Source organism: Canis lupus, chromosome 17 (genome assembly GCF_048164855.1).
Source record: "Canis lupus baileyi chromosome 17, mCanLup2.hap1, whole genome shotgun sequence".
Taxonomy (NCBI): domain Eukaryota; kingdom Metazoa; phylum Chordata; class Mammalia; order Carnivora; family Canidae; genus Canis; species Canis lupus.
This window is the reverse complement of record NC_132854.1, coordinates 7,734,438-7,806,526: the sequence shown is the minus strand read 5'-3', so window position 1 is coordinate 7,806,526 and position 72,089 is coordinate 7,734,438. Positions and strand designations below refer to the sequence as shown.

The 72,089-nt window shown below is 35.4% G+C and overlaps 1 pseudogene; it reads left to right on the top strand.

Moving 5' to 3' along the window:
• Positions 1 to 42,976: 42,976 nt before the first annotated feature.
• On the top strand, positions 42,977 to 48,090 carry LOC140607748 (nuclear receptor coactivator 7 pseudogene; annotated as a pseudogene).
• The last annotated feature ends 23,999 nt before the right edge of the window (positions 48,091 to 72,089 follow it).

Below are 72,089 nucleotides of genomic sequence, written 5' to 3'. Positions count from 1 at the left end.
TAGGTGAGGCAGTGTTGAAGGCTCATCCACCCCTGCACATTCGCCACATTGCATTATAACAATGAGCTAGGAGCAAAGGTTTAGAATGAAATGACCCTGAGTTCAAGTTTACTTCCAGTACTTTCTGACATCAAGGTCCCCAGAAGCAGGCTCTCTGTTAACAACTCTTGCGGGAGTGACTTATTGAGGAATCTCTCCCAAGTAAACTAGCAAGGGAGTGAGGGGGAAAGGAAGCAAGGAAGAGAAGAGGGCCACCATGGCTCTGAGCTCAGGTAAAATATTGACTCAGGTATTGCATTAATTTATTAATGCAAGTAAATTGCATTATGAATCCAATACAAATGCATTAAATTAAGCAAAGTATATAAATACACTTAGCACCATGCCTGGGACACAGTAAATGAGCTTTTGTTGATACTGTTACCAAAAAGAGTCTTATTTCTGTCTTTTCCCTTTCTTTCTTTGCTCTACTCTTTCCCTAGTTAATTCCTTGGGAGTCTTTATAATGTTGCCAGAGTCATCCTTCCCTTTCCATTGCCAGTATCTCAGGCTGAGCTATATGCTTGACCTCCTTGAAGGACTCAGGACCTGCCTACCTCATCTCTGTGTGTCCATACATGCTTCCCTAATGCATCTTGCAAGCACCATGTGTCTGCTGTCTACCTCAGTAACCATCCATCCTGGTCATTAATTCCCACATTAATTTCCCAAGTCACACAGTTCCTCACAGCCCTTGGTGTTGAAGATCAATCTTCCACTTGGTATAGACGGATTAAAAGTGATTTGAGTATTTCAAGTTTTTGGCCCCAATTTTCCTCAGTGATAAATCTATTTTCATCTTTTGACTAGGCCCAGGATTTTTGTTGTCCAAGATTGTATCTGTTCTCTTTGGCCTCTGGGTGTGTGTTCTATTAGTCTCAGCCCTCCGTTTTTGGTCTAGAAATTTTAGAATCTTCACTCTGCATTTGGAAGTCTGCTACTTGCATGACAGATTAACTGAATAACCTCTGCAGGGAGAGCAAAAAGTTGAACCTTACATAGAATATCTCATGGATGTCAGTGATTATTAGATGTGGTTCACAAACCGCCCTGCTTCACCTCTCAGTGCCATTCCTCGCTCTATTTCCTTTGCCAACCTCATTGCTCCCTCTTCTGTAGTCTGCTTATCTCACTAATTTGGCTTAAGTCGTATTTTCTCTTGACTTTTTTTAATTCAGTACATTTTCTGACTCTTCTGCCTAAAATGCATATGTGATTGATGTGGACTATTGCATCTTCTTTGATGGGAGATTCAACTAGTCTGCAGGACCCTCATGGGGGAGGCCAAGAAATAAAATGATCACCATATCCTGATTGCCTTTGTATTCCTAGGACCCACCATTGCCTCCATGCTTAGAAGACAATGAGGAAATGGGCTTTAGAAATTGTATTTTATTTTGGTGTGAAAGAATGACTGTAACTCTAATATAACTCTAATTTCTCACCAATCCACAGCTCTACTTGCCTGCCTGTGGTCGGTCCCCAGTTCTGAGCTTAGAGGCCAGACATTACTTGGTAGGATCTCAGTAAGTAGTCATATTCAAATTGGTTACTTTCTCTGTACTGCATGTTCCACAATCCTAATAGCTCTACTTCATGGAATGCTGGGACATCTATCTACCTCAACTTTTTGAAACTCACTTAGCTCACCCATCATCTGATCAGACTGCTCTGTTTTGTTCACAGTGTTTTCAAAATATCAATTTTGCATGTTTGAGAGAGGCATCTACATTAACTTAAACCTAAGCCAGGGTCACCTTTAGGGCTTCAGGTCCTTATGAACTCCTTAACTTATAAAGATTCTGGAAACTGGCCTCTTCGGATGTATTTTGTAGATACTTACCAGTGCTCCGAACCTAATAGCTCCACCTTGGCTTTTATTTTAGGTATGTTTTTGCTTTATTGGTCACTTTTATCCAGAATGAACCTTCACTCTAGCCAAATTTGATTCGTCACAGCTACCTCCATGTGTCACATACATCCATCTCCACAATTTGGGCCTCATATTGGATCAGCATCAATAGTTTCTATGCTTTTTGTGTAATTAAATCACATCAAGTTCTTTCTTCAAGGGTCATGTAAAAATTTGCCTCCTCTGTGACAAGGTCCTCCACCCCTGAATCATACAATGATCTTGCCTGCCTCCTACTTTGCAATTTTATCTTGTTGTTTTGTAACATTAAATTTAATCTTGGACATTTCTTCTTTATTCACTGGTTTATACATTCTTTGAGAGCAGGGCCCATGGCATTATTTATTTATTTTTTAAACACTCATTTACTTGTTCAGTACATGCTGGTAGGCCCTCAATATCACTGTGGGAATGAATAAATTAATGAATTATCTCCAAATAGATTAGATATACAAATATGGAAGGGTATTAAATCCTTGAGATTAGAGTTAATAATAAATATATTGACTGAAAGGTAGCATAGTTTTGAGACAAAACCTGTAATCTAGCCAAATACACCAAGATCCACTTTGTTTAGCTTGTGTTGTGTTTTTTTTAAATTTTGGCAGTTAGATTCCTGGGTTGCTCAATGGTTGAGCATTTGCCTTCTGCTCAGAGAGAGATCCCAGGGTCCTGGGATAGAGTCCCACACTTAGTCTCTCCGCAGGGAGCCTGCTTCTCCCTCTGCCTATGTTTCTTCCTCTCTCTGTGTGTTTCTCATGAATAAATAAATAAAATCTTTAAAAAAATAGTCTTCTTCTCTTGTGATTTTTCTATTTTCCTACTTCTTTACAGGATTTAGCCTAGTTAAGATGGACTACTTCCTAACATATGTAATAGCCATTTTGCTAGTTTTAGGAAAAACTTAAATGGTCAATTTATGAGCAGTAACAGGGATATAGGTATTAATATCAGTATAAATGTAGGGACCCAGGCAATTCTGTTGGTGGTGTTCTTAAACACACAGATGAACCATTTGTTTATTTGGTTTAAAAAATTATGTTTATGGACACATGCAACAGCTCAACACACTGATTTGAGGTTTTATTCAGTCTAATTTTATTACTTTAATCAATCATTTATTTAGCCATGTTATTCTAATTCTTTTTCTTTTTCTTATTTTGATGATTGCATGGTCCAATTATTTAAATATCTTTGTGAATTTTGTTCTCGTTTCAGATTTACCAATTTTTTTTCTTTAGACATTGATTCAAATATTAATTAGCTACTGCCACAATGGTGCTGTGTAACAGCCAGTACAATTCTGAATGATTTAGGATGAAGACTGCAAGTTAGCTGTAGTTTAGTTGAACTAAGCTGCGTCTATTTATTAGCTCTGCTACAGATTATAGGTCACCTGAGCTTGCCCAGAAGCTTAAGCTGGGCTCAAATTTTATTTATTTATTTATTTATTTATTTATGTATTTATTTATCTATTTATCTATCTATCTATCTATCTATCTATCTATTTATAATTTGGGGAGGGGGCTCAAATTGTATGTGTGTGTATATAGATATATAGATATCTATGACACCTATACCTATAATATATAGAGACCTCATCAGACATTTTGTCTATCTCCAGCTCTCTCTTTATCATCATGGGCTTCAAATGGACCTGACACATGGCTTTAGTACCTTTGATGGGCTTGTTTACATAAATTAAAACAGTACATACAATATATAAGCTTTTAATACCTACTAGATACTAAAAGGGGAAAAAAATCACAATAGCATTATGTTTATTTCCAGTATCAAGAACAGATGTATCAACATTTCCCAGTGACCATCACAATTTTTAATGTAAATTAAATCTAATCAGTGTATCAGCAGCTTTAATTTTTTAAATCAATATTTAGGACAGATGTTTTACCTGCTTGTGAGCACTTTGATACCTGTATTAGTTTCCTAGAGCTGCCTTTACAAAACACCCCAGGGTGGGTGACTTAAGAAACAGGATTTGTTTTCTCATACTATTAAAAGCGAGAAGTCCAGAATTAAGATGCTGGTAGGGTTGCCTCCTCTGAGGCTTGCAGATGATTACCTCTTGCTGTATCTTTACCTTAGTCTTGTTCAGTTTCTAGGATGACTGCACATTTAATCTCCAAGAGTTCCACGTTTGCTACTGCTGTCTGTGAAACTTTCTTCCACCCACCCTTTGCTTAACCAAACCTTATTTTTTGTGTAAGACTTCTTCTTCAATAGAATCTTCCCTTGTGGCACCAATATAAATTAATTTCCTTATTATATTATCTTATAGCAACCTAACCTCTTCTACCATAGCATTTAGGGTATTTAGCATGTACAAAAGCAGTTGTGTCATTACGTGTATAAAGTTTATTTTTTCCACTAGATTAATAAATCTAGAGGGAAAGCAGCTCTGTATCATAGCATGTAGCATGTACAAAGCACTCAGTGGATATTGTGGAGTAATAGAAAGCATGGTAGCCCTCCCATCACTTCTTCCTGAATTAACAATCTCCAAGACTCAGAGTAAATGACTCCTGCATGATGCCATTTTCTGATTTGTCAAGGCAAATTAGATGCTTCCTCCCTTGCTCTTTGACCACTTGCACCTAGGCCCTCCTTATACACGTTGTGCAGAAAAGAAAAGCCTTCTGAAGAGATGGGAAAACCACATTCAGGCAAACCAGACCTTTAACCACCTCACTTTTGGAATAAATACCCATTTCTGAGCTCTGGTATTTGGTAATTTTCTTGCTCTTAATCCCAATGCTTGTCTCAAGAAGAGAGGAGGAAATAATCTGAGTGGGTCTTTCGGAGTAACTAAATTGCCTAAAGAGTCCATGATAGATTGCAGTGTCCTTGAACTACACTTTCTCTCCCCATCTCATTCAATATCCTTTCTGGAGCTGTTTGAGAATGTTTTCTTGGGGACAGAGATTCTTGTGAATTTGAAGGATATGGAATAATAAAATCTCTCTTTTGGAGTCTTTATGATCATCCTATTCTTACTACTAAGATAAAATGGCCTAGAAGACACATGTAATAATGGAATTTCTTTGTTGCAAGTACTATAGAGGTGACACCCATTCAGATGCTTGGTGTTCTTTAGAATTACTGCAAAATAGGGCTTTCATTTTTGTTTAATATCAGAAAGAAAGTCACTAAACTTTGCATTCCAAATATTGTGGAAGCCCTGGTTCCACTCCTGCAAAAAAAAAAAAAAAATCGGAAAATGTTGAGAAGTCTCAGATATTTCCTGGTCACTCTTGGCTCTCATATCTTCCTGGTGGTGAATTATTAATCTGTTAATAAAGAATCTACCTTCTCACCATAGCATCAGTCTGCACAGAATGTCTTCCCCATATCTTTGCTCTATAAAGAATTATATATGACAGCTAGAGGGAAAATGGATAGAGGTGTGATTGCATTGTAACAGCATGTTAAAGTTCCGAACTAGGTATGCTTGCTCTGAAAACCCCCTGATTACTTATTTCTTTTACCAGGAACTTCCCACAGGTTTCCCTCTTTCCCTCTCTCCCTATTTCCCTCTCATTCTTTCTCTCCCCTGCCTCACCCTCTCCTGAATTCCAGGAATAATCATAAACTTTTTTATTGCAACTTCTCCAAGCATATGTCCTTCTCTTTTTCTTACCTCTAATGAAAATATGTGCTTCCCTTGGTGCACTAAAATTTTATTAACACATATAGTTAAAGAAAACTCAATTGTTTGGTCCCACAAAAGATATGGTCACTAATCCAAACTTAGATTTTCTGTTTGTTTTAAAACAACCATATTATCAGTCATGGCCTCAATATTAGCCAGGCTTCTTAGCTGTGAACAATGAAACATAGTCCAGGCTGGTTTAAGAAAATGACATTTGGACAGAACTTGTTTCACAAGAATAGCTGGAGAAGCAGGTTCAAAAACAAATAAGAGCCTAGGGAAGCTTTGTGAGCAGAGGCACAGCCAAAGTCAAGCCCCAAAATCAGTTCAGTGAGAAAACTCTTGCTTTTTCTGTCCAACTCTGGGTGTCATAGCTTAACCATCATTGTCACTGGCACAGGATGCTGGCCCTAATCTCCACATGGGGTTCATTATGTCATTTCCACTGACTGAGTCCCCATTTCTGTTATCATGGGCGCTGCACAGCATCACTAGGTTCTGGCTTGACACCTGGGCAGAGATGCCTGCGTGGCTGACCTGAAGTCATCTTCTAGTGCCTTTTCTAGTGGGGAGCAGTCTCTGCAACCCCCAAAACTAAAGGGCGGGAGTTCTTGGGTGGAAAAATGACTCCAAATCCAGGGAGAGAATAATAATAATAGTAATAATAATAATAATTAATAATAATAATAGTAATAATACTAAACTCCTACATCCTCATTCAAACATTCTCCATAAGTGAACACAAGCCACATGGAGGTTTCTTCTTCAACATTTATGAAACATATCAAGTTCCTTAAAAGGAAGAAGGGGCTGCTACAATGAAACTTTTGTGTTTGTCGGCTTTCGGTAGCAAATAACCTTCATTTTCCCTACCACTGACATTATTAGACATTCTGGAGTAAATAAGAACTAATGTTTCTTGCTAATAACTTTTTAAAATGATCTTCATGCATCATTGTTTGTTTAGCTTCCGTTTTGTTTTGTTTTGTTTTGCATTAAATAGATTAAAAATGGCTACCAGTTACTAATAATTTTATTAAAAGTATCTTGATTTTTTTAGATAGAGAATGATGGAAGGTGAATGAAAAATAAATGTTTTTCTCCATATGTATTATTGATTTTAAAAAATAAATTTTTTAAATGATCCAGTTTTCAATTAATATTATGATTCATCTCTGTTATGTGTAAATAGATTTGTAGACATTTTCTCTCTAGGAAATAAACAATACACATGTTATTTTGATTGTCATTAGAAAGCTTTGTAAATTACTATTTGGTTGACATTTTCTGAGGGATTATGAAATAGAAATTTTTTCTAATAATACTAGACTAAATTACTTATGATTTTATATTACCAGTCTTAAAGAAACCAAAAATATATCAATAGTAAATTCTATATGTAAGAAATAATTTACATTTTTTTGGGTTTTTTTTACAATTTTATTTTTGAAAGTAATGAAATATATTTTATTCTCTACTCTTATTTATATTTAAATTTGAACTCAACCACCTTAATCCTGAAAGTTTTGACAACAAGTATAGGTTTGGTAAAATTCTAACACCTAAATTTGCAATGAACCAAAAAAATTCATGCAAATGAAATTATGTCACTCTCTAAAATTCAAAACAAGTCACATATAGGAAAGATGAAAAAAAATATACTCTAGAAATAAACTTCTCTATGAGAAGACTTTCAGTTTCAGCTCTGACATGGAGCTTGACCTGACCTTATAACAAGGAAAAGAAACTGAACAAAGTGAAAATTGACTTTTCTTGGTCCATCAAGAAGTGAGTTCCAAGGGCAAGCCACCATCCCGGACTCTGAAGAAATGGCGAGTCCAGGGTACCAGCTGGAGTTGAAGCTGGCCCTGGAGTGATTAACTGATAAAAACAAGTATGGCACTTCTGACATGCTTCTAGAGGCTAAATATGGTCTGACATGAGTGAGAAACTCTTTGAGGGACCCGTGCATGGGTTTTACATCCTGGAATCCCACTAGGTTTCTGTGGCTAAGAGCCAAGAAAGATCTTGTCAGTGTCTGGCTTTAAAGGGAGGGAGTAAGCAGTGGGAAATATGCCCAGAGTATCCTCCATGATAAAGGACAATCCTCTAGGAGAAAGAACTTTTGGAGAGCCTCATGTCTTCAGGGAAGGATGTTCCCTCTCCTAGACCTCTCCCCAACACCAGCACCCTCTAGCCTTCTGGGCTTGCCTAATTAGGGAAAGAAGTATAGGCAATGGCCCCAGAAAAGAGAAAATGTGTCCAAGTTATCAAAAATGAGTCCAGTTTAGAGCATGAACAATAATGATACTTAGAACTAGGTTCATAGTAATTAATATATTCCTGATTCAAGTAACCACTACATTTGATGTTAACATCTCCAAAAGATATAATTATAGTGAGAACATAAAATATCTTCCACTGTTCACTAAATAAGAGAGAGAGAAATTTTAAACAAATCTTCATTTTCTCCCCAAATTCCACTTGTATAGCTATTTGAGACAGAGAATGGCATTTCTCGTGTAGACCCCGAAATGCATGGAGGTATTTGTAGTGAAGGTTTTTTTTTTTTTTTTTGAATTTATTATTTATGATAGTCACACAGAGAGAGAGGCAGAGACATAGGCAGAGGGAGAAGCAGGTTCCATGCACCGGGAGCCCGACGTGGGATTCGATCCCGGGTCTCCAGGATCACGCCCTGGGCCAAAGGCAGGCGCCAAACCGCTGCACCACCCAGGGATCCCTGTAGTGAAGGTTTTTCTGTGGAGTAGAAGATGTACATCTGTGGGAAAGTCAAGATATTTCTAATTCTAGGCTTAATGGGGCCTTGAGTGTCTCTAGAGTGAGCATTCTGCACTTGTTGATGGTGGCTCACCTTGCTAGAAACGTTGATGTTGAAATGCACCATTTCTTTCTAGAAAGCTCTGGGAAAGAATTCAAATGTTCATTTCATTATGAAAATAACAGCTTCATTTTACTGGAGCTTGCCCTGTGCTGGTCCCTTTGCTGAGTACTGAGCACAATTTCATAAAAACTTCACAAAATAGGGATGCCTGGCTCAGCAGTTTCGTGCCTGCCTTCCGCCCAGGGCATGATCCTGGAGGTCCCGGATCAAGTCCTACATCTGGCTCCCTGCACGGAGCCTGCTTCTCTTTCTGCCTATGTTTCTGCCTCTCTGTCTCTGTGTCTCTCATGAATAAATAAATAAAGTCTTTTAAAAAGTCATAAAATACATATAAGGCATGTACAAGTGTTATCTCCAATTCACAGATAAGGGAATCAAGATCATTTATAGTGATTGTATCAGGATATTCTGCATTTAGGAGGAAAAGCCTGGACTCAATGGCTGTCTTTGGATTCAATCAAATTACAGTAAAAAATTATATGAGTAAAATAAAGTAATACAGAAAAGTCTATGTACTGATTTGAGGTTGGTAGAAACAATGTACATGTAAGTTTTAATCTGCCTGCTAATTAGAATTTGGACAATTTCACAAGCAGAGAGACATTTTCAGGTCCAGCATTCTCATCATGACTTGCTTACAATTCACACCCCAATGATTTTATATGCAAATAGAAGCTGTTTGTATTGACCAAATGAAAAGAACCAAGGGATGTATTTTAATTACAAAAACTGATTGTTAATATTGGAATTTTAATGGACTCCTAGACTGATGAAGAAATAATCAGAAAGATTTGCACTCTTTTATTTTAATTTAACTGAATGTGAAGGAAAAATCACCCTTCCTAGGTTTCAGGGTCGTCAAACCATAGTGTTTTGCAATTGATAGGAAGGTTTTAGAAACTACAAAGTAGAATAACATTCATCTGAGGAGAAGAATTGTCAGCATGTGTGTGTGTGTGCGTGCATGTATTTAGAGATCCCTAATTCCAATTTATAGTATTAACAAAAGTAGAAAGAAGATACAGTTCTTCTCTTAGCAAGGAAGGGAATCTACCCCTTAATATATAATATCAAACTTTCAATATCTTAAGTATCACTCTAAAACATAATTTAAACTTGTCTCATGTTTCCAGTGACTGTAATTCATTGGCCTGTGGTAGTTTTAAGAAGAGGTGGTTACATTTCTAGATGCTTGTATTTGAATAGAGATGGACTTTGCACCTAATAGTATATCAGCAAAATCAGTATGTATTATTGCCCATTTTGTATGAATTTATAAAATATTGTAGTAAAATAAAACACCTGGACATTTTAAAATATACTTTAAATATTTACTGTTGGGGTGCCTGGGAAGCTCAGTGGGTTGAGTGTCTGCCTTTGGCTCAGGTCATGATCTCAGGATCCTGGAATTGAATCCTGCATCCTGCTCCCTGCTCAGTGGAGAGTCTGCTTCTCTCTCTCCCTCTGCCTGCTGCTGTCTCTGTCAAATAAATAAAAAATAAATAAAATCTTTTAAAAAGATATTTACTGTCATCTCCCAAAAGACCACAGGCACATCAAGAAATTTTAATAAAGAGATTTAAAAGTCCTCTTCCATCTTGCATTCTGTTTTACTCATAATCGTCAGCAAGGCTGTGTTCTCTTTCAAAGCCCCCACCCCTCATTGTGCACATGTTTCTGCCTCTCTGTCTCTGGCTTAAAAGCACAGAATTGCTGGCTTTTCTGTTTATCACCTGTTCCACTTTCTATATGTTTTATTTTCTAGGGTTAATTCTCTGCTTTTTTCCCAACAAAATCCATCAATTTGCATTTGACTTCTTTAATTTCCACCTTTCCAACCCCCCTTCATCCCAATTTGGCCAATGTACACATAACACCCTGCATAAAACTGACCAAAAATAGAATTATCTTTAATGGAAAATGAAGGGGAGAGGCTATGAAACTCATATGTGAATGTTTTTCCTGTCACACTAGATTTCATTTTTTAAACTCTTGTAATGCTGCCTTCTTAAATGGCTGAGTTGGTATCTGTCTGCCTTCTGTGCCAAAACACAGAGCCCTGGAAAGTCAGGACCTTACATCATGCATGAACACTGCAGGGCTCTCCCCGTCTGGACTGAGAAGGAAGCCTTCCTCTGAAGGATAAACTGTGCGCAGGCACTTTCTTAAGCCATTATTTGGTCTTGATACACTACGCCATAGAGAACTGTCCTTAGAACCTTGGGAGAGTAGGGACACACTTGGAGCCCCGTAAATATCCGACCATGCTTATTAGGGAACTCCTCTGCAGATGTTGCTCTGCCTGACTGTCAAGAGCTCAAAGGGGCCCTGGGAAGCCGACTAGAAAGCAAAAGTCATACAAGTCACATCCTCCCCTGTGTTGCTACTACTACTTCTTCTCTACTTGCCCACTTTCTGTATGGTATATGACTCAAAGTACAGGTAAATATTTATCATAGGATGGTAAGTAAATAATTAGTATAATACTGTGGGAATCAATAACCATTTGCTTGGCTTTTCTCAATGAGTCACAACAGCCTATGACATCTGTTCGATGATTGACATCAAATCACTCTTCAGATGCAATGGGATTAATTCAGCAATGTGTAGTTTATTTTTTTTTTTATTTTTTATTTTTTTCTGATAGTCACACACACAGAGAGAGAGAGGGAGGCAGAGACACAGGCAGAGGGAGAAGCAGGCTCCATGCACCGGGAGCCCGACGTGGGATTCGATCCCGGGTCTCCAGGATCGTGCCCTGGGCCAAAGGCAGGCGCCAAACCGCTGTGCCACCCAGGGATCCCCAATGTGTAGTTTATAACAAGACTTAGAGGCTAGAGTTTGCTCATTTGAAATTTACCTTTTTTTTATTTGTTTCCACTAACTTTGATACCTATATAAATATGGAGAAAATATGGTGTGGGCATCTTTTAAATTCAAGCACATCGGGACTAACACTGATGGTTCTACTCTTAATTGCTGTTTTATGCTATATGTGAAATCTCTGAGTGACGGGGACACTCAGAGACGTTTGAGCACAGGCATATAGACCCACTTATAAGGCTTCATACTAAATTCATTCAGTGCTTGATCTTCCATCTCTCTAAGGCTTCTTTTTTTTTTTTTTTTTTGTCACCAACACAATCATGGCCTACAGTTGACTGCCTTTATTGCTTTTAATTAAAGCCTAAAATAGATAGTGTCTATTAATCAGTGTGTGAAACTAGTCAGGAGTGAGAGCTTTATACCCTCCTTGCAAGATGGATAGTAGGTACATAAAGTGTCCCCCCTTTGTCATCGTGGCAAGAAGACAGCCATGTAAGTTAATTATATCACGAGGTAACACCTATAATCTGGGAATTTGGAAGGCAGCACCTATTTTGACAGACCAGTGCCTTTTTTTTTTTTAAGGAGCAAAAGATATATTTAAAAATTCATCATTTTATGATCATTCTATTCTTTTCACAGCACAGTTGGAGAGAGAATAGGGAATGATATTTTTGCATGTGTACTTCTTAAATCAGAATACAGTCAGCTAATCACTGACAATGAATTGAATGCGTTGACTGTGCTCTCCTTCTCCTTCTCCTAATATATTTTAAAATGGCTTGATTTTTTTTTCACATTTCCCAATTCAGATTTACAGAATAGGAACTTCGGATGATAAAACTCTCAGCAACCTGCACCCTTCAGATTCTGAGATGGAGAGAAATGAGGCATTTTCCCCGGTCTTTCTTTTTATGTGCTGGAAAGTCTTTTCAAATTCAATTTAAATGTAATTCAGGGAAGATACATCACAGTTCGTTGGGATGATGAGAATGCCCAATCTCACCAATATACATAGTTGTGCGGATTGAAGTAAAAATATTGAATTACAATTCAGTGAAATTTATCTGAAGCCCTTGAGGGGCTCCACAGAGCTCAACTCATTTTCACTTGTTCAAGTGAAATAGGGGGATTTGGGCAGGTGGTGGATTAGTTTTCCAAGTTGTATACTTCCAATAAGAGCAGACACAACTGCGTCTCAGAGACAGAAGTGTGTGTCATTCTTTAGTGAAAATCACTACTATTTAGAAATGTGGAAAGCAAGAATCTTTGGTCATATTCTGTGTGTAGAGCTGAGTTGGTGGGTGTTTGTTGGTCAAAAGAACACAGGAATCCAAAAACCTGGCATCAAAATGTGAAACTACCACTGTCTGTAAAACCTACCAGTGTCTGTACCTGCCATCCCCGTTTTGTTTTGATTTGCTCATCTTACAGAGGAAAAGGTTGAAATAAGTTATCCCAAATTCTGTTCTGCCTCTAAAATACACTAAATAATTGTGATAACTGTTTTCACTAATTCTTCTTCTTACTTCTTTCTCTTACTGGACCCCATCCCCAGCATCCCTCTGCTGTCAACAGTTGCAGGAAGTAGGCATCCGATGGTAAAGAAGTAGGAAGACTATGTATGAAACACAATGTTTAAGAATACCCTTCGGGTTCACAGTGGGAGCCTGGATATCACCTCCAGATTAGTTGTCAGCACCTTGCACTCCCTCTGCAGCCACAGCATATCCTTCTGTGCCCAGCCACTCCTGGGGCTCCCCACACAGTTAGAATTTACTCTCTGTCCTTTGTCAGCCATAGTCCCCTCGTTTTGCCCAGTGGAATGTGATGATATCACATATGCAAGGATGTTAATGGAATTTGTTGGTTTTGTTATTGTCCTCTGCCATGGGAGTTAATATCCAGGATGGGGCTCCTTTTTTAACTGAGTCAATGAAAGAGAAGACAACAGGGAACAGAATCAGAGCTTGAAGCACCACAGTCAACCCACAGCTACACATAGGGTTAGAGAGAGAGGAAGGCTGCTTTTCGTAAAACTCATGGATTTGGGGGCTGTCCATTGTCACTTAAGCTGACTATTATGAGTCTGTGTCTTCCACGGGGTTTTCCTTAAATTTGTCATGTCTCTATTCCATGGTCCTGATAGTGGCCAAAGGAGATCAATGACCCAGGAAATGATCAGGAGATGGGATCTTCTTTTGCCCATTGCTCAAGCCATCTAAATCCACCCGTATTCACTGGAAATGTGTAGTCAAAATATGAAGTCATCAGTCTCACGGCGGCTTATGACAGTAAGTCAAGACGGTCACAGCACACAGTGCCCTAGAGCTGGGACATGTGTGGTTAGTTCTTATTTCAAGGAAATGGGTCATTAGACAACGGGTTCCTTTTTGAAGTTTGGCTGAACTCCTACTTGCTCTAATTTTTGTTACTTCTTACTCATAAAATTTTGAAACATTTGAGAAGAAAGGGATAAAAAAGGAGTCATAGAGATCACCCTATCTAGTACCCAAACATCCACACATGTACCCTCCCCAACTCTCAACTCCTTGGTTAATAAGGAAACTGGCAGCCTCACAAGTTATAGTAGACTGAGTTATAACACAGAATTGATAGCAGCAGCAAGATTAAGATCATATCCTATGTAAATCAAACTTTTCTTCCACTATAGTTCTTGGTCTTTAAAACAGTTTAAATATTAATATCACCTGCACAGTTCTTTGAAAAATATGCTTGAGAATTGAGATTTTTTTTGTTGTTGTTGTTATTCATTACTCACATAACCAGTGACCAGGCTCTAGATCCATACCAATGATCTGGATTCTTCCACTTCCTACATGATGTAATTTCAAGAAAATTAGGTCCACAAAACTGGCATCAAACCATCATGCCCCCAAAACTTGTAATTATATGTAAAATTTCAAGTATCTAATTTATGTTTCCTGCTTAAATTGCTTATGTGCACTCTATTAGTCAATTAATTCAATTCAATAAAATTTTAAGGACCTGCCACATGCCAGTTTCTGTTCTAGGTATTGTCTATAGATGAGTAAGTCTACTGCCTTCCCTCAAGGAGCAGGAAAACACATAAACTACTCTGTAAGTGGTGTTTAGTCCACTCCCTGATACCCAGAGTGTCTTTCCATGCAGAAGTCATGGCAGCCAGGACAGATGGAGTGAAGAAAGCCTACAGAACATGTACTTTCTCACAGTCATTCAATCAATGTTAGTAGGTTAAATCCATCACAGTTAATTACCTGAGAAGTTTCCAAACATGCATCCTCAATGTATATGTCAGTCGAGCCCAGCAATGAAAGCCCTTTCTACTTCCTCTGGTCTCAGTTTTTACTCCTATGTAAACCTCTGCCTAACCAATTTTTGCTACTCTCCAGGAAGATCTATTTAGACAACCAGGTACTTCTTTGATGCTATTTTATCTCATCTGTGGGCTTCTCTACCTTTGATACCATCCTCATGAGGACAAAGACTCTTATCTACTAGGAGCAGGACGTGTGCATTTCATGTTAACTGTAGTCACTGCTGTATTTGAGCAAACTAGCCATGTGTTTGTTCACTTGGAGTTGTTATTAACAGCAATTTAGATTTTGTAGTCTCTGCTGTTCTTTACTTTTTCGGACATCTTACATTTTGATGACTTGTACAAGTTTTTACGAATGTCCTCATTTCACATATTCTGGTTTCACTCAAACAGGGAATGGGAAGGAAAAGTAACCGTGATGTATTTTAGTTTTTTAAAGTAATATATTAACATTTTAATCATTATTACCCACATGCTCCCAAAAAAACACATCTTTCAAAATTTTTTAAGGAGAAAAACCCACCACTGGTGTACAAAATATTCTTCTGGCCCTGATCATGAGGAAGAAAAAGTAATCAAAGGATCCCCATCTGATTAAATCAGATAAAGCAGGTCAATCATTGCCTAGCACGACTCCAAGACAATGGGGTGCAATAAAGGTTAGAAACTAGGGATATGGAATAACATTAGGAGAATGATAAGTTTATGGTGGGAAAGGGTGGAGTGATGACTGATCATTCTCATAGTCTCCTCGGTATTGGTCAGAATGAACCAGAATGAAATTTGAAATCTAATGAACATTAGATTTTCACAGAACAATTATTTTCCCTGTCTAATTGAAACACCATGTAGAATTGTCAACTTTTTATTGTATCCTGATAAAGGGACACAAAAATATGGATATGAACATAATGGTTGTTTTTTTTTTTTTTTTTTTTTTTTTTCCTTTTGCTGAAGAATACTGACAATCTGTCATGGGTAATCTATGGACTAGCATTGAGGGAATTGTTTATGCAGACTACTCAGAATGAGGCAGTAAGAAGTTATTCAAATCAAACATCTAAACATAAATATCTAGACAAAGGGCAGCCCGGGTGGCTTAGTGGTTTAGCGCGCTTTCAGCCCAGGGCCTGATCCTGGAGACCAGGGATCAAGTCCCACATTGGGCTCCCTGCATGGAGCCTGCTTCTCCCTCTGCCTGTGTCTCTGCCTCTCTCTGTGTCTCTCATGAATAAATAAATAAAATCTTTAAAAATATATCTAGACAAAGATCACAATGACAATTTTGGTTTGTTCATGAAAATACTGAGCACATTCAGAAAAAAAACAAACAAACTATCTCTAAATTAAGTCTTGCCAACATAAATATCTCTTAAAGGAAACACTCCAGTCAATCATTTCTAAAGTCTTTAAGTAAGTCTGTTGGTTAGGAAATTAAGCCCAATTTAGTCACACCAGTATATCCATCTAAAAGGTTTCATTTTTACTAGCTAAATACAGGTTATGCCCCTCAAATCAAAGCTATTTCCTTTTCAAACAATGGCAGAGAAGAGTTACTCTTTTTTTATTATAACAAACACTCAGAAGACTCAAGTGGTCATTCATTTGTCAGTAAGACCACAGTCCTTGAAGGGATTTTTTTTTCCATGAAAAAAACTTGAAGTCTATGTCCATATGTTTTGGGTCTGACTTTTTTTTTTTTACACCATGTTCCTCTTCCAAATATCTTTCACTTATATTTTCGAAGAGACCATTATTGCCTTAGTAAATAAACCAAGAAATAGAATGAGCAAAAGAATCCATCTGGTGACTGAATCTGATATATCATTATCTATGGGTGTTTTAGGTATAGTTGCACTAGTCATTACTCATTCATTAACCATCAACAGAATTGACTTACTAAGTGCTAGTTACTGTTCTAGGCACTGGGGATATTAATTAAAGAAAAAAAACCCTGTCTCTATGTTACCAGTCTAAGCTATGACATCCTAAAAGGATCAAGATTTCGGACATCCCACATTGTGCCCTGGAAGAGTGTGCTATATATCATAAATAAATAATTTGACATTTGTTAAAGAATCATAATGTGCCAATCCCAGTGCTAAATGCTACAAGGATGAACACATTAAGGTCTTATTCTCAACAGGCCTTATAACCTATTCAGTTTAGCAAACTATAGTCATAGTTTAGTGTAATGAGTGCAACAATTGATGTATGTGTGTTCTCAGTGCGGAGACAGTATAAATAGAGGAAGAAACACAAAGGATGTTGGGAGTAGAGTATGCTTCAGGGATGGCTTTTCAGAAATCAACTTTTAAAAATTTTCAGGATTGCTCTCCTTTTAAAAAAATTTTAATTATGGGAAATATCTTCATAGCTGCAACATCAAAAGTTAATAACAATTCAGAAAAATATAACTTCCATCCTACCACTCACCTCCATGCATAGAATTCAATTTCTAAACCAAATGTAAGGGGCACCTTGGTAGCTCAGGAGTTGAGCATCTGCCTTTGGCTCAAGTCATGATCCCGAGGTCCTGGGATCGAGTTCCACATCCAGGTCTCTGCAGGGAGCCTGCTTCTCCCTCTGCCTATGTCTCTCTCTCTGTATATATCTGTGTGTCTCTCATGAATAGATAAATAAAATATTTTAAAAAATAAAATAAACCAAATCTGAGGAAAATATAATATACTTCTTCAGAAACATTCTGAGGTGTTGTTAAATTCAGATTTCTGAGTCCAGCATAGACATGTTGAATTTGAATATCTGGGTGTGGGATGTTGGAGTCTGCACTTCAAACAAGTATCCTATTCTTAAGAATAGTGGAGTCTAAAATCTCTGGTCTTTTGGGTTTTGGTAAGATGATGTGGGCAATGGAATTATGTAGTTGCACTGGGGTACAGAGTGGTTAGAAAGACAGGCATTCCTTGAGCTCACTACAAACCTTGGTATTTGGAATGTTGGACAGGCTTTGGGGAGGCATGGCAAGGTAGGTTAAGAAGGAGAATGAGGCACACTTGCATTTTGACATTTTAGAAAACTACATCTGGACTCTTTATGGAGCACAAATGAAATGATTCTTTAAGTTTGGAAGAAAAGGGATCAGTAAAAGAACACATCCAGTAGTCCAGGGGAGAGAGATGAAGGTCTGACTCAGGACAATGTATGTTTCCAATGCACTATCTCCTTGACTTGTTACCAGACCACAAAATTTTCCTCAACTGGAAATCTGTTACTACACATCCCAACTTAAATAAAAGTATCAGGATCCATTTAAAATTTTGACACTGGGACACCTGGGTGGCTCACCAGTTGAGTGCTGCCTTTGGCTCAGCATGTGATTCCAGTCTGCGGATCAAGTCCTGCATTGGGCTCCCTCTGATGAGCCTGCTTCTCCCTCTGCCTATGTCTCTGCCTCTCTCTGTGTGTCTTTCATGAATAAATAAATAAAATCTTTAAAAAAAAATAAAATTTTGATATTAAGACTATTTTTGCAAATCTTCTCTTCATCTACCTTTTTAAAGATTAATTCATTGTTCCAAAAGGCATTTCTAAAAGCTAGAAAATCAAATGAGTCAGTAAATATTAAATGAACTTTTTCTTGAAAATAAGCAACTAACATAGAGTTCCTTTTACTTGATATTTCTTCAGCCTTGTAGAGAGAAATGCTATAGTTGTAATTAGTGTCTAGAGAGTGCATTTAATAATTATAACACATGAATATGTATTCTATAATTTGATTTTTGAATTATCTGTATATCTGTATTATCTGGTAATATTTTGAAGCTCTTTGGACATGGGAACATGTTGAATTCTAATTGGTAGAAACCAAGCCAATATTACATTCCCATACATAAATATATGAATGTGCATGTTTAACAAAATATATAAATATGGTATATATTGACCATATTTATGACCAATAAATATTGACCAAGGTCGGCTTATCCTTCTTGTTAGCCTGACTAAACTTAGGCAGATTTCTTTATGACTGTAGTTCCCCGACTTCCCTTTTCTTCAAGCATTTACTTTAGAAAACTTAAAAAAAAAAAAAAAAAGAAAACTTGCCATTGCACATACTTTCTCTGTCCCTTTGAGATGTATATCTTCTATAGCCCAGGGATGTCTTTCTCTAGGACTCCAGAAATGTCATCATAAAGGATGATGGTGCCCCATCTCCCAGTCTCTGTGGGAGGGTAGGATCCTAACTCCCAGTAAGTGCCAGTTAGCAAACACAGCTGCCTTCACCAAATCAACCAACCTCCCCTAATATCTTCCAGGAGCTCATCTCTGAGCTTAAAATTCTCTCATCTTTTGTTTCAATGGAACTGAGTTCCATTTTTTTCTTCTATTTAAACAGTCATGAATAAATCTTCCTTGCCTATTTAATTGCTCTAGGGAACTTTTCTCTTACAATTATGCATGAACGTGTAACAACATGTAATGTAGCTAACTCACACATAACGCATACCTCATAAAAAGAAAAACAGGTCACTAGTTCAGCTGTTTTAGAAAGGAGAAGAAATGGTATCTAACGATCATATTATTCATGCCCTTTAGAATTGCAGCTCATTTATTCATTCATCATCCATTCGACAAACATTTATAGGAAATGCAATCAGGGGAAGCTCAGTATATCATACACAAGTGGAAATCAGTAATAAGATTTGCTCCATCTACAACATTCTTAGCCTTCCTTCCATCATTTTGAGTGGGGACGAGCAGAACTGCTGCGTTATTGCCCTTTTACTAGTCTAGTTCTGGATGGAGAGGTAAAAGAAGAGCTGATTCCTTTAAATATTTTCTTTTCTTTATATACAGATATCTGGGACATATTTTTGTGTGTGTGTGTGTGTGTGTGTGTGTGTGTGTGTGTGTTTTGTGCATGTGATTTCATTTCTTGATTTTAGGTCTTCAGATACCATGTTTAACAGTAAAACAACAACAACAAAATCTCCAAGACATTTTAGTAGGGCGTGTTTATTTCGAAGTTGCACTTATGGGTTTTTCCCCAAAAAATGAGTTGGGGATACATTTTTTTCCTCAGCAATTTAGGGCCTGTTCAAAACTGAGTACAAAATTGTGCACAGATCCTGACACCTTCATCTTGAGGATGTTGACCCTATGGTAATCTAACCCCTGATAAAAGTGAGAATTTTTATTTTGGTTTCTAATTCTGCATGGTTTAAAAACAAGTCCAAGGTAGGTAGTTAAGCTGTAATGGCTTCTAATGACTGCGACTTTTAAGAACAATGACCCTCTGAGATGAAACTCTTTGGTCATTCATAGGTTAGTTAACCTTTTGGAAGCTCAAAGCCTCAATTATTTCTAGCAGAGAAGGAACTTCAGAGGACAAACATGTCTGTGCCTTTAGTGATAAATGACACAGGATAATTTAACCAGTGACTTTCCGAAGGAAGAATATTTACTCAGGTGTGGAGTGAATATTGTATCAATAAACAAGGGAAATGAGCATTGGTAATTAATTAAGGATATTGGGACCTAGCTAATTTTTTATCAAAAAAATTAAGAATGAACATATCAAGGGGATTTATTTAAATGGCTAAATAGATTTGTCTATCAGAAATCTAACCATTATTTACCTAGGGAAATAATTTTGTTTTTTTATGTGTGTTCTTTAGTAAAAGAGAAATATCTGCTTTCAGGTAAATGTCTGGTGAGTTTGAGCTGACCACTTAATTTGTTTATATTTTATAGATAGATGCCTAAGCTTTATTGCTTTATATAGAATAGTTTTTATTTCAGCATTTCTTGTGTGTGTGTGTGTGTTGTTTTTATTAGACATGTGTAGCCCTAGAATGTGATCATTTAAGTATTTCTAATGACTGAGTATCTTCACCATTCATTACTTTTAAATTTTCATGGACTACCCATTATGAAGAAAAAACGCATTGGATCATATTATTCTTAATATTCAAGGTGGAGAGGCCAAGAAAGACCTATGAATTATAACATCAGGGGAGAGAGTACCTTTTCTACACTGATCATTAATTTAGTCTATATCTTAAATGGACATCAAAGATTGGTTGATTTTAAAATTTTATGTTATCAAAGGTGCCTGGGTCACCCAATTGGTTAAGCATTTGACTTCAGCTCAGGTCATGATCTCAGAGTCCTGGGATCAAGCCCTGTCCAATATGAGGCTCTGTGCTAATGCTCAACAGGGAGTTGGCTTGTCTTTCTCTCTCTTCCTCTACCCCTCACCCCACTCACGCTCTCTCTCTCTCTCAAATAAATAAAATCCTTAAAAAAATTTTATGCTATGAGCATATATTAATTCCCTATATTATGTGGAGCACAGCACTTGCCACAATAGAGAAAAAAGGCTTCAAGCCATTTAAGTGCTTTTTCTTTTCTATCAGATGCTGCCTTCCAAGTGATTATGGTTATCACTGATTTCATGAAAAACTTGATCATGCTAATTAAATTATGCCAGTCCTTTGTCTCAAAGTATGTTTGATATTTACAGTTTTTTATATCTGCATTCCCTCTTCAACTGTCATTATTGCAAGCTGCTATATATATTGGTAGGTCAAGTGTTGCTTCTTTATGCCAGTGTTGTTTCTTTGCTGCTTTGTTAAAATCATTCATCAGGCAGCGATTGTTTTATATAAGCAATGAGGTATGTGTAGGATGCAGAGCAGTACCACTGGGAGTAGTCTCTATATAATTGCTCAGAATATGCTACTTAAATTCCATTTGTCTTCCCCACGTTGGTGATAAGAGAGACAGTTGTTTATGCATCATTCACCTAGATCATATTGCAAGAACTAGGAACCGTATTTGCAAGTACAATTTCATAGTGCCTGGCAAGACTCACCATAGACCTAGAATGACAAGGATGTTTTCAGGATGCATGGATAATGTGTGTTATACACCTTGTTATAAAATGTTGGCAAGTGTGTTGTATTATCTTTGATGTAGAAAATCACTCCTCCTCTCCTTTGCCTCCTCTGTCTGTCTTTGTCAGACCTCTGCTGGATTATCTGTGAGGCCCATATAAGGTGCCACTGGCAGAAATTGGGAGACATGGCAAACTTCCTCGGGAACCTCTGAGAGAGAAGAGCTGCAAATAAAGGTTATAAAAAAGTTCATGGAGAGGGAATGTCCCCTAAATGGGATCCACATTAGCATCTGAATGGCACAATATTTTCACTAGTTACTGAAATCATATTAACCTTTTGCAAATTGCAACATGATACATAGAATTGTATAATATGGTTCAGGTTTCATCTTATGAGCACTTTGACCATCAAGGTTAACAAGACAATATGGTGTAAACGACAAAGGACCCAGACAATTCTAGTATTATTTTTGGATATCCAGCTAGACATAAAGGCAATAATGACTTGAGATGTCCAGAGTTAATTTTAAGGTAAAACATATATGATTTAGAAACCTAGCAATACAGGACCACTCCAGAGGAAGCTCAGTTTTAGATGTAGGCTCAAAAAAAAAAAAAAATAGCAATCTAGTTGAGTTTGTCTAAAAAGACAATGGGATAGGTCAAGAGAAAAAGTGAGAATAAAATACTCTAGTTAGAAAAACAAGATGTTAGATTTAATCAATGGTGTTGCCATAAGTCATTTTATTCATAGCACGTAATGTAAGTGGATACGTTGGTAAAAATCATATAAATAGATAAAAGATGACAAAGTAAGTTGATATTTGTGGAAACAAGTAAGGTGGCTTATTTACAGTGCCAGGTAGAAAATATTCAGTGTGCACCTGAGGCTATAGAAACAAGCATAGAGACAAATTAATGGGCAGAAATATATTATGAATGAAAAATAGGGTTTGTTATTGTGCATATGGACTTCCCATGGACCATGACTAAAAAATGTCATTTTGAAAAGTATTCATAATAAGCATACTTTAGCATTACTGTAGTGTTTTTTCATTTTAAATGTCCTTTGAAATATACTACATTTTGAATCTAAAATACATGATATATTTTAATATGTTCGTATTATAAAAAATTGAAACTGAGTCACTGAGGGATAACATGACTTGCTTTAGTCTTGTTTATACATCACTCACCTAGCTCGTCTGGCAGGAACTAGGGCTGGTATTTGTAAATATACAATTCCTGTATTGTGAAACATAAGAAAAAAAAGTTAAATATCCAAGTGAACGCCTTGGAAAACAGAGTGAGAGTTTTCTTAGTTGTTTAGTTAGAAGTGAGGGTTTCCACCACAATTTTGAAGTGAAAAATTAGATTTTTAAAGTGGGAATCTGGAGTAGTGTCCTTAAGTACTCTGTGTCCTTACCCAAGTTCCTCCATAAATAGAACCAAGAAAAGAACTTCAAATTTTGTTGGAAGTGATTTACTGGAATTTCCCAAAGCAGATACTGTAGGAGCATCTGAGAAACAGAAGGAGGTCTTAGACACATTTGTAGATTTAACTCACTGTCACTCTCCATCTCTTCACCCCCCTGGCCTATTCATCTCTCCCTCTCTCCCTTTCTTTCCTCAGACACAACTACTTACTTACTAGGTGATGTTGGTAAGTAACCACTTTGTGCATCAATTTCTATGAAAAAGAGACATAAAAATCCTACCTACATGGCAGGGTTGCCTCCAGAATTAAATATGTTGACACATTTGCTGCAGATGCTACTGGTTCAGGTCCAAGTGCCCTGGATCCTTGGCTGGCTTGGTTGGTCTGCATTTCTTCTTGATGAAGCTGGAGCTTCTGCACTTCCCTGTCATTTATTTCCCTCTGCGGCTTGTCCTTGGGGTGATGGAAGCCTCCTTATAAGGGGAGACCTAAAAGTTTCCTCGAAGCCCTACAAAACCCAAATCCTTTGTATTTTTTTAAGAATGTATTTTTTTTTAATTTGAGAGATTGAGAAAGAGGGGGAGAGAGAGAGAGAGAGTACAAGTTGGGGAAGGGGCAGAGGTAGAGGGAGAAGCAGACTCCCCACTTGAGCAGGGACCCAGATACAGGGTTCAACCCCAGGACCCGGGGATCATGATCTGAGGTGAAGGCAGTCGCTTAATCAACGGAGCCACCTAGGTGGTCCCCTCACCCAAGTACCTTGTATTAAGACAGCTCTGAGGAGCCTCTGCTGGGGTTTGGCTACACACTGGACCCTGCCTGACACCATATTTTTGAGTAACCATTTTCTCCTCCCTAGCCTGCTTTTCTGTCATCATGGGTCTTTTGTGAGACTTTCCATTGAGGTATAGCATGAATGCTCTGCTTCTAGGCGACCCAACCTAAGACTGCATGCAGTTGATCCTTGAACAACTCAGGGGCTGGGTCGCTGACTCCCCTCACAGTCAGAAATCTGTGTATAATTTTTAACTCCCCCCAAAGTTAACAACAGAGAGCCGACTATTGACCGGAAGCCTTATTGATAACATAGTCAAATAACACATAGTTTGTAGATCTATTATATACTGTATTCTTACAATAAAGTTAGCCAGAGAAGAGAAGTCATTAAGAAAATCAAACGGAAGAGAAAATACATTTACAGTACTGTATTTATCAACGAAAATCTGCCTGTAAGTGGACCCATGTTGTTCAAACCTGTATTGTTCAAGGGTTGCCTGTACGTGGAAAACACTGAACCTTCTGGGGCACTGTCAGTGCTCAGGAAAAAAGTGCCTCATGCTATTATTTCCTTCCCCAAGTATGCACGGAACACTACTATTTAATAGGCATTCTTCTGGCGTGGGTCCCTTCCCCAGACAGTAGGTAGTAACAAAGCCCAGGGCATTGAGAGGAAGCCTGCAGTGGCTACACAGCGGGTGGGATTGGAGATTCAGTGGGGAATAGAGTAAATCAGTAGCCTGAGGAAGCACATCAATCAGGAAAATTGCTGTTCACTGAATTTTTCTTTTATTTTGTAAAATACCTGGTGAGAAAGGCAGCGATTGTTCGCAAGTCATTTTCATATTACATTTGATAATAAATGTACTTCTCCCAGTTTGTGTATTTTCTTTCCCTATCAATATATGGGAGTATTTGTATTTATTCCAGTTCCGCCTTATTTAAGTGGCATTTTCAAGTCAGCTTCTTATCAAGAACTGTGGCCTTCCTAAATGACTTACTCAATTAACCAGTTGGCAGGATTATTTTTTTGTTTCAATGGTTATGGTTTTTGGTTATGGCTTTGTCAACACGTTATCTTTTCCAAAAAGCACTACAATAAATCAAATGATAGGTTCAGCATCCCAATACAATGCTCTTTACTAGCTTCCTTCCTTCCTACTCAGAACAACTCCATAAGGATCATGGATTTTCTGAAATCTAGATTACTTGCATTATCAAGATTTCAAAGATATGAATGAAGCTTATTTAAACTCCATGCACTGTGATTCACATTAGTAGAGATGTTTGCATAATATATATAGTATTCCCTCAAGCAGAGGGCAAGATAAAAGTGCTTACCGAGTGGAGCTCCAGGAAAGTGCGTAAGGATTTATCTAAAGGTCACTGAATGTTATAAGAAATGCTGTTCATGACTAAAAATAGTTACTATAATGAAGTTAAAAGTTTATACCTAAAACTCAGATTTGAAAAATACTCTGTTGCCCTGTAATATCTTATTTTGTTCTTCCTCCTCTGCCAGAAAACATGAGGGGAGGTGAGCACAGGTGGGAAGGTTTTGAAACCTAAACTCACCAATTTTATAGATATATTTGTTTCTTCTGTCTCCAGGCTGTCCACATGCTCTCATGTATCTTAGGGACCTAGAGACTCAACTATACCTAGGAGTGAACTGGCCGAATCAATGTATGATTAAGATTTGAAGAAATGGTGCAACTGATTTTCAAAATGTCCTTACCATTTGCAGCCTCCAGGCATTTTGCTTGAGTGATCCAGGTGCCTCACATCCTCATCAGCATCCCCTATGGTGTGACTTTTCCATTCTAACAGGTGTGAAGTGGTATTCCATTTTAGTTCAAATTTGCAGGTCCCTAATGACAAATAATACTGAGCATCTTTTTTTATACGCTTATATATTATCTTATATATCTATTTTGGTGAAGTATTTCAATCAGTTTTAAACTAAGCCCTTTGTTTTCTGATCGGTGTGGTCTGGAAGTTCTTCATCCCTCCTGGACCCAAGTTCTTTATCAGGTATATGATCTGCAAATATTTTTCTTTGGCTTTTCTTTTCATTTCCTTAACAATATTTTTCAAAGAGCAGACTTTTTTTAGTGGTGATAAAGAACAATGTATTGATTTCTCATTATACAGCTAGTACTTTTGGTGTCATATCCAGAAATAGCTCTGCCTAACTGAAGAACTGAAAAAGATGCCTCTGTGTTTTTTTCTGGAAGATGTATTGTTTTAGATTTTATATTTATGTCTCTCATCCATTTTGAGTACATTTTGATATATGGTCTGAGGTGTGGATTGAAGTTCGGCTTTTCTGCCTATGAATATTCAATTGTTCTAGTGCTGCTGTAAACAGTTCCCTTTCTCCATTCAATTGTCTTTGCATCTTTGTCAAAAATCATATGTACATTGCCCGTGTAGATACGTGTCCATTTCTGAACTGTATTCCCTTCCAATGCTCCATTTGTTTGCCTTTGCACCAATACCACACTGCCTTGATCACAATTCCTCCAGCTGTTGACTCAGACAGTGGCTGCAATTCTACCTTCCTCACCACAAGGTGATCTCTCCTGCGTGTGCCGTCTCCTGAGCGCTATCCCACAGCCCTGGTAGACCTTGTAGAGTTCTCTCTCCCTGTTTTCACTCACTGTCCTACGATTGTTTTATATTATGTAAATTTTATTATATAAAATCACTTATATTAAAACCCTCATTACTTTGTGGTTTCTGTCTCCTGATTGGATTACAGACTGATCCAATCTTTTCCCATCCTTTTACTTTTAAATTATTTTTGTCCTTATATTTGAAGTACAGTACTTGCATTCATCAACTCAGGTTTTGCATTTTTATGTAATCAACAGGCTTTGGGGTGTTTAGACCACTTACACTTAATAAAACTATTGATATAATGAGGTTTAAATCTGCTGTCTTGCTATTTAATATCAGTTATTGCTGTTCTTTGTTCTCTTGTTTTGTTTTGTTTTTTCTTTTTTGACTACTTTTTAATGAACCGAGCATTATTTAAATCATCCTACATGGGGGCACCTGGATAGCTCAGTTAGTTGAGCCTCTGAATCTTGATTTTGGCTCAGTCCATGATCTCAGAGTTGTGAGATTGAGCCTACTGTTGCTCTGAGGTGTGAGCTGTGTGTGAAGCCTGCTTAAGATCCTGTCTCTCTCTCCCCTTCTGTCTCTCCCCTCCCCCACTTGCCCTTTCTCTCTCTCTCTCTAAAAATAAAATAAAATATCCCACATTATTTTGTTTGTTGGTTTATTAACTAGCTATAGCTTTTTTTTTAGTTTAGTTTAGTTTTGTTTTGTTTTAGTGGTTGCTTTAGATTTTAGAGAATGCACATTTAATCCATCACAGCCTATCATTATACAATTTTTGCATAGGACAATAAGCTTAAATAGTATTCCATTCCTGTCTTAACCAGCTTTGTGCTATTTTGTGATAAAGTTTACTACTTTACATATATTACAAACCTTACTCTATCTACATTGTTAGTATGTTTGCTTAAATAGTAAATCACCTTTCAGAAGTTTAAACAATAAGGAATATCTCATACTTTTCTATATCTAGTTATACTTCATTTCTCTGTGTAGATCCAGATTTCCATGAGATATGATTTTTCTTCTTCCTGAAGACCTAGCTTTTACTTTTCTTATAGTACAGATCTATTGGAAATGAAGTTTCCTGGATTTTGTCTGTCTGAAAAGTCTATTTTGCTTTTGATCTTTAAGAGATTTTTCACTGAGTATGGAATTCTATACTATTGAATTCATCGAGTATAGAAATTAAAAGAGATTATTTCACTGTCTCCTCATTCATATTCTCCCTGATAAAATATCTGCTGTCAACCTTATTTTGTTCTTGGGGTTTTGCTTTGTTTTGTTTTTGTTTACACTGTTTCTTTTTAAGATTTTCTCTTAAACTTCGGTTTTAACCGATTCAGTTATGTAGATGTATATAGTATTCCTCATGTTTATGAAGTTTGGCTCCATTGAGCTTCTGGGATCTCTGAATTTATAATTCAATCCAATTGGGAAAAATTAAGCCTTTTTTTTCAATTTTTTTTTTCTGGCCACCTCTCCTCCTTTGAGGACTCCAATTACAAGTGTGTTAGGCTTCTTGAAGTTAATCTCATGATTAATTGATATTCAGTTCATATATTCTTTCCTCCCTCTGTTAATCATTTAAGATAATATGTATTGCTATATCTGTAAATTCCTTAACCTTTTTCTACAATATCTAGTCCACCATTTATCTCATCCAGTATGTTGTCCATCTTAGGCACTGTAGTTTTCCTCACTGGAAATTCCATTTGAGTCTCTTCTATATTTTTCTATGTCTATATATTTTTGAGCATGTGGGATATAGATATGATAATTGTTGATGTCTTTGCTTGTTATTCTAACAGGTGTCAGTTCTGGGTTGGTTTTCATTGATTGATTTTTCCTCTTGTCAAGTCATGTTTTCTTGCTTCTGTACATACATATCTCACCTATTTGGATCCAAGATGGTGAACTTTAGTCTCTTAGGGACTAAATATTTTTGAATTCTTCTTATTAAGTGTAGTTCAGAGATGTCATTTAGTTGGAAATAGCTTGATACTTTCATGTTTTCTTTTGAGATTTGTTATGGGGACTAGAGCAGTGTTTAGCTTAGAGTGAATTGTTTCTCACTAGTGTGTCAGGACTCTTCTCTATGGATGCCCTGTGAATAAGAGTTTTCTGATCTCTCTGGTAGAAGCAGGTACTACTGCTAGCCTTGTGTGAGCTCCTAATCCTGTTCTCTTTAATCATTTTGAATCAAACAAACTTAGAGACTTAACAAACTTAGAGACTTACAAACTTAGAAACTTAAAACAATACCTACTTATTTTCTACAGTTTTGTAGGTCAGAAGTCTAGACATAAGCATGGCCCAGCTGATTCTTTGCCTTTAGTTTCATTAGGCTCAAATAAAGATTCTAACAACACTACATTCCCTTCTAGAGGCTCTGAAGCATAATCTGTTACTTGGCCTATTCTGGTTTTTGGCAGAGTACATTTTGGTGTGGCTGTAGGACACAGGTTGTTCTCAGTTTCTAGAGGCTGCTCATACCTCCTGGCCGGTAGCCAGCTTCAAATCCAAGTTAGGTTTGTCAGGTCCTTTCAGGCTTCTACTTACTCTCTGTGACCTTTCCTACTGTCTCATCTCCTGTCTTTTGGTCTCTTCTTCTCCAGCATTGCTTTTACTGACTCTTCTGCCTCTTTTTTTCTATGTGACTTTGGGATCCTCTTGATGGTCCAGGAGGACCTCTCTATCTGTAAGTCAGCTGATTAGTAATCCTAATCCTATCCACAGAGTTTCTTCCTGACCGTGCTTGATTGTATCATATGAATAGACAACCAGAGGATGGTAATCTCAGAGTGTTATATTTAGAATTCTGGTTATTATGTTCACCAATCACTGACTCTTTTTGGTTTTATACTCAGTGCCTTTAAAATCAGTGTTTCTTATAATTGATCTGGAGTTCTGTTTGTTAAAGATGGCATTATAAATCTATTTCCTGCTATTCCATTTTGGACAGAAGGTGATGTCAATGTTCAAGCTTTTAGTATTTCTCGTCTGTCTGCCTAAGATGATGTCTGTGTGTTACCATAAGAAGTGGAAAGGGGGCTTTTGGCATGCCAGAGGGACCTGGTTTTATTCTTGAACTTGTGCTTCTATCTAATATGCAGTGTCTGAGTGAGTCTGATCCTTGCTACCTTGGTGCCTGTGAATACACAGCTGGTCTTATGAATTGTGTTGTCATCATAACATCCACTGTGGAAATCCATGGTCTTAGACCTTCAACTCTATGGAGAATTAGTCACACACTCTGTTTTCTTTGTCCTTTTTTTTTTTTTTTTTTTTCTTTGTCCTAACCCTGGTTTTCTGTTGGAAAACTGAAACTCAGAACAGACACAATCCCTATTCCCCTCTCCACCCCACATTCTACATCTCCACTTGGAAGAAGAAACTTCTGACCCATCTTGAAAGCCACGCAATGACTGTGGGTAATCAGGATTGCCATCTTAGATAAGTCTATACTTTGATTTCACTTTCCAAGTTCTGAGATTGGCTCCTACATTATTTGTCTAGAACTTCAGATTGTAGGGTTTCTCCTGATTGCTCACAACCTAGCCCAGGCAGCATCTGCAGAAGACAGACACACCAAGGTCCTGGGTTTGTGATGTCATGTTCCTGGTCTGTGGGTGCTGTCTTCTGAATTCTCCACCTTCCTCCCACCAGTCCTAAAATCTTCCCTTGCTCCTCATCTGGACAGAGAAAGAAGACTTTCTACTTTTCCTGAGTAGGTTCCCTGGAAAAAATCTTTTAACTTTATTACCTCCTAATGATAATTTAGGCTTTCTAGGCTTTTCTTTTGTTATGAAAAGAGAAACATACAAACAAATGAAAATGTTGATTAATGTAAAATGCATTTAATAAAATATCACAAAATAAAATCTATAAAATCATAAAGTCACATGTCAGCAGATTAATGCCTTTCTGTCCTCTCAAAAAATATCTAAGGCATTTCTGCACATAGATCAAGTCTTTGTAAAATAAATACAGACAATGGATAAAATGTCAGAAAAGTTGTGTAAAGAAAGGGCATAGAGGGTAAGCTGACCTGTTCAATACTGAATTACTGAATTGAAACAGCAACGGAGAGGAAGAAAATAAGGAGCCACTGGGGGCAGGTTTCTGGCAGACAGTTTTCAGAGAAAATATAGAGATCAGAAGAGTAGACTCCAAAGTAGCCATTATGGTCACTTAGAAGAAAAATGAATGAAAACAATTATTTTCTTTACATCAAACAATGTATGCTATCATTGTATCCTGGACAAAATCTACTAAATGTTCCTATACTTTTGACACTTCTTGGGAATGTAACCTTATCACAGATGAGCCCCAGCATAGTTATTTTAGTTCCATATTTATAGCTACAGCTGGTTTATAATATTAACATAAAGTCAGATACCTTCCCTCAAAAGAAACTTCAGTGGACCTCATATGACTTTTTAAAATTCCTCTTATTCAAAATAATTAATGTGAATTTAGCAAAATCTAAATATATCAATATATATACATGCACAAATGTGTATATATATACATATATATATATATATGTAAAATTTCAGATCCCATATAAAAAGACAAATGGACAATAGCAGTAAATTAATGGAGAAAAAGTCCTAGCGCACAGCACAGCAATAGCATGGTGCTTTATTCCCACTGAATGGAGTAAGGTGAACAATCTGAAGAATGGTGTCATGACCAAATTGATCCACATCAAAGAAAAGAGAAATTTATTAGTGCTCAGAGAGGTAGATACCAGACCTTATATTCTTCTCTCTTTTTAAATACTAAAGCCAGAGAAGGGGGGATTTAGGAGTAAGCGTCTTGAAGACTTTTTCCCTCCTATTATCACTGGAGTATGGTTAATCCCTTGGAACAACCAAAATAAGTTTGAGAGAGTTACTTGTTTTTCTAACTCCTTCTGAAAGTGGTTTCCCTACTTCTATTGTCTATTGGCAAAGTCTTTAATAACATTTATCTTTTGACCTTTTATCCATTTGCCCTTTGAGTTTATTTGCACCAGCCCTGTGAATCCATGTGATAAGAAACCATCTAGTAGGTATTTGCGCTGTAAATCAAAATCACCTCAAAGCAGCTTTTGCAACTCTACAGGACTGCACTTTGTTTTTTCTGTCTGCAGACAACAGGCAAACACAATGAAGAGATTCCAGTGTGAATTACAGATTCAGGCTATTTGCTCTGTTATTTCCTGTTTTCCACTCATATTTGAAAAAAAATCCACATCACCTATCTCAAAACACAGAGATGAGTATCAAATCACTAGGATACACACACACACACACATATATATATGCAATTTACATTTATGGTCAAGAAGGTGGGCAAAATTTACTTTTTCATTTAACTAACAAGCAGATTTGAAGGGGACTGTTAAGTGTAATAAGCATAAACTATTAATATGTTCCTCTTTTTCTTTTTATTATTCTGTCAAAAGGACAGAAAAACCCCAGATGTAGTACTGGCTTATTTCCAAACTCTGTCATCAGATTAGTATTCAACTTAATGTTCAGGGGTTTAGCCATTATAATTAATCATCCCCTAAGTGCAGAAAGATACTTAATACTCTGTCCCTACTCATTATTTAGATTTTTAGTTCTGTAGTGAAGGACCTCAGAAAAAGATTAATTAAGTCAAACACTTTGGGGTTATTCTCCCATCATTGTACAGAGGATTTACATACATAACTGGCATTAGGGTTGGTGAATATTCCTCCCATAATTCCTAGAATATCAATAAAACCAATGACTGCCTAAGTGAGTTTGTCTAGCAACAAAATACAGACCAGAATTATCCTAATGAGTGTTTCTGATTATTTGTTTTTATTATTTATCTTTTTTCCTACTGAAGTAATAATCAGTTTTCACAATTAAAGCAGAATATACTGTTTTAGGAAAACAGGAGTTGTTTTACTTTGGAAAATTACTAGCTGTATAACAAAGTTACTTCTATATATCACTGAATCTCAGTTTGCTTAGCTAAAAAATCAATGCATTAAAATTATAGAATCTAAAATTGCTTGTAATTTAAAAACACTATATTTTGCTATGTAATATATTTAGATCTAGAATGAACCATATGTATTAGAAATACAGAAATCTGAAATTTGTTACTTGAAGTGAAACAAAGAGATTACAAATTTTAGTTTTGTGAGTTCTGGTTTAAAGTGCTTAAAATCTGTCTTACATGAAAAAGGAATTTTTTTCAATATTTCATTTTCCATTTATGAAATATACAGTCTTATGTTGAAATGACAGAGATTGTCTATCAAGTAGTGAAGAACCCATGCTAAGACTTGAGACCCCAAATAGTCAAAGGAAACTTGAGAAAGGAGAAAAAGTTGGGAATATTACACTTTCTGATTTCAAATATATTAATAAGCTATAGTAATGAAAAAATATTGTACTGAGACATAATAACAGATATATAGACCAATAGACCAGAATATATATATATATTTGATTATTCTCAACTAAAGTGCCAAGAATACACGATGGGAAAAGGATAATCTCTTCAACAAATGATGTTGGGGAAACTGGATAGCCAGAGACAAAAGAATGAAACTAGACCTTTATCTTACACCATACACAAAAGTAAAGTTGAACTGGATTAAAGACTTTAGCATAAGATCTTAAACTATAAAACTACTAGAAGAAAACATAGGTGAAAATCTTCACAACAGTGGTCTTGGCAAGGATTTCTTTGATATGACACCAAAGGAAAAGCAAAAATAGGCAAGTAGCACTACAACAAATGAAAAAATAAAGCAAAACAAAACAATAAAAACTGCATAGCAAAGGAAATAATCAATAAGTGAAAAAAAAAAAAAACACCCTGTAGGGTTGGAAAGATATTTCTAAACCGTTTAGGTGATAAAGAGTTAATTTCCAAAAATATATAAGGGACTCCTACAATTCAATAGCAAATAAACAACCTAATTGGGATGCCTGGGTGGCTCAGCGGTTGAGTGTCTGCCTTTGGCTCAGGGCATGATCTCAGGGCTCTGGATTGAGTCTCACATCTAGCTCCCTGCGAGGATCCTGCGTCATTCTCTGCCTATGGCCAAATCCTCTCAAATATCACAAGTATTTTAACTGATAATCTTAAACAGATTAGCCCAAACATGTTATTATTGTGGGTTTTATTTATATCACCTACTTTTCATGGATTGGAAATTTATTTATCCTTTTAAAGGAAGCAGATTTTATCTTCCCAAAGTCAGGCTACTATCTCAAACCAAGTTGTTAACATAAGTGAGTTGAGGTTATTGATGGACAATTTTTTGACCCTTTGGGTTAGTTCTCATTAGTCTCTGCCTCTCTCAGTGTGTCTCTCATGAATAAGTAAAGTCTTTAAAAAATAAATAAATAACCCGATTAAAATGAGAGGAAGGCTTGAGTAGACATATCTCTAACAAAAACATACACATGGCTGACAGACATATGAAAAGATGCTCAGCATCACTAATCCACAGGAAAATGCTCAACAAGGTATCACTTCACAACTATTAGGATGGCATGTTCCAAAAACCAAAAAAACATCAAGTATGGAGGAGGATTTGGAGAAATGGGAACATTTGGTCATGAACCATTGGTGGGAGGGCACAGTGGTGAGGCTGCTGTGGAATACAGTGTAGAGATCACTCAAAAATTAAAAATAGAACTCACATATGATCCAGTAATCCTACTTTTGGGTATACATACAATATAATTGAAATAAATTTCAAACAGATATCTACACTCCCATGTTTATTACTCCCATGTGAATAATGATGTAATAAACATAGAAATGCAAATAAATCTCTGAGATTCTCATTTCAATTCTTATATATGTATGCATATACACATATGTATGTATATAATTACCTTTGTACACACACACATATGTACACACACACTTTAAGGTTATTCAGCCTTAAAAAAAACCCAAAATATCTTGTCATATCAATAGCATGAATGAATCTGGAAGATGTTATGTTAAGTGAAATAAACCAATTACAAAAAGATAAGTATTATGTGATTCCACTTACCTGAGGTATCTAAAACAGTCGAAGTCATAGAAAGAGAGTAAAATTGTGGTTGTCAGGGGAAGGGAAATGGGAAGTTGGTCAATGTATATACAGTTTCCATTATGCAAGATGAATAAATTCTGTTGGTCTGCTCTCTGATAATGTGCTTACAGTTAACAACATTGTATTGTGCTTTGAAAGATGTGTTAGGAGGGTATATCTCATGGTAACTATTCTTACCTCAATAGAAAACATAAATTAAAGAGGTTTGAACTACTTAGCTAATATTCTAACATTCTAGTTCTATGTTCTCTAATATTTCCCCATTATCATATTATTTTTTTCAAATGGAATTCTTCATCCAGAACATTAATTCTCTATGTACCCCAAGACTCAAGTCAATCAATTAAACAAATCAGTCTGCAAAATTCGTACCATAGGAGAATCTTGTATTCTCAGCATTTTTTTCTCCTGTGGCTTTAATTACCTCTATGGAGGTTATTTGTCAAAGTATAAAGCATACGTGGGGTTGAAGTGCTTAGATTTTATATATTTGTCCATATTTTTAACCAGATACATGACCTTTTTTAACTTCTAAAGGAAATTCCAGATATAATTTACTTAAGTTGGTAAATCAAAGAACAAAATATTAACCAACATTATATTAAGTATGTTAATTTCTAAAAATCTAAATTGATGGAATAGAATTTGTTATTTTTATTTGCTTTCAACTCAAAATTTTAAATTATTGGTTCTTAATTCACCCTAGTCTATCCAGAAAAATCACTTTGCCCATACCACCAAAGATAATGAATGATTATCTCAAAATGAATTTTTTCCAAGTAGCAACCATAGTTGGGGAACTTATTAGAACACCTGTAGTTCCTGGTGGTTATGTATTTAAAGTGCATATTTTTCTACCTAAATAGATTGTAAGCTTTTGGCTGTCATGACCAAATGTTGTATTTCTTCAATATCCTACTGCAGGAATTGGCAAATATTTTTTCAGTAAAGGAGTAAATAATAAATATCTCCAGCTTTGTGGGCTTCCACAATTGCTAAATTCTGCCATTTTATTGCAAAAGCACTGTAGACAATATGTTAACAAATGAATGTGGCCATGTTCCAATAAAGTTTTATCTACAAAAGAAGGAAGTCAGTTTAGCTTGTGGACAAGTTTGCTGATTCTTTCACGTGGGCACACAGTACTGCATGATAAAGATGGACTTAACTGCAAAATCAGCATAAAGTCATATTTGCATTTTAACATTTTTTCCGCTTGTTCTGATTTTCAGCACTCCCGTAACACCATTTGAAGATATTTAGGGTAAAGTTAGCCTTGTCTTGTTACTATAAGCCAAAGCACAGGCTACGGGGTCATGACTTCCTAGACTTGAGATATAGTTTTATTGTTTTTATAATGTAAATGAATCACTATGGAATGCTGAATTAGTCTTGATTTATGAATTATTTGGTTAGATCAATCAGAACTCAGAAAATTATATCAGAAAGTATTCCTATAAAATAATATTAACAAGAAGCTAAAATATACTTTAAAATGATCTAAAATTAACAACACAAGAAGCAGTAGGTGTCAGTGAGGATGTAGAGAAAGGATAACCCTAGGGTACTGTTAGTGGTAATGCAAACTGGTGCAGCCACTCTGGAGAATAGTTTGGAGGTTCCTCAAAAAGTTAAAAATAGAGCTACCCTATGACCCAGAAATTGCACTAATAGCTATTTACCCAAAGGAAACAAAAATACTGATTGGAAGGGATACATTCACCCTGTTGTTTATGGCAGCATTATCAACAATAGCCAAAGTATGGAGACAGCCCAAGTGTCCATTTATTGTTGAATGTATAAAGAATATGTGGTATATATGCACAATGGAATATTACTCAGCCATCAAAAATTAAATCTTGCAGTTTGCAACTATATGGATGGAGCTAGCGTGTATTATGCTAAGTGAAATAAGCCAGAGAAAGAAATGCAATACGATTTCACTGATTTGTGGAACTTAAGAAAGAAAACAGATGAAAATATAAGAAGGGGGAAAGAAAAAAGGAGAAAAGGAAACAAGCCATAAGCTACTCTTAATGACAGAGAACAAACTGAGGGTTGATGGAAGGAGGTGGTTGGGGGATGGGCTCGATGGGTGATAGGGATTCAAGTGGGCACTTGTGATAAACTCTGGTTTATATATAAATGTGATAAACCACTGAATTCTACTTCTGGAACCAATATTGCACAATATTTTAACTAACAAAATTTAAATTAAAAACAGTATTCTTCTACACCATTATAATTTTCAGTGTATTAGAGATATAATTATGTTGTGAGGAGTCTAAACTTTGAAAATAAATATATCCACTGTTCTTATTTTTATTTTGGGGTATTTACTCTTATCTTTACACCATCATTACAAAATATTTGTACTGGATATTGATTACTTGTTTGGAATTCAAATTGTTAGAAAGGATGCTGGAAAGAAATTTCTTGATTCTAGCATGCCTGAGTCACTCAGTTAGTTAAGCACTGGACTCTTGGTTTCAGCTCAGGTAATGATCTCAGGGCAGTGAGATTGAGTCCCATGCTGGGCTCCGGGCTCAGGGAGAGTCTGCTTGAAATTCTTTCTGCCCCTCTTCTTCTGCCTCTCCCCATGCTCTATCTCACATACATACATAAATCTTTAAAAAAGAAAAGAGAAGAAACCTTGATTCTAAGAAAAACAGTTTTTCTTTAATAGAATCTGGGTGGATCTCTTTATCATTGTCTAATATTTTTTTCCTCAGGTCTCTAGAAAATAAATATGGGAATTAACTATTATTTATGATCATTTGAGTTTCAAATAATGATTTAACTTGTGGTGGATTTCAATAACAAAAGGAATTTGTTATAAGAGTATAGGTGTCAGAATTTGCCTTGAATAAAAGGATTGAAATATTAGTAAGATTCTGGATGTTTCTCTCACTTTACCTCTTGCCTCTGTGTCTCTTCCTGAGTGTCTCTTTATCCACTGCATTCACCTTGTTCCCTCGCAGTCTGATTTTTCTTTGTTTGATGTTTATATGACAAACTGTTTACCAAGAGGGATGGTATTTACATGTCTTCAGTTTCATCCACCCAGAAAGATATCAATCCAGAATCCAAGTACGCATTCAGATTATCTGAGTTCAGCTCATATCACTTGTCCTAATCAGCTGTAGAGGACTTGGGACCATGTCCAAGGCTATCTGTTTCTGATACAAACATGGATGAAACAGGTCAGCAGTCCCCAGATATGGTGACAAAAGGATAGTTTGTGCAAATAAATCAAAATCAAAACAAAATAATACATGTTGCCTCAAATAGCATGCATTCTTAAAAAAGAAAGAAAGCAAGACCTTCTAAATCTTTGAAAACTCCAACACAAAAATATGAGTTACAAACCACGATTGCCTCCTGTAAGTACATCCATATATATTATTTATTAGGTGAAGAAATAACCCATTTTTCTGGATAGTTTACTGAAGAATTTCATGAGTGTCTTTGCACATTCCTTCAAAATGATGGTCTAGCTTTCCTCACCTGACTTATTAATATAATGGATAATGTTGCTGCATTTCTGAGCGTGCAAACCTTTTTTGTATTTCTGTGCCAAATCTCATTTGTTAATAAAATGTATTTATTTTAATAAAATATATACTTTTGTTACTGTTTCACTCAGATTTCTGTAATGTGTGTAAGTAAGGTTTCTGTTTCTTGATCTCAAACAAGGGAGATGATTGTATTTTCTGAAGGATTTCACTGGAATATTGGACTCCTCCTGTCCAAGGTTGGCCTTAGTTGTCACCTTAGGTAATAGCATTTGTCTTCATAAGATAGCTCCTTTTTTTGCCACACTTTTTTCACTGTGCTTTAGAGGTACCATTTTCACCTACTTTTGCTTCTGTTTAACAGACCACTGGACCTCCATCTTTTGTTAACCCACATTAGACACAGGATTTGGTCCCTGGGTTCTCATGTGTCTTTCCAGCCTTCTTTAGTAAACTCAACCAGGTCTTTGGTTTCAACTAATTTAGTTATTGAAAATTCCAGAATTTGTGTGTCCAGCATGGTGTTTCCTCATGAATTGTCCATTGCATCTAAGACATCCACTAGTATATGAAGACCATACGTGTTTTCTGTGTTCTTTAAGGCATCTGCATTTCCCTGATGATCAGTGATGCTGAGTATCTTTTTAAATACCTGTTGGGGGATCCCTGGGTGGCGCAGCGGTTTAGCGCCTGCCTTTGACCCAGGGCGCGATCCTGGAGACCCAGGATCGAATCCCACATCGGGCTCCTGGTGCATGGAGTCTGCTTCTCCCTCTGCCTATGTCTCTGCCTCTCTCTCTCTCTCTCTGTGTGACTATCATAAATAAGTAAAAATTAAAAAAAAAAAAGTTCAAATACCTGTTGGGCATTTACGTGTCTTTGTGGGGAAAAGGGTCTATTCAAATGCTTTGCCCTTTTTAAATTTGAGTATTTTTTTTTCTTTGCTCTTGAGTTGTAGGAGTCCCTTACATGATTTGAATATTAATCCCTTATTAGATGGATGGTTTGGAGTATTTTCTCTCTCATTCTGATTGTTGTCTCTTCACTCCGTTAATTGTTTCCTATGTTGTGCAGATGCTTTTCAGTTTGATGCAAACCCATTAGTCTATTTTTGCTTTTATTGCCTGTAGTTTGGTGTCATAGCCAAAAAAAAAAAAAAATCAATTGTCTTTACTGATATCAAGGAGCTTTTTCCTGGGGCACCTAGGTGGCTCAGTTGTCTGATTCTTGATCTCAGGTCGGGTGTTAAACTCAGGGTCATGAGTTTGAGCCCCACATTGCCCAGTATGGAGCCTACTTTTAAAAAAGGAAGTTTTTTTCCTATGTTGTCTTCTAGTAGTTCCATAGTTTGATCCAAAAGGAAAATCTCATATATCTGTTTCTTGTGTTATTCCATTGATTATAACTTGAAGACAATCATAAATAACAATGAAAACAATGAGGAATATTGTCTTCCTCCTAGCATGTCATAGACAAGGAAACTGAGGTACAGACAAGTGAATTATGTTTTGATGATCACACTGCCAGTTTGTCATAAGCCAAGAATGAACTCTTTCTTGCTTATTTAGCTCCAAACTATGCTAACTGTAATGCACTCTTTTTTTCTTTTTTATAATACACTTCTTATAAGGGATCACAGACTATGAAAATCACACAAATGCCTGTTTCAGTTTCAAGAAACAGTACAGAGATCTTAGTAAAATTATATGACAGTTTTGCATTTTTATGATCATTAATTTCTAGGCAAGTATAATTCCTCTCATAGTGGATTTATACATTATCTCTATTTATTTGGTTTGAACTATTGTTTTAGGATGAGAGAAATGGTATCAAACATCTATCACTAATGCAAATAAATGTTATAATCCTTTTTAAATTCTACCTTTGAAATTTTACATCAGATAAAAAAATAGATTATTATTATCATATAAATGGCTTCTCAGTCCCCAGTGAGTCTGCCTTACAGCATTTAAGGAGGAAAATGAAAAAACTCACCATTTGGGCAAGCAAGGCTTGTATACAAATAACATACCTACTGATGATTTAGTAGTGGTTTTGATCTCATTGTTTCTTCACATGCCCACTAAGATGATAAAACCTAATTTATTTTTGAGACATTAAAATATTACTAAGACTCTAAAATCTATTTTATCTATGACTCTATAATCTATTTTCCCTATATTTTAAAAGTTTAAATAAAAGTAGCTAAATTAAATAGAAGCCAATTAAACTAAGTACAAGCACTGGCATAGGGGCTGGCAAATATTAGACCTCCAATAAATTGTATACCCTTCGCTTCCCTTCTTTTGAAATTTACCCAAAATTTTCAAAAGAATAGATTTTTAGTCATTCTGTATCCTGAAAGGTAATAGATACTTAAGAATTCCATTTGCATGGAAGTTTCTGAAGGTAAAGAATTTAACAAACTTTATATTTTCAGTTTGATTCTATAGATCTAAGTAGTTTGGGAAGATTTGATTTTTTAAAAGTTTTTAATCTCTGATTGAGGAATACAAATCATAATGAATGACTACAGAGTAACTGACCTTTACCATATTTCAAATCCCTTAAGCTTTGAATAATTACTGTTCTCAGGGAAAAAATTATCCACTGTAATTATTCAAGTGAAAATTGATTTGGTAACACCTGTGTGAAACTTTATTTTAACAATCTAGGAGTCATATTTGAAAATGTAAGTTATGTTATTCAGCTCCTGGAAAAATGTTTATGTTTCCTTACTTTTTTATTGAAATATAGACGACATACGATTTTATATTAATTTCTGGTTTATAACTTAGTGATTTGACAGTTCTGTGCATTACACATTGCTCACCATTGTATATATAGTTACTATCTGTCACCTTACAAAGTTATTGTGATATTACTGGCTATATTCCCTATGCTGTACTCTTCATCCCCATGACTTATTTATTTTATCACTAGAAGTTTGTATCTTAATCTCCTTCACCTCTTTTTGCCATCAGTGCAAACACTATAGAAAACAACATGGAGATTCCTCAAAAAATTAAAAATAGAAATACCATATGATCTAGTAGTTTTACTGCTAGGTATTTACCCAAAGAAAATAAAAGCGTTAATTCAAAAAGAGATATTAACCCTGAGGTTTATTGTAACATTATTTACAATAGTCAAGATACGGAAGCAAGCTGCAAGTTCATAAATGAATGGTTAAAGATGTGTATGTATGTGTGTGTGCATCTGTGTATAATGGAATTTTATTCAGGAAAAATGTTTTAAACAACTCTAGGAAAATAGCCCAAAAGCATGTTACATTTATTGCTAGAACTTATATTGAATGCTACATGAATGACTTAGAATATATCTTGGTAGGAAGATATGAGCAAAGAGAAACCATAAATGAGTTTGAAACTTCCCATACTCTGCCAGAAATTATGGAGTGTAAAAATTGCTGTAGTAAAACCAAAATTACTTTTCATCAAATTATAAAAATTTTTAAATAGATTCTATTAATTAGTTAAACATACAAACAATTAGCTAGATACATGGAGCTGTTTTTCAAATTTTAATCATATATTCTATTTGACTAAATTAGCTATCAAATTAAGTTAAAAATGGGTAGTTAGGAATTCTATGGAAATGCTGAAATCTCTTGATAATTTGTTTACAATAGTATGAGCTATATGGTTGTGTGCTATGGGGTACCTTTGAAAAGACTCAGATGAAGACCCTAGCAGGATAATGAATCTCACTAATGGTTTGGCTTCAATAGATGCCTAGTATAACTATATAGAAAACACGACATTATATTTACGTTGATATTTTAAAAAGTGCTTCCAACATATAAAGATTTCCCTGACAGAGTACTTAGGTTAGTATTTACTGCCACTCAAAGACAATTAACTGTTTATTTCTCAGTTCTTCACCAGTAAAGAAACATAGAAATGGTTTCCTTTTTTTTTTTTTTTTCCTTTGGTACCTTTAATGAGGACAGCCTCTCAGCAGTTTGGCTGTTTTTTTTTTTACCCTCTCAGATATTCTATCTCTAGGCCTTGCCTTTTTTTTTATAATAAATTTATTTTTTATTGGTGTTCATATTGCCAACATACAGAATAACACCCAGTGCTCATCCCGTCAAGTGCCCCCCTCAGTGCCTGTCACCCATTCACCCCCACCCCCCACCCTCCTCCCCTTCCACCACCCCTAGTTTGTTTCCCAGTTAGGAGTCTTCATGTTCTGTCTCCCTTTCTGATATTTCCCACACACTTCTTCTCCCTTCCCTTATATTCCCTTTCACTATTATTTATATTCCCCAAATGAATGAGAACATATAATGTTTGTCCTTCTCCGATTGACTTACTTCACTGGAAGGTATTATGCTGAGTGAAGTAAAAATGGTTTCCAAATCTACTAACTTTCTAAATGAAATCAATACATAAACTTGAATGTTCAAGGGGAAAAAAATTTAGTTCTTTGAAATTGCAAAAATATCCCTATCAAATCATTACAAATGTTTGTTTTCAGTTTGCTAAGACATTTTCTTTTCTCTCTTTGTGGCTGGGATAGGAGGGGCGATTTGGAGCTAAGACAATGGGCACCATTCTACAGTATGTATGATCAAACCAATGGGACAGATCTGTGATTCACTTCAGTAATGAGGAAGGACAAGTCAACCTGATAAAAATAATAAAGTGGAAAAGAGAATATTTGAGATAATTTGGCTATAAATAACATTCTGTATCATTTAGAACATTTTGTAAAAATCAAAACTAGTTTTGAATTATGAAAGTTACTGTGGGTGTTTGAGGATGTGTACACAGCTTTACAGAAGGATATGAAGATTTTAAGTTTTGGAAAATAAGGCATCCACAAATACAAATGTTATTTTATTCTGTTACATTAAGAAATATGTATTTCTGAGGCATTGGACTCCACAATCCAAGGAGAAGCAATTATGCCAATTGAAGCTGAAGACTGAGCTTTATGCTTCTACCTTGAGGACAGGGATATGAAAATGGCGGCTGTGGCAGAGTAACGCTGGAATCGTTAAAATTGTTCCTCAAAAACTAAAATAGCAAAACCACACACCCATGATGACACCCACTGCAAGAAGTCAAGAAGCAAGAGCAAGATGCACAAACCCCTGGCATCTCAAGACTTGGATGGTATGAGCATCCCTTCAGAAGGAAAGAGAGGGGGCAAGGTGTTACATTGTGGACATGAGAATTAGAGAACCTCAGAATTGCCATCAGGCATTCCCTGGAACATGGGCAGGACAACTTGAGAAAAATCTACTGAAACTCTAAGTATTTTTTTCATATGGTAAATTGTAGATAATTAGCATGAGTCCATGATTTCAGACAATATGGCTGGAGCAATCTGATGTCTATGAAATCTGCAATATCCTTCTACAGCACTGCCCCATAATGAGGGGAGACTATTTGAAAAGAGAACCTAAATTTATCAGAAGAGGAATGACTGGGGTAAAAACAAGAGTTAGGCATGTTTAAAATGAACAAAGAAAACTGCTAGGAGATTTCAGATGGAAAGGGACCATAATTTAAAGGATTGATGGAAATTACAGGGAGTGCATTAGAGCTGTGAGTCTAGGAAAATTCTTGGAACCCCACTCCTCCTTCCTCAAATGCCACAAAATTAAATGTAGAGAAACAAAAAATAGCACAACACAAATTATCACAGCTGAATCCCATACTCTTATTATTATTTTTTTAAGGATACATTGAAATAGAATATTGACCCTGTGGAAAAATGGAAGCACTCCAAAAATGAGATGGCAAAGAATAAATGGAAACAAGCCACGTGTTTCCAAACATGCAAAAATAAATTAAAAAATGATAAAAGGTTTAAAACAATAGCATACATCTAAAATAGAAAAACTCCATCCAAAATGAGGTGATAGTACGTAGAAAAATATGTGAAATAAATGAATAACAATGTTCACCTAGGCATACAAAGTATTTCTTTAGACAGAACAATCAAAGGGAGAAAAGCTTTTATTTTTTTTTAAATTTTTATTTATTTATGATAGTCACACAGAGAGAGAGAGAGAGAGGCAGAGACATAGGCAGAAGGAGAAGCAGGCTCCATGCACCGGGAGCCCGACGTGGGATTCGATCCTGGGTCTCAGGATCGCGCCCTGGGCCAAAGGCAGGCACCAAACCGCTGCGCCACCCAGGGATCCCGAGAAAAGCTTTTAAAATAAAGAAGAAATAAAGAGCTAAAAGAGAACCAAGAAAAAGTGACTGGTATAGAATGTGTGTAAAGACTGTCCAATTGATCTACAACAAATGACTTCAAAAACCAAAGTAATGAAACAAAAGTTGAGAAATAATTAAAATTTCTTAAAAGCAGTATATACTGTCAGCAAAACCCCACTCAATTATAAGGACTGTACCTCACCAACATTCTACCCACATCTAAGACATTATTATAAAAGATGTACCATAAAATTTTAAAAAAAAAGAATATTCATTGTTTAATTATTTTGTTTTTTTCAGATATTTTAGTTTGTTGTAGTTGACACGTAGGAACTTTTCCTCAAGAGGAATCCTGTGGAATCCTTCTTTTTTGCTTTCCAATATCTTTAACTCTTCCATGAAATTTGTTGCCAAATACTGGCCCTTCGTTTTCCATAATTCTGGCATGTTTAGTTTTAGATTTTTTTTTTTTTCCAAAACAAACCTGACTCCTCCCAGCACACTCCAGCCTCTGGGGAACCATTCACTCACTAAGTGTAGCACTGAATTTCCCTCTATACTGGTCATACTGCAGGGAAGAAACAGTGTCCCAACCCTTGCGAGTCTCTTGACTATGGTTGACATGTTCTTATTTTTAACTCACTCTACAATTATTTGTGTCTTTCCAGACATTATGATTTCCTCCGATGTGTCTGAGATAGCCAGCTACTGGCAGCCAAAGATACTTCTACTTGGGACATTTTGCACAAAGAGAAAGAAGCCAGGTTCTGGTTTCAAAAACACTTGGGCTTAAACTTCATCTCTGGCTCCTACTAAACATAGAACTTAAGTAAAGAACTTAATCTTTCTAAGCCTTATTTCCTCAGCTGTAAGAGAGCTTTAATGATATTTTACTCCATGGTTTATTGTGGGGATTAATGGGCCAGTATGTGAAAGTGCTTTGTAAACTCCAAGTGCCCTGCAGGTTTAAGGCTACAGGACCACTGAAAACATCAAATTCAGCGTGTCTGGTATGGAATTCCAACTAGCAGTCACTCAGAAAGCATTTATGAGATGCCTGTGAGCCACTGAGCCAGGGCCGGCTGTTGCCTTTCCTCCTAACTATACCAGCATGGCTCAGAGTTTGTCCAGAGTGCTTCCTCTGCCTACCTTCTGCATTTGCAAAATTTCAGTGTCACTTGAACTCATTTTTTTTTTTTCCTAATCGTCTATAGTCAGTCAGTGTCCTTCTGGCTTTCTGCTGTTTTCTTTCTAAAGTTTCTGAATCTCTTTCATCATTTCCTTTCTTACACCTATATTTATTTAAGGAAACAAAAAATATATGACTTGAGCATTGTACAAGTATTTGTGAAAATTGACCCATTGTGTTTAAAATTAAAGGAACATAGTTTAAGTACGCATTTCCACCAAAAAGGTGCTAGCAACTGTAGAGTGACTTCAACAAATTGATGGGAAGTAGGCAGTAGAACAAGTGTACAGTGCTTTTAGTGTCAAAAGTCTATGACACAATGAGACAGGAAATTTATACATAGAATTATTGATATATACATGTATTCACATATATAAATTTATATATTTTATAAATATTAATTTATATAAATATTATTTATTTGTATATGTAAATATATATAGTGCCTATATATTTGTATAAATATTAGATATATATAAATTATATATAGATATATAATTAGTATATATTATATATAAATATATATGTTTATATATTTGTATATGCTAGATATATAAATAAATAAGATAAATATAATAAGTAATAAATTTACTATATTTATATATACTAAGTACATGTGAATATATCTAATTTGTATATATTTACATTTTATATATTAACATGCCCAGAGCTTTTATCTATCTATATATATATTTATATATTTATATATTTATATATTTTGGAAAAGAGTACCCAAAGAACTTTCCAAAGATGGAGTCCTGCTAGAATGGTTCCCAGGGCATCTTCATTCTCTGTATATCAGAGTCTGGAGTTAATAGGAGCGACAGAATTAGAATAATAATAAAAATAATAAAAAAAACAGTAGCAGCAGGATTAGTCTACAGTTGTTTTTGTTGTTGTTGTTGTTTTTAAGACAACAAAGATGTCTGAGTTTCTTCTGACTGAAATGTGGAAGTTAGCCTGGCTCAAGCCACCTTGAAAAGGTCATAGTGTAGGGAAAGATAAATTAACAAGACTGTCCCCTGGGAGAAATAGAGAAAATGGTCAAGAACTATACACAGATAAGTATCAGGCCTAAATAATTTCACAGCATGTTCTATCAGTTATTTAAGAAATACAGTAAAATAGAATTCACTTACTATAGCAAATGAAAATCTAGGAATAAACATAACATGACATGTGCAATATTTACATAAAGAAACTTTAAAATATACTTTTCCTGTCAGGGAGCATGAGAACAGAGAGAAAATTTTAAAAAAGAGATTTCAGTTTTTATTATTTATTATTAATTAATTAATTAATTAAGATTTTATTTACTTATTCATAAGAGACACAGAGAGAAAGAGAGAGGAAAAGACACAGGCAGAGGAAGAAGAAGCAAGTTCCATGCAGAGAGCCCGACATGGGACTCGATCCTTGGTCTCTAGGATCACACCGTGGGCTGAAGGTGGCAATAAACCGCTAAGCCACCCAGGCTGCCTGGGGTTTCAGTTTTTAAAAATGAGATTATGATTATGTTGATATCAAAAATAGCTCAAAATCGTACTGAATGGGTTAATATCATTTTCTGAAGCCATCTCTTCCCATTCTCCAGGTGATGGCAAGGCATTTTAGATCATTGCAGAGGGCAATGGAAATAATCTCTTCCATGGTTCAGTGAGTTCAAATCGCTTCACAGGGAAAAACAGCAGCAGAATGGAGAGAGAAACATTACTTCAGATTCCAAAACAACAAGACCTTTGGAAAAGTCAACAAAATACACACATACGAAACCCTCAGACAGCTCTGTCAGGAAAGTGAAAGACACTGGAGTCCTCTCCAGAGGCAACCAATGGAACTATCACAGTGACTACAGTCCTTCTGATCTTAGCAAGAAACCTTCTGAAACTCATGCTCCATTTGAATCTAAAGCCAAAGAAAATTTCCTTTCAGGGGAAGATGTTGACTTCCTTGACTTGGAAAATCTTTTTTCTCAAACCAATGTGGAATGGACAAAAGAGACACCTCAGAAGAGTGCTTTTCTCTCAACCCAGAAGAGTTAAGGAAAGCTAAGTCATGGACAATAGTTATGCTAAAGAAACACATGTGCAATCATCCCTGAAATTTTCAGAGATAGTGCTGAACTGAACGGAGCCTTAGAAACTTGTGAGAAGCAAGACATGGGCAAGCAGTCTAGTTCCCCAGGAAGCCACATAGAAAACATATGGAAGGTATGTGAAGATCTAGATAAGGTTAAACTCATTGAGTATTACCTTAATAAGAACAAAGAAGGGTCACAGTTATCTTAAAAGTTAAATGCTGGCAAAAATATTGAGCAGTGGGAATACATGTCACCCTTTCTCTTCCTCAGGTAGACAATCCCTCCACTGAAGGCAGTAAAGAGCCAGATAAACCTGAGTGAGAGAGTGCCCTCCCACTGCAACAGGCCTTTTCTACAGAAGCAAATAGGAATAAAGCTTTTCAAGACAGCTCTTCAGAATCTTCTCTGGACAAAAATACAAAGGCGCACAAATGGATAGTAAGTCTGAAATTCAATGACGTCTACTAAAGAGAATTCAAGTATCCATCGAAAATATCTTTCTTCAAAAGGAGAAAAAAAGCAAGATTCCACCCATGTCCCTGTGCAGTACAGCAAGAATACCAAGGAGAAAATTCTTTGCCACTCACACTGCAGCCATAGTCCAGCAGTATGGCCAATGAAGAAAGCAGCCAGAGTACTAGTTGGCTGTTCCTCTGGAGATCTCATGTCAGCAGCTATCTGATATATAAGAAGATATCCTGTGCCATACCCCTGGAAAAGGTGCGTAGTCTTGGCCTGTCCTGCTCTTGTCAGTGGCATAACGAGCCACAGAATCAAGCAGTGATGAATGAGAATTCCTAAACATAGTGTGCCCTGGACTGAGATTCTTTATCCATTTGAAACATAATTTCTTAACTTGAAAAATGGGTCAGTGTGAGTGTTAAGTGACTGTATTATGCATGAACAAACACTTAATGAATGCATATATCCTGGCATGTACTGGGCTAGTTCTATATAAATAAGACTGGAACTCTAGATTGAGAAGGTTATGAAATCTCATGAAACAGTTTCTTTTTTTATATATAAAATTTATTTATTGATTCATAAGAGACTCATAGACAGAGAGAGAGAGGCAGAGACACAGGTGGGGAGAAGCAGGCCCCATGCAGAGAGCCCGACGTGGGACTCGATCCCAGATCTCCAGGTTCACACCCTGGGCTGAAGGCGGTGCTAAACTGCTAAGCCACCACAGCTGCTCCATGAAACAGTTTCTAGCACCTTCTAGAGATTAATATGATTGTATTCTATAGATTTGGATACTGTTCTGTGTAAAAAATGCAATCATCTTTTTCTAAATACTAAGAGATTATTTCCTTGTTTAGAAAACACCAATACTTCCTGTTCAAATGAAAGCTTTTTTTTCTAATGCAAAAAAATAGCTCAAAAACAGCATAAAAAATCACAGATGAAGCTTTCTTATGAATATCAATTAAATATATCTCAAATAAAATATCAAGAAGCAAAATCCCAGCTTCAACGTAGCATGGCTACATCATGACCTAGTAGTATTTAAGGTATAATGTCAAGATGCTTTGGTGTTAGAATATTTTATTCATTATATTAATAAGTGAAAGTTAAAAAAAAGCTCATGATCTTTTCTTTGTATATTCAATAGGCAGTTTAAAATGCATAATCCATTCTTTATAAAAAGCCTTAATTAAATGAGGATAGATAATTACTTTCATAACAGATAAAATGAATTCCTATCTCTTTAATGGATAAAATAAAAGTTCCTATATTAACATTCTCTTAATGTTCTGAAAGCATATGAAACCTTAGAGGAAGCATTATCTTTAAAGTAAGAATTATAACAAGAGTACTTTCTTCTTCTTCTCTTCTTCTTCTTATTATTAAACATTGTTCTAAAATACAGTTTAATCCAGTTAGATAAGAATACAAATGAAAGGTAAAAATCTTAATGGAGACTCTGGCTTTCAGGAAGGTGGAGTAAATGTACCTTTTCTAATTCTTTCTGCTAAGTACAACAAAAAACCTTGGACACTACACTCAAACATAAAGAGACTTTGAAAGGTGAGGAGAAGGAGGCAGACCAGCTAGACATGTTGACACTCAAGGAAAGATGTAGGGGTGAATTTGGGGGATTTTCTTTTTGCCTGCTTGGAGCTGAAGATGCTGTCAACCTGGAAACACAGCATCTCCAAACACAGCAGCAAAATGTGAATGAGGATCCCAGAGTTCCCCACTTTGCAAGGCCCCAATAACCTGACCAGGGGGTGAGACAGACAGCAGGTCAAGTTAATGGTAAAGTTTACTATACAGCTACAGTTTACGGTAGGGTGGTACTGGCTAGGAGATAGACACATAGATCCAGAACTAAAATAGTCAAACGATGAATAGACTCACACTCTTCTTCCCACTCAATTTTTTACAAAGGTGTAAAATCAACTCAATGGGGGCAAAATAACCTTTCCAATCTATGGTGTTGGAGCGATTGGACATCTGTGGGGGAAAAAAAAGTGAGCCTCCACCTGAGTCTTACACCTTACACAAAAATTAACTCACACTGGATCACGGAATTAAATGCAAAATTAAAAATTGTCTTATAAAATAAGAGAGAATCTCTGTGATGTGAGGCTAGGGAAAGCCTTCTTAGACTTGGCAGCCGGGTCAAAACACAAGGTAGAGAGTGTGAGAAATATTTGTAGACCAGACCGCTTACCTAGCAAAGAACAAGCACAGAATATTTAACAATGAACTCTCAAAACTCAACAGCAAAAAGGCAAACAACCCTATTAGAACAAGGCGAAAGTCATGAAGAGACATTTCACTGAAGAAGATGCATAGATTGCAAATGAGTGCATGAGGAGAGATGTTCAACATCATTTGCTATTAAGGGACTATGACTTAGAGGCACAATGAGATATCACCTGTGGTGATATTTGAATGGCTAAAGAAAAAGAAAGAAAGAAAGAAAGAAAGAAAGAAAGAAATATGACATTGCCAAATGCTGATGTGGATGAAGAAGAAGTGAAACTCTCATACCTTGCAAATGAAAATGGAAAATGATACAGTCACTCTGGAAAATAGTATGTCAGCTACTTAAAATGGTAAATCTACTACCTCGCAGTTGTACTTCTAGGCATTTATCCCAGAGAAACGAAAGTAAACACCTGTACATAATTTTTTGTAGAAGTTTTATCCATAATTATTATAAACCACAATCAATCCAGATATCCTGCAATGGGTGAAAAATTAAACAAACTGGTACATCCATATGATGGAATCCTACTCAACATTATAAGGCAATAGACTATTGGTACACACAACTTGGATGAATCTCCAGAGAATTATGCTGAGTGAAAAAGCCAATTGCAAAAGGCTTTTACTCTTTGATTCTATTTATATAATATTCCCCAAATGACAGAAGTACAGAAATGGAAAAAGATTAGTGTCTCAGTGGGGTTAAGGAGAGTAGAGGTAAGAGACAAGTGGCAGGTCTATAAAAGGGGACCTCTGAGGGAGGGGGATCCTGGTATAATGGAAATCTTGTGTAGTTTGACTGTATCAATGTCCATATCCTGGTTGTGATATTGTGTTGTGTTTTTGCAAGATGTCACCATGTGGAGAAACTGGGTAAAGGCTACAAAGGATCTCTGTCTCTCTGTATTCTTTTTTATTTATATCTACAAGTGAATCGAGAATTATTTGCCTAAAAAAGATTTTTAAAAGTCGTTAAAAAACAATTTCTGATTCTTTTAATATATTATATTTTACCTAAAAAACTGTGGTAAACAAGAAAAGATAAAAACAAAACTAAGATTAAAATACAATTATTTAAAAAATACAATTCTTTTAATTGACTGGATAAAATTCTATGTATCTTTTATGTAGACAAACAACAGGAAAATGAAGTTGATGTAATTAAGTAATAGTCATCAAATCCAGTAAAAAACAAAAAACTAACAAAAAGCAAAAAACAAAAAAAAAAAAAACCACTCTGAGGAACACAAGAGTAATAAGTAAAAAGTATATACCTGAAAATGAAGACTCAGTAGATCTTAAAAACTATTGCTTTCCCCTAAGTCAATCTTTATGTTTTATGTAATTCCAATGAAACGTCATTTGAAATCATTTAGAATATGCTAATATTATTTTGGAGTCCTAGGAAGAAATACATAAGGATACTTCTCAAAATGAAGACAAAAGAAGAAAATGAATCTAATATTAAAGTGATGAGTTAAGAGTGTCAGGGATATTTATTTATTATTTATTTATTTATTTATTTATTTATTTATTTATCATTTATTTATTTTAAAATCTTTGCTTATTTTTAATCTCCAGTATAGTTAGCATACAATGTTATATTAGTTTCAGGTGTACAACATAGTGATTCAACAATTCTGTACAGTACTCAGTGCTCATCACAATAAGTGTATTATTAATCCCCTTAACCTACATTGACCATTTCCCCTACCCAGCTCCTCTCTGGTAACCACCAACCAGTTTGTTCTCCATATTTGAGTCTGTTTTTGGTGGAGTTTTTGTTTTGTTTTGTTTTGTTTTTTGTCTTTGTCTTTTTTCTTTTTTCTTTTTTTTTTGTTTTATTTTGGTTTTTTTTTTTGTCTCTTAAATTCTACATATGAGTAAGATTGTAAGTTATTTGTCTCTGACTTACTTATTTCACTTAGCGTTATATTCTCTAGATCGATCCAATCTATTGTAAAAAGCAAGACTTCATTGTTTCCTATGACTGAATGACATTTCATTGTGTGTATCTGTATCTATATCTATATTTATATATTTCACATCTTTTTTATCCATTTATCTAAAAATGGACACAGGTTAATTTCTTATCTTGTCTATTGTAAATAGTGTGACAGTAAACATAGAGGTGCATATATATTTTTGAATTAGCGTTTTTATTTTTGGAGAGGGTACCTAGTAGTGCAATTACTGGGTCCTATGGTAATTCTATTTTTATTTTTGAGGAACCTCCATAGTGTTTTCCACAATGGCTGCACCACGTTGTATCCTCATCAATAGTGCACAAAGATTCTCTTGGCTCCACATCCTTACCAACACTTTTTCATATCTTTCATTTTTTTATGTTTAACCATTCTGATAGGTATGAGGTGATATCTCATTATGGTTTTGATTTGCATTTTCCTGATGACGAGTAATGTTGAACATCTTTTCCTGTCTGTGGCTGTCTGTATGTCTTTCTTGGAAGAATGTCTGTTCATATCTTCTGCCCATGTTTTCTATTGGATTGTTTATTCATCGTGGGTTTTTTCTTTTTTTTTTTCTTTTCTTTTTTCTTTCTTTCTTTTTTTTTTTTTGTGTTGCGTTGTATAAGTTCTTTATATATTTTGGATTCAATGAACATATCATTTGCAAATATATTTTCTTACTCAGTGGTTTGTCTTTTGTTTTGTTAGTGGTTTCACTTACTGTGGAAAAACTTTCTATTTTGGTGTAGTCCTGATAGTTTAATTTTGCTTTTGTCTCCCTTATCAAAGGGTATATATATCTAGGAAAATGTTTTTAAGGCTGATGTCAAAGAAATTATTGCCTGTTTTCAAGTCTCATATACAGTTCTTTAATGCATTTTGGGATTATTTTTGTGCATGGTTTAAGAACGTGGCCTGGTTTCATTCTTTTTCAGGTAGCTGTCCAGTTTTCCAAACACTGTTGAAGAAATTGTCTTTTTTCCATTGTGTATCTTTGCCTCCTTTGTCAAAGATTAATTGACCACGTAACTGTGGGTTTCTTTCTGGGCTCTCTATTCTGTTGCATTGATCTTTGTGTCTATTTTTATACCAGTACCATACTGTTTTGAGTACTACAGATTTGTATTATATCTTGAAATCTGGGATGGTGATATCTCTTGTTTTGATCTTTTTCAAGATTGCTTTGGCTATGCAGAATCTTTTATGGTTCCATACAAATTTTACAATTATTTTGTTCTAGGTCTATGAAAAATGCTGTTGACAGTTTGATAGAGATTGTATTAAATCTATAGATTGCTTTGGGTATTATGGGAATTTTAACACTATGATTCTTCTAATCCATGAGCATGGATTATCCTTCCATTTTTTTTGCATAATCTTCAATTTCTTTCATTAATATTTTATAGTTTTCAGAGTACAAGTTTTTCACCTTCTTGGTTAAGTTTATTTTTAATGTCTTTTATTATTTTTGGTGCAATTGTAAATGGGATTGGTCTCTACATTTCTTTTTCTGCTACTTCAGTGTTAGTGCATAGAAATGCAGATTTCTGTGTATTGATTTTGTATACTGTGATTGAATTAATTTATCAGTTCTAGTTGTTTTTTGGTGGAGTCTTTTTTTTTTTAAAGATTTTATTTATTTGTTCACAAGAGATACAGAGAGAGAGGCAGAGACAAAGGCAGAGGGAGATGCAGGTTCCATGCAGGAAGCCCAATGAGGGACTCAATCCTGAGACAGATGCTCAACCACTGAGCCACCCAGGCATGCCTTTTGGTGGAGTCTTTAGGGTTTTCCACATATATAATATCATGTCATCTGCAAATAGTGAAAGTTTTATTTCACCTTACCAATTTGAATGCTTTCTATTTCTTTTTCTTGTGTGACTACTGTGAGTAGGACTGTTTTTTGTAGTTAGGCCTTTCTCAATAGCATATAAATCTTAGAAATAGACATGAAAATGATTAATAAGTTCATGGCTCAGGTCATGATCTCAGGGTCCTTGGATCACCCCTCATCAGTCTCTGTGCTCAGCAGGGAGTGTGCTTTTCCCTCTTCCTCTGCCCCTCCCTGCCACTTCAGCTCTATGTCTCTCTCCCTCTCTTTCTCAAATAAATAATCTTTAAAAAAAATCATGACAAGTGACCACTTAATGTTTGTGTCAATTGCTGTTTGTCATATAACAAACTACCCCCAAATCTCAGAGTCCATTGCAATATGGACATGCAGCCCCAGGTTGCATTTGCATCTGGATAAGCAATTTTGACTAGGTTGCTGGGGCCCTCTGTGGCACTCATCTTGCGGCACCAGCTGGGCTTGGATGCTGATTATGGTTGGACTCAGGTTTTTTCATGTGTTTTCTGTGGTGACCAGGCTAAAAGGACAGTGGTAACTGGAGGGAACCTTCTTTAGTTGTGAATCACAAAATGCCAGAATTTAAGACAGATCTTGTAAGTAAATTTAAATTCTCCATTCCTGTCACATCTATGAACTCATCCTTGGCCAAAACAAGTCACATTGACAAGAACAAAGTCAAGGGGTGGAGAAATACACTGTCTCATAAATGCAGTGAGGGCCAGGATTTTGATGTATAATACTATCAAAAATAAGTGAAAAGTTAGGACTAATAATTCAGTTTTTGACAGTGAGGTTGATATTTGCAATTCATATTACATACAAAGGGAAATTTTCTTGTACATAAGAAGCTTCTACAGATCCATTAGAATTAAACTGAAATGCAAAAGAAAAATTAACAAAGGATAGGAATAGGCAATTTTCAGAAAATAAACAGATATGCTTTGGTTATGTGGAAAGATAGTCGACCTCATTCATAATAAGATAAATGTAAATTAAATTTGGCAAAAGATTGGCAACAATTAAAACAAAATCACAATGTCTCATGTTAGTGGGGCTTTCTTATACATTACCGATGCTGTGGAAAGGGCACATCTACAGAGGGCTATTTATATATATATATTTAAATGCATATTTTAACTAAATATTGTATACATTTATGTTTAAAATGCACACAATCTTTGATCTAACATTTCTATTTCTTTATATATATTTGTCCTACAATTAAATAATTGTGCCCAAGGTCATTCATGGCAATATTTTAAAAACAATGGAAGATTGAGAACATCTTAAGACTGTCAATTTTGGACTAGTGTATAAGTCATGTTACATCTATACACCCATACTTAGCCTTTAGAAGGAATTGGCCACCTTTATATGTACTGATGTGGAATGATCTCCATGACATAGTAAGAGTGAAACAAGCAAGATGGAGAAGAGTTTACGATATCCTCACATTTCTGTAGGAAAAAAAATGAATAAAAAGGATTCTATATTGTGAAAAAGTTGACAAATATGCAGCATATACTGAAGAATAAATGAGAAATAAGAATTGTCTCAGGAAAGAGAACTTGGGTGCAATTAGCAGCTGTCATTGAGATGAAAGCTGAAGAATTCAGCATTGCTTTAGTAACCATCCAGACAGCAAAGATACTATTTGTAAACATTCAGGGGAAATGCGTCAGTATATTTACAACTCAAGATTTAACTCTAGAAATCAGTAGATTTCTGCGGTAGCTTTCTGTTTCCTACCTGCTTAAGTTTGATAGCATAGAGATACCTTTCATTCACTTCCCAACATATGTATTCAATAATGAGAATATGAATTTTTAGTATGCAGATTCTGCAAGACAATCATCATCCTCTTTCATTTTTTTGAAATTACCCAGAACTATTCCACTGATGTTTTTGATAATGATGACAATCCAGATTATAATAATTTCCTTGTTATCTTTCAGCTTTAGAAAATTATCTGCTCAAAAATTTTATAATACTCTAATTCCTTCATTATAAATGTTATCTTCTAAGATGTCAAATAGAGCAATTGAAAGGAAACTATTATAAGGATAATTTTTTTTTCTTGTTGGGGAATTTCCCTTCAGATCTATTGACCAATTTTCCTGAAGGGGGGGCATGATAAACTAAATTATCTGGTATCTTAAAACTATAGTTTTACATTGGTATGCTAAAATATAAATACATTTCACCCAAGCACTTGCTTTCTCTTAAGAAGTAATGTTTTTGAAAAAAAAAAAAAAAAAAAGAAGTAATGTTTTTGAACAGAATCTTGTCCTTGTAATCTGATATTGGCTTAATTTGGGGGGCTTTTATTTTATAAAATCTAAGGAAAGTTAAAGCAATTTTATCTGGTTGCCTCTGTTGCAGTCTCTTACAGAAAATCTTGAGGAACCCTCAATTCATTGAGAAATAATTAATGACAATTGAATGGTCCATATTTTCCTGTGGACTAAGTGATAAATCAACAGCTATGTGACCTTGAGAAATTTATTGAAGTTTTTTTTATGCTTTTGTTTCCTCATCTATAGAATGTGAATAGCAATAACTACTCTGTAGTCTTATGAGAGAAAAATGAAAACCATTGCAACAGCGTCTGAGGTGAAAATAATCATTAGCTATTTTAATTATTTTTACTAAAATATTTATTGAATGTTACTAGGAAACTAGAGATCTGCCATGTCATACTTATTCAGGTGAAAGGTTTGTAAATTTTGACATATTGAGTCATTGTAAGTAGTGCTTGTTACTTAGTAACAGTTGAAAAATGGATTCTGCTTTCACAAAATCTTAGTTTGGATGGATGGATCCATGGATAGAAAGATAGATACACCATTCAGCTAGTAAACTAGTAAACTATAAATGCTTCTATTTCATCTCTCCAGCTATTACCTCAGATATTTTCTATTCTGCTAATACTTTAGTCAATTCTTTGAATTAAACCTCTACTGGATGTGAAGAAGTATAAGAATAGTGATTTCTACAGCTTCACACACACACACACACACACACACACACACACGTTTATCTTCTTTCACGTTCTTCAAAAATGATTATATATTTGAGTTTCAGTAAACTTATGATTTTGAGCAACAATCTTACAAGCAATTTCATCAAATGGCTGAATGTGCTTGAAGGAGAATTCTGGCTTTAAAAAGAGGCAAGGTGTCTTAAAAAGAGCACTGACATGAAGGGATATCAATAAGAATGTCAACACTGCACTAGCAATGATTATCTGCCAGTAGCAGAAATCCATGGATGCAAAGGGAAATATTTCTGTTTCAATAATACCATAATTCATCTAACTGTAAGAATATATCCAAAGCAGAACAATGATTTTCAACTTTGTGATGTGCATTCCTTTTTATGTATGTTATTATATTTAAGTCTTATTAAAAAGTTAGTGGGACTTATTATGCACATTATAAATGAGAAACTGAATTTGAGGGAATTTCATGATTAAAAATTTACTCAGTATCTTGGAAGTAAGGTAAAAACTGAACAGAATATAGAGTTTTTGATTTACATCCTAAATAAATGAATGATGAAAATTAGAGGGGGTATAAAGAAAAAAATTAATAAGTAGGAGAAAAATAGCTTTATCTTAAACTATATTCAACACCACCTTGGATAATAATCATAATAATGTCAAATCTTTGGTAATGATCTAAACTCTATGGGCACGATAACAAGAGAAAAAGCATTTTACTTATTCCAAAGCTAACTAGTAAATGCAAAAAGCTATTATAATGTCATTTTAATCTTTATTCTGTATGATTCAGAGAAGATGACATTTATCTTATATGATCTTAAGATAGAACTGATAATGGAGATAAATGAGTGTATGTTCATGTATAAACATTTATTAATAAGATCTTATATTTATAAGCAAAGATACAGAATAACTGTGTTTTTCAGTTGAAATATTAATTACTTTGCTTACTTCTCAGGAAGAGAATATTCCCCTTAGTATTTTTCAAAAGCCTCGCTTTTTTTTTCCTCTCGGGAATACTACAGCATTAGGAGCTCATCGTCACTAAGTACCCAGATTGAGTGTTAATTTATCTTACAGAACACAAGGTGGCCGCTGCAGGATCACTTTAAATGAGAGGAATCAGAATCTTTGGATCACCACAGATGCCCCACAGGAAGCCCAGGATCTCTGTATCATAAAGAATTCAGAATTGACAGTTTACAGTCTACAGAGAAGAGTGAATATTGTTACAAAGTTGGAACCATGCACCAAATGCTAACATTAGCCTTGAAACTCAGTGTCAAAAGAACAAGACCACAACAAAATTCAAACAAAGCTTATTAGGAATTTGACTAAGCAGTTTCAAATTAAATAGAGGAAGCAGAAGTGGAGAAAATGGTCCTATTTACGAGAAAGTTGATTAGAAACTAAATATGGAAGGCAGATTAAAGTAGTCACTAACAAATTTAGCAGTGGATTCTAAATACAGGCTCACGGTCTCAGAGGGAAACTGAAAAGCTATTAAATTAACTTAAGGCAAGTTTTATGGTGTAAATTATTGAGTTTATACAACAAATAAACAACTAGTTTATTTCATAAGGTCTGGTCCAATAATGCAGCAGCAATTGCCTAAAAACAATAGTTCTGACAGAAAAAAACAAACAAAACAAACAAACATTTTTTTTTAATTAACAAATCTTTAAAATAAAGCAGTTCACACATTGGACTGAAAGCTGATCTATTTCCCAGAGTCTCCACCACCAATTACTGTCAACAGTCAGTTCACTTCCTCCCTCCCAAGCCTGGAGTGCCCCTCACGACCCTAAGCAGAGAGCTAATTAGATAACACTGTGGGGCTATGATTTGGGATAAATGGGTTGTCACAGTGGCTGTGAATTAATGAATCTGGTTTCTTTTTTTGGAGCAAACTTCAGGACATTAACCAAAGGAGTTGTGGGCTTAGTCTTAAGAAGCCTACCTATACTACCCATTTATCCTCATCTTAAAAGATAACCTTGTTCCTTTAAGAAGTGACTCTTTTAGAAACTACTTTTTCCCAGATCATAAAGGTGTCCTTCCTTTTTTTCTTGGAATCTCATTTTATCTGCTCATCTCATCTTCCAACGAAGGACAATGATCTTTCATTTGATAACAAACATACTTACTTTCTACCTCCCCTCCAAATTGTCAATGCATGAGAAAATGATACAGTATCGAATCTTTGGCCAGCCTATTAAAATTCACTTAGTTGTTTCTTGGAAAATATTAATAGACACTTACAGGAGCTCAACACTTGGGAGACAAACTATTGCAAACCAGGTATAGATTCTTATGAGACGCTACGGAAGCGTCATTCTACCTGCTTCCGGGAGGCTGGGAATCTCACAGCACCATGGAAGCTTCAGGGCACAGTCCAGGAGACTTCAGAACTCAGATGGTCTCCCGGTGCTCTAGGGTTTCGTAGGCTTTGGTCAAAAGAAGAAATTAGCAGTCAACCTCTCATCCTTCTTTTTCCCACAACAATCTCTATATCAAATTGTACAGGATTCTTGAAGCAATTTTTGATGAATCCATGCTGGCCTCTGACACATGGATGAATATGATTCAACATTAGTACAGTTGAACTTGGAATCTAATTCGTGTTGACAAAGAGAGATGGAGGAAGTATGAGAGAGTGTCCCTGCTTTTAGCTATAAACTAAACTTCTCTTTTAGTGTCTGATTTCCAAACTAGTCTGGAGAAAGAAGAATTTCACCTAAAACATATTTATTATCAAATCCAATAGCTTGTGGAAATGTAGCTATGCAAGTCACATTTGTGAGTTTGTGTGTGTGTGAGAGAGAGAGAGGAGGAAGAGATGCCAAGTTTTAAAAATTAAACCTAGGCACAACAAATATCCATATCCCTTTCCAATTCAATACTGGGAACATTTGTTAATACTTAACTTCTAATCACACAGTTCAAATAATTGACAAATATTTTTCTCTTGGAGATCATTTTATTGAAAATCCCCATTTTAACATTTACATTTATTTTCACTGTTTTCTGGCTTAAGCAAAATGGAGCAGAGAAAGTTTAAATAAGGAAATTAGGCTCTGATGATTTAATTCCTAGATATAGATGTTAACATTTATTTACTGATTTAGGCAACAGAGATTATTTTTAAAAAGCATTACATTTATATCAGACACATATGCTAAAGCAGTGGTGTAGAGTCTCTGAATAATGCTCTTTTTTTTCTAGTATTTTAGAACTTCTGAGTTGTTCATATTCCATTTTGTGGTTGGTGAGATGAGGAATATATTTTAAATTAAATTATTAAAATGCAATTTAAAGAGGGTCATCTTTACGAACCAGAAATAGATTTCATTTACATGAACACAGTGAATTAAATCCATTGTTACATGTTTATTTGGGTGCAGTTTACTTGCACCTCAGAAACAGAACTTTAATTTGGTATTTTACTCTATTTATACATAGGGCTAATGTGGCGAATTCAATTGACCATATGTAGTCTGATATATGTAGACTCACTAAAAATGTGCCAAATTACACTTCCCTTTGTGGGGGAAAAGAATTGTGCTTTGGGAAAAAAAATTACCTATCATAGCACTGCAATGATGGGAACTGTGGACTTTTGAAGTTAATAATATAGAATTAGAGTTATTTATTTAATTGGTTCCAGTCTACTGCAGTGTTTAACAAGCTCAGATAAATGGACTAATCTTTCACAATTAGTCTATTAAAGTCTGGTTATTTTTAAAACTTATATCAGTTGCAATCAGAGGGTTTCCTAAGGCATAAATTGTCTAGCACCTTTATACTTCGAGGACATTTAACTTGCTGTTGGGCTATTTGCTCTATGAACTTTGTTTGTTTTAGCATAAGGAAATCCAGAATCATAACAGACATCTGAAAAACCCCAGACGGCTTCAGTTAATAAAATACATTAATCAGTTATTAGTGACTAAAAGGGATCCCCAATTCCTCTTTAATAAATAATTCTTATTTTTGAGTGTGTAAGTGGAGACAGTGTAAAACTTAGTGCAATGGTAACTTGAATAATCAGCATTGAGTATGCAGGTATCTCTTCTTGCATCAGGGGGCTGCATCATACTAAATTCATCCTAAATATGAGAGGCACATTTATTTAATCTCCAGAGGAATCAATTTTAACCTTTTATAACCTCGTAGAACTTCTTGAAGGACTAAAGAACATTTATTACTCTTCGTAGTTGAAAATATAACATTTTCCTATTATATAGTCAATCACAACGAGTTTTATAAAATGAACGGATGGAAATAATTGTCACATTGTAACCTCAGGGTCAGGAGTAATAACCAAATATGTTTTTCAGTAAAGATGAAAAACTCAAAGCATAGATTTAATGACTTGTGATCTCCTAATTGATCCCTCGCCCTTTCCTTTACCTACCAAGGCTCTTTGACCTCTGACCAGCACAGTTTCTTACTCAGTTCAGTTTTAGGTGGCCTCTGAAGTTATGCCCACTTGTTTGGGTTTCTTCCTCTGCCCATGTGTGAACACTTTTTAACATGTGTGCTTGTAATATTGTTCACTAAGTTTTGCTGAAGGTTCAAAATAAACCTCTCCTTTTTCTGATGACCTAGCAAACAAACATGCAATAATTACATCAACTGATTTTATAATATGATCATATTAACTCTGTTGGTTAAAAACTATATTGATGCGCCTAACTAGAGTCTCTTGAAAATGGAAATGTGTTATCATATAAAAGAAATATTCAAAACCTCTGCTAATTCTCTGATTGATTTCAGTGATGACAATTTTAAAGTAAGAAATGCATTGTTGGGCAGCCCTGGTGGGGCTCCCCAGTTTAGCGCTACCTTCAGCCCAGAGCGTGATCCTGGAGACCCGGGATGGAGTCTCGCATCAGGCTCCCTGCATGAAGCCTGCTTCTCTCTCTGCCTCTCTCATGAATAAAAAAATAAAATCTTTAATAAAAAGAGAAAGAAATGCATTGTCTCCTAGCAATCTAAGAGTAAGAATAATTCAGAGTTTGTGTGCACTTAAATTTATTTAAAGGAAAATAATAATTGAAATCCTAAGAGAAATAATAGAAGTGTAGAAAAAGAGAATAGTATATATCAAATTTCCTATTATGACACATTTAACATTTTTTATTAAAATGTTTGATATTTTTTATTAAATGTTTGACATTTAAATTTAAGTTGGCATTCAAATGGAAGACTTCTGATGCAGCATAATGAAGTAAATTACTTTTAAATGAAAAAAATAATTAAATAACAGTAATAATAACTGTAGTGATAAAGCTACATAACCAAATAAAATGAAATAATTTTTACATTTTTCTTTATTAAATAAATAAGAGAGACAGTGAAAACAGGGGGAGGAGCAGAAGGAAAACGACAAGCAGACTCTGAGCTGAGGGCAGAGCCCATTGAGCCTGATGCAGGGCTCAATCCCACGGCCCTGATCTCAGGGCCTGAGCCGAAACCAAGAGTTGGAGGCTTAACTGACTGAGCCACGATAGTGCCGCAAAATGAAATAAAATTTAAATGAAATGAAAATAATCTCTGTAGGCTATGATGTATGCTGCCATGTCTGGTGTCTCTTTCAGCACTGTGCATAGTGGGTCTGGAACTTAATCTCCAGTGTACCTGCAGGGGTTCAACCAAATGGCCCCCGCAAGGTGAGGCTTAGGAACTCCAGTACGTGGGGAAAAACTATATGAGTCAAGTTTCTATAAAGACAGTGAGGATGATTCCTTAGGACCACTCTTTAATGCCTTTATTAAATCCCCAAAATTAGCTGAATAAAGTTCCCTGAGGGAAATAACAAACATTATAAAGCACATAAGGAAGGCCAACAAGTGGAAATGTGAGAAGGAATTTCAACAAACAGAGGATAAAGTGCTAAGAATTACCAGGCAACAGACATTGTACTGGAAGGGAAAAGAACAAATACATTGTAGTTGAAGAGGGAGAAGTATTTGGAACAGGATTATCAGTCAAAGGAGGTGGGAACATTATATGCAGTGTTCTAATATGCCACAAAAAATATCCATATTTGAGAACAGAAGTGCACACATATGAAGTTATTGGAAGCCAATGTATCAAAATGTGAGGAGTAATGGATACTGGATGGTGGTTGCTTCAATGATTATTCTTTCTTTATTCCTAATTAATCTCAATAAATACGCAGTTAATGAGGAGATAGAGATTGAAATGTTAGTCATCTCCTATTTTATTTGGAGAACAAACATGAAACATTTTTTATGATAGCAGATTGGGATAAGTATGAAGACTATTTTATAATGTACCAACATGTATTAAATATATAATACTTCACATTCTACTTCCCTTTTAAGAAAATGAGTAGTGACTATTTATTTTTGGCATTGCTTTACCATTAGAGAGAGAAACTTCTGTATTTTTCTTTTAAGCTAAGCACTACGAAGATAGCCCAGTTCATAATTTGTACATGTGGCAAGGACATGTTATAACTTCCTCAGAAACAGAGTTAGTAACTGCAGTGTCTAGTTTGCTGTTTGGTAATTTACCACTTATAAGTTAAAATGGTGTAATCTTTTAAAGTAATTAATCATATGCCTTTCTATATTTTCTCTGTGATAAATTGTTGACTTTTTCTGCTTTAAAGTATAGATAACATCACTGTTACAACTATGAAGTTTGTTCATTTGTTTGTCTGATAAAAGAGACTTGGATAAAAGGTTGCAGAGGTGCATATTAACTTCCCAAGTACCTCTCCTCTCTCAGGAAAGAGAATCTTAGGGAACAGACCTTCTGCTTCACTGGGGACTATCAAATTCTTTCATCTAATTCTTTCCTCTTTGGAGAAAAACTGTATTAGAAATATAGACTCTCTACAGAGTTTTCAATGTGACTTTTATCATTATGTTAAAAATACTATTATTCCTATAGGAAAATTTCAGGGCTTTCAAATTAGTAACTCGGTGTAACTTTATAGAATTTTTTACCATTATTTTATAAAGTGGACCTATACAAGGCAGACAGGCAATTAGCTGTTTTACTCTGTTGTGACAGTCAAGTAAACCAGAGACTAGGTAGTTTACATGGTCTTGTTCACGAGGCTAAACATTTTTAAGTATCAGAGCTATAACTAGATTATCCCAATGTGCAGTCTAGTGGGTATGCCACTGTACCACTTTGCCTTCCTTGCCTCTCAGAGCCAGGAGAACACAGTTCTCTAAGTGTAGTCCTAAAACAACCTGGAGAAGTTTATAATATTCTGATTAATTATGGTATTGAAATCACATGGAACACTATTTCAGATTGTTCACTTCCTAGTGCACATCCCTGGAAAGCCACAACAATAAAAACACACATCTACACTCACACAATCTTTTCAACTTAATTTAGCCTAGCATTTTAAAAACTTACTTATCAAGGAAGTCATTTTTGCTGAGAATTTTGGAATTAATGTACCAAGCCAGTGTAAGAAAACAAGTCGGAACTAAATTGTGAATCCTTATAATCAAATCTATTAGTATTAGTATTTATGTTGCTTCAGCAAGATATGCACAATTAAGTACTAAGTTCTCCCAATTAGCAAATTGCAAAGCATACATTTATGGCTGAAAGATGAAAAATGAATCTAATCAAATTGGGTAATAATTTAAGATATAACATAATGATATGTCATGACTATTATCAAATACTGATTATAGGGACATACCATATTGTCTTAGAAAATGAGTATAAAAACATATTGTAATACATACTTACAAAGAATGGCATATATTCTGTGCATGTAAAAATAACAAACATTTACAGTAGAAATCTTTAAAAATAAATACAATTTAAATATCACAACTACCATTATTACTTCTTTGGAATGTTCCCTTGTTATCTAAACACACATAAGCACACACACACAGTTGCGTACCTACACACATTTCATCGTTTACTTAGTATAATAAATAGATGGTGTCATTCTCTCTCTCTCTCTTTTTTTTTTTTTTACAGATTTTATTTATTCATGAGAGACACAGAGAGAGAGAGTCAGAGATACAGGCAGAGGGAGAAGTAGGCTCCATGCAGGGAGCCCAATGCAGGACTCGATCCCAGGTCTCCAGAATCAGGCCCTGAGCTGAAGGCGGCGTGAAACCTCTGAGCCACCCGGGCTGCCCATATGGTGTCATTCTCATCGCCTAACTAATTCATTCATTCAGTTCATATTTGTAATATGGCCATTTGGTCCAAAGTGTGTGTGTGTGTGTGTGTGTGTGTGTGTGGTACATATATATACAAACTACATGGTATATATTCTATCAAAGGTTAGTATTTCCTTCAACTTATTTTTTTGAAAGGTTACTTGGTGAAAATGAAATATATAGGTACTTCATTTTCTACTCTGCCATTTACTATATAGTATAAGTATTTTCTGAAGTCAATATGTCTCTGTCATATTTCATTACTAGGATAGATCAACGTTACTACTCTCTGAAAGTCGGGCACATTTACAGTATTTGCAACTTCAGCTATAAGTAACTGAATAAAAGAATGTCTCCCAAAGTCTTGCCTCCTCTCTACTACTGTTTCAAATATTTCAGTACCTTTCCATTTCTCCAGAGTCAGGGTCTCACATCTCCTATGACCCCAAAATTCACATGCAACCAGATCCTGACTATCCTCAACATTGCTCCTTGGTTTTCATTCAGATTGTCAAAAACACTAAATTTTCACTCCTCAGGGTCTTTAAATCAACTTTCTCTCTGCATGGAATGACCTCGCCACAATTCTCTATGTAGCCATCTCCTTTTCTGTTTTGATCTTCAGTTTAAATGTACTGAAACACAGAGGACATAGAGTGTAGAAAAGTGGGTAAGCACTTGATGAAGCTGCTCCTGTGCTAAACTGATGTGGTTCAGCCACCCCCAGAGTCTCACTCTTCCTACTGAACCACGAACACTTGAAATATATGGCTACGTTTCCTCCTCTGTCTCTTAGATAATAAATTATGGAAGGCTTACAACACAGGCTTCAGGGAGGAATGAGTGTTCGAATGAATGGGTGAATGAATGAGTGAATCCTGAAGTATTAATAGAAGGAAATTGTTTTCATACAAGCTGCAAATATATGATAGAAAGTGAATCTAGTCAAGGAAAAGAGAAAGCACATAGCACTGTAATCATGAAAATAAAAAACAGTGGTAATTTTTTAGGGAACAAGGCCTTTTGGTGGTCTGTCTTCTTCAACACATGGATTTTTCTTTTATATTTTTATGAGCAATGTGCAACAATATTGTAATGTTAAAATATTTACTTCTTAGAATATCTTAATGATCAGAATATTTTAATAGAAGAAAATACAGTTAAGAAAATATTACAGAAATAATTAAGAAACCCTCCTGGTTAAGGGACAATGTGCTAAACAAAATTTAGTTTCCATTGATCTTTTGGTTCCATCACATTTCTTTAAATCTTTCTGAAAGAAATCAATAGCATATCAAGTATGGGATAGTTGATAGTTTAATTTCAGAAGAACCACAAATCAATAATTTTAATATTTTATAGACTTAAAAATTTCAATAAAAATAATGGCCTGTGCATAATATCTTCCTAAAGTATCATCAGTGGTTTCACAGTGTTGAAACAATCTCACTATTTTTGTTCATGATATAGAAAACTCTCTGTGTGTCTTCTTCTGGCTTTATCCATATATGTGTGTGCATGTGTGTCTATGTGTGTGTGTGTGTGCACACGCAAGGCAGAATAATGACTGAGAGAAGTAGAATTTATAAACTGCTCTAGGGTATGATTTAGACATAACCTGATTTTTAAAATAGGCCGAGATCAGTTTTCTATATTTGAAAAACATGAAGCATTAAGTTTTTTTGTTTGATTTTACTTAAATCAAATAGTATTTCTTTTACAATCCAGTTTTCTTCGTGGGCATAGAAGGTATGAGAACATGTCAAAACAAGATTGTCATTAATATACTTAGTGGAAAGTATGAACTCAAATATTTATTAATAACTTTCATTCAAAAAAAAATCAGCTGTACTTAAAGGCCCATTTAATTTTTTTTTAAAAATTATACCACATGTTTGTAATTGGAATTTTAAAAATTATGTCTTTGATAATGTCCTGTTTTCATTCTGCTAAGTTTCTCAAGAATATCCATGAAAATAGAGAAGAAATCAGAGCACAGCACAGAAGAATAATGTATAGAAATGACAGATAATGTGAGGCCAGAATCTAAGTGCAAATTTCCCAAACCACAATGCAGTGGGACTAAGGTTGGCAGTGTTGCATGTGCTTTGCTTTATAACCAGATGGTCCTTTGTGAAATAAAATAAAGGGTAAAGTAGGACAGAGGCGAAGAGGGAGAGACCTAAGAAGGAATATGAGGAGGGAAGGAAACAGGGAAATGAAACGTATTTCCCATCCTCATTAGGAAACTGGAGAAGGGGGCATTAGGGGAGAAGAAATATATTTTTAGGAATGAAGAGTGGACTCTTAGGAGAACAGATAGGAGCCTTGATAGTTTGTGACAAGGTTTTTCTGGAGGTGAGGTTGCCGTCTAGGTTCCTCGCCTGCAACAAGTTTCAATCTTCCTGGAGATGAAACTCCGAGTGAAAACTGATGACAATTGAATTCCTTTCAGAGGATCCGTCTTTAGGCAGGTAAGAGAGGTTCAGAGAAAGCCTCTCCCTGCATTTGCAGTTTCAAGCGTGCATAGCTCAAATTAATCAATAAACTAAAGCAACATATTTGGGGGAGGCATATGCTACCCCTCACATGCATCCTGATTTTCATAGAGACTGCCAAACTGCATTCCACGGGGTCATAATGTAGGCACGTGCTTGCTTCAAGGCTGTGATATTACACTTTTAGATTTTTGATAATCTGATGAGAAAATTCTATGTCGGTGTGGTTTTAATTTGTTATTCTTATGAGTAAGTCAGATCATCTTTTTCAGTACTCTTGACTGATTTGTATTATTTTTGTGTTTGGGAACCTGCAGCACATGCTACTTAATTCTATTGGGTAGCTCATCTTTTTTTATACATTAATAGTAACTGTACATATCTCAGGGAGTTTGGCCTTCTGATGTTGATATCAGATGAAAATAGATTTTCCCAATTTGTTACTTGCCTTTTTACTTTGCTTTTGGTGAGTTTTTTTTCTCCCCACTCCGTATAAGGTTTTTTTTTTTTTTTCTTTCTCTTTAAAATTTGCAAGTAGCTGCATTTTTTTCAATCTTTTTATTTCATGATTTCTCAGGTGAATCACAGGAGAAAAGTCTTTTCTCCCACATATTTAGTACTTCAATGAGTTTAATTTTTTGACATTTGCATTTTTGATCCATTAACAACTGTCTAAACAATTTGTTTAAGTAGGAAGTAGGGATTAAAGTTTACTTCCTGTTTCCACCAGAAGGCTGTACAGTAGTGTGTGGACCATGTATGAAATTCTCCAGCTCTCCTCATTTAACATGACAACTAACATTGAACCCCCGTATTTATTTATCTCTGGACTACTGGTATGCTCCATTGTTCTAGTTTCCTATATCTATAGCAGAATCATGAAATTGTATGTTTTTAAGTCTTTGCAATATCTTTCCATCTCTCCTAGCTGTAGCGACTACTCACTATTATTTGTTTTTCTAGAGTTTCATATATATTTTGTATTTGTTCATATTCTTACATATAAACTTTAAAATCAGTTTGGCTAAAAAGAGTTCCTATTAATATTTTATCAGTCTTATTAAATTTATAACTTAACTAAGTGAGAAAGTATTTCATGATTTTGAGAGTCTTCCTATCTGTGTCTTCCTATCTGTGTCTCACAATGAGACACTTCTCTTATTTAATGGATCTTCTAGCATTAATAAAAGCATTTAAAATTTTTATTTCATCTAGTTGACGTTTCTCAGCTTCATTCCTATTTTATATCAGTATGTGTAAGTATTTTGTTCTTTGGTTGCATATATATGCATTTGTGTGTATGTATATATATAGTTACAGTATATATATGTATACTATTATATATATAGTTATATATATATAACTACAATATATACCCTTAGTTCAATGTAAAATGCAACATATGTACTTAATATTATATAAAACATTAATGGACAGTTAAATGCATTGTTAAATTGTGAACATCTAGGTAATAGCCACCCAAATGAAGAAATTACAGCTATAGATGGAGTCCCATAACTGTAGTTAATTTATTTGAATTGCTGTATACTATGCATTTTGTGAATGGACAACAATTTTGAGGATGACCACTCAAAGAGTTTCCAATATTTAGCTACTAGGAGCTGGAATTCTTTTTAAACTTTTTAAAAAATTTATGTATTATTTGATAGAGAGAGCAAGTAAGCACAAGCAGGTGGGAGGGCAGAGAGAGAAGGAGAAGTAGGCCCCTCCCTGAGCAGAGAGCCCGATGTGGGGCTTAATCCCAGGAACCTACGATCATGACCTGAGCTGAAGGCAGATGCTCAACCAAGTGAGCCACCCAAGCACCCCATGAGGTGGACTTCTATCAATATTTCTATGTAACAGTCTAGTACACATGTGCACAAACTTTTCCAGTGTAGATACATGGGAATTCCAGGTACTACTACATTGTAGGATATGAGCAGCTTCACTTTTAGTGGGTAAGACTAGACTATTTTATGAAATTTCCATCACTATGTGAGATCTCAAATTTGAACTGTCTATCCAGGTGTTCATTTACAGGTAATCTAGAGTTCAAAACACTTCAACTCTGATAAATCCCACATTGACTCATTCCCTTTTCTCTCAAACATGAACCTTCTATATTGCTTCTTCTCTCAATGATCAAAGCCAGTAGCCTTAGAATGAATACCAACTCTGCCTTCTACCTCACAGTCTTCATCAGCACTCTTGATTTCCCTTCTCTTCTTCTTTTCCTTATATCTCTCAAATGTAATCATTTATTTCCACATCTGTGACTAAGACCCTGAGTTTTTGTCATTAAATGACTAATCTCATCAAATGAGACCTCTGGTGGTCTCCAAAGAGTTCCTACTGTATCCTTTCCTACTAACCCTCCTGTCTTCTTCACAAGGGATCTGTTGCTAACCCAAGTTTAATTGTGTCATACTTCACATCTTTTATGATTGCTCAGAGGAAAAAAACAAATATTTAGCCTGGCTTTCAAGGACAGCACGATCTAGTTTCTGGCAAGCCCTCCATCTTCCCCTCATAAACTTTCTTCTTCCGTCTCTGCCGTTAAGTCCCCCTAGTTTAATTTTAATGCTTCAGATTTGTAGTACTTCCCCATCCTCAAGACATCTGATGTTCTCTTTCTTTATCCCAGAATGTTTTTCCACCTTTTATCTATTTAGCTCTCATCCATCCTTCTTCATCACCTTAACCATCACTTCCCCAAATAAGTTCTCCCTGACTCCTCCCCCAGGACTAGATCTGGGTCCGCTTACATCTATACTTCTCTCTACTTCATACTCACTTTTATATGTGTACTTGCTTTGTATTTGTATCTGTAATTGCTTGAAATTATATTAAAAATCACATACATACAGGTTTCAAATATGTATTTTTCCTGACACATATTTTATACTTAATGAAGGAGCTCTATTAGAATATATAGATTTCATCATATCACTTCTATGCGTACAAACAGAAGACATTAAGTGAAATAAATTTGTCTGATATTAACTTTATATTCAGAGTCCAGATCTTCTGAGTCACTTTCCAACTCAGAATTATTAATGTCATATTTTTTTACACGGTACTGTGCCAGTTGCCGTCTAGAGCACTAGTGATGCAGCAGTTCTTAAGAGTGCTCCATTATTGACTTTTCTTCAATGTCAGCAGGAAATTCCTGACAAATTGATGTTTGACACCTTAACAATAGTCCTGTTTGACACATAAATCTGTCATACTGCATCCATGTTGCTTTGAATTTTTTTCATCTATTCCTAGCTATTTGGCAATTTATCCTGACATCACATCCATTGCTTGTTGGGCTACATTCGATCCTAACTCAAGCAAAATGCAGTATAGCTTCAAACTTCTGGATATCTTAACTTCCTTAGGTCTCATAAAGCACATTCTTATTACTTTGCAAGAAAATATGAAATCATAAACATTCTTCCAATGACAAATATGTTGTTCACTGATACTGAAAATACTTTCTGTGTCTGAGTTCCACTCTTTTCTGTGACATGATACCTTTTTGTTTTATTGCTGATTCATGATATAATCTTCTAAAATACATTTTAATTGACAAATCCCCCCACGTGGAACCAAAACTACACAACTAAATTAAAAGTGAGGAAACTCTAACAAACTGTAACCCACCTATATCCCTGCAAAAATTAACTTCTGTCTATGCCCTGGTTGATGACAATTTTAAGTCAGATTTAGAGTCAAGGTAACTCAATGTGAAAATGTAGACACCTCATATTTGATAACGTTTGGCATTTTTTAATCTATAAAGTTTGTCAGACTTACATTGGCACTAGAAAATAAATCTAAAGGATTAAGGAATGAATAGGTAAGGGAAATTGAGGAGGTAAAGCAAAAGATTAAGATGAAGCACAAAATGATTCAGCTTGTTTCTAATTCTCTTGATTTTTATGTGGCTTATAGGAAAATCTCTTTTAAATGAATGCTTACTGTTTTATAATCCAAATATAAATGGGTTTAGTGGTTGTAAGTAAATTTCAAAACCCCCAAATCATTGCAAAGAGTATCAGCTACCTTCTATCATCCACTAATGAAAGACTGGGAGCCATATAACTTTCTTCCCCGACCTGTGTCTTTCTGTGGTGAGCAATGGCTGGAGGAGATGAAGTTTCTCTTTTCAGATTTGCAGAGCTCATGATTTCTCTCCTGAGATCCTATGTCTTGCCAAGACTGCCAATTAAAAAAAAAGAAAGAGAGAAAGACAGAAAATAGGGAAAAAAAAGTTAGACAATTCACACAAAATACTTCAATGCTCATTCCAAAAAAAAAAAAAAAAAAAAAATCTCTCCCTTTAGCAATCATGTCAAAAATTCAGAAATTGGGACGCTTGGGTAGCTCAGCAGTTAAGGTGCCTGCCTTTAAAAATAAATAAA